The sequence below is a fragment of the Ciconia boyciana genome, chromosome 6 (assembly GCF_034638445.1).
Source record: "Ciconia boyciana chromosome 6, ASM3463844v1, whole genome shotgun sequence".
NCBI classification, from domain to species: domain Eukaryota; kingdom Metazoa; phylum Chordata; class Aves; order Ciconiiformes; family Ciconiidae; genus Ciconia; species Ciconia boyciana.
The window spans coordinates 46,192,439-46,254,788 of NC_132939.1; the positions used below are offsets into that span (position 1 = coordinate 46,192,439).

General features: G+C 44.4%; 1 protein-coding gene across 10 annotated transcripts; it reads left to right on the forward strand.

Annotated features, from left to right (window-relative positions):
• Positions 1-25,145: 25,145 nt before the first annotated feature.
• On the forward strand, positions 25,146-59,029 carry GPATCH2L (G-patch domain containing 2 like). 10 transcript variants are annotated; one of them, XM_072863848.1, is made up of 11 exons: positions 25,190-25,235; positions 25,724-26,044; positions 26,150-26,820; positions 33,152-33,216; positions 36,703-36,879; positions 37,249-37,328; positions 39,723-39,790; positions 40,599-40,638; positions 42,758-42,843; positions 52,394-52,485; positions 57,768-59,029. In XM_072863848.1, the coding sequence occupies exons 3-11, from the start codon at positions 26,162-26,164 to the stop codon at positions 57,938-57,940; spliced, it is 1,440 nt and encodes a 479-aa protein (XP_072719949.1). In that variant the 5' UTR covers positions 25,190-25,235; positions 25,724-26,044; positions 26,150-26,161; the 3' UTR covers positions 57,941-59,029. The 10 variants fall into 10 exon arrangements, with proteins under 10 accessions (XP_072719946.1, XP_072719949.1, XP_072719943.1 ...); XM_072863842.1 differs by lacking the exon at positions 40,599-40,638 and adding an exon at positions 40,691-40,745; XM_072863843.1 differs by lacking the exon at positions 40,599-40,638 and adding an exon at positions 40,691-40,745 and having other exon boundaries at positions 26,153-26,820.
• Positions 59,030-62,350: the final 3,321 nt, after the last annotated feature.

Sequence of the window (62,350 nt, forward strand, 5' to 3'; positions counted from 1 at the left end):
GGCTCTGTCTCCATCCTTTCTTGGTGCAGAGAGTTGAGAAGGTGAACAGTGTTGTTTGCTTGCCTTCTCTCTGTTTGTGCTGGGCATGGGATGCTCAGCATGAACATGCCCTTATGCCCCCCATCATCCTTTCTGTCCACACCCGGACACTGGGGCTTTGAAGCTGACTTCAGCAAGAGCCAAAAATGCTCTTCCATCCTGCAGCTGAGTGCGAGATGCTGCAATTGTCAGGGTTGTGCAAGGAGGATACGGTGTTTCCTGGCATGACTGGGCTCGGCCAGGGACCTGCTGTTCCTTGCTCCTGCCTCCTGCCACGCTAGGCTGGCAGCCGCTGAACTCCCTCTCTGCCTGAATGTGAACTTCAGGCATGTGTTCCAAATTGCAGCTGAACTGCGCATCGTCTCCCAGCACTGGCAATTACCTACCTTCCACGTGCCTGCTGAAGCATATGCCTGATCCCAGGACCATGCTGGAGCTTAGGCAGCTGCAGCCAGAGAGGCAGGGTGTGGGCAAGACCTGAGCCCATTTCACTTACTTTAATTAGTTTTTCTGAACCCCCCCAGTCTGGCATAGTCATTCCCCTGTTCTGAGTACCACCTCTCCATCTCCTCCGTGGATGAGCGGGTATTCTTGTGATCAGCCCTTGGTTTTCTCCCACTCAGGAGGAAGGCGATTACTGCACTGGTCAGAGCAATCGAGACATCTGTTTCTGGCTGTGAGGGATGCTCGGAGGCAGAGGACAAGCAGAATCCCTCCAGCATCACTAGAGGTCTCTCTTTATCTGTATGTGCTTGTCTGCAAGGCAATGGGAGAAAAATACACTTGCTCAGAATAATTTCTTCATCTGCTTCTTGACATGTCACAGCCTCATAGAGCATGGGAGCCCAGTGAAGTCATAGGGCTAAATTCTCCTGGCTCAGTTTCTCTGGATGTCAACTGCTTGGGAGTGTCTCTGTCTGGGATCTGCCTTCTGCTGCTCGGCTCTCCCAAGCTCCCATCTCCTCCCAGCACCCTGCTCAGCACTGCAGGGCTCTGCAGCTGGATGGCATCGATAGCCCTTTGCCCTCAGTCAACCCACCCAGGCACCTGCTCAGAAAGTGATTTGCCAAAACCATGGTCTGAGCTTTCTAGGAGCTGGTTAAGAGCTGGTCCTCTCCTGACTCCTTGTCCTCTGGCCAGGCTGTCGGCCGTGGGTCTCAGCTTGCCTCTCTGTGTCCATGCCTCTGCGACTCCTCTGTGCTTGATGAGTGCTGCAAAGTCCTCCAGCATCCCAGCAAAACCTTGATGCTGCTTTGGAGCTGACACCAGTGGAAGGAGGGGGATGGTGTTACTAGTGCTAAGATTTTTGGAGGATTGGTTGTCTGCTCTCCCATGTGTCTCACTTCACTGTAGCAATGGTGAACCACATCCTCAAGAAAAATCTTCCTCTGCAGGTTAACTGGAGCACAAGACCCGCTCAGGAGTTAGAGTATCCACATCTATGACAAAGACTTTGCTCAGGACACTGTGGCTTCTTTCCCTCTTGCGTTTTCTGTGCGCTGTTTGGTGACAGGCAATGAGCCACAGCCCAGTGACTCCAGACACCAGCGCCTCCCTTTGATGTGAGGGCCCAGGTTGTGGTGAATGAAGCTTCACCTGCTTTCTCAACATGGGAAGGAAAGTTTGTTTCTATACTGTGTTTTCTTTTCCGTGTGTTAGGTACGCAGTAGCCATTACTGCTGTGCAGGCAATGCATCAGTGTCAGGACCCTTCCAGCAGCCTCTGGCCTCAGGGGTGGTCCTGCAGGGTGGTTTTGTCCCAGGCGGGAGTTACCCAGCTCCTGTAGCTGGTCTGGCCTTGCAGGCACTGAATGTGCCAGGAGCAGCCTTGGGAGCAGGCAGGTGGACTTCATGTGGCTTCCACCTCAGCCCTGCTGCCACGTTGAGCTTGCGTGTCCCCTGCATGAAATCGCTGGGGCGAAGGGTGTGTTGCAACTTTTCCTAGCTCTGCCTAGCTCCTATGCTCAGCTTCTCATGCAAGGTTCTCCCTTATTTTCTTCTATTCTGATTTTTTTTAAGGTGAGAAGTGGGTGAAATGTTTGTGCTTATTAGGTAAGGCACTGATAGGATGAGGCAAAGCCAGACTGTTCCTCAGAGCTCTATCAGTGCTCCCCCAGTGTCCTCTGAGCTATTTTCTGCTGGTTTAGCCCTCTCCACCGACACAGGCTTGCAGCCTCACTGGTAGCCCCAACCTGACCTGCAGCCCTTGGTGGCAGTGATTCAGCAAGGCGAGCCATGTGGATCTGGAAATCTAGTCCTGGTGGTGGGAAGTGGTCTTTGGAGCATCCCTGCCAGGGCCTGGGAAGGTGGAAGTGCTGTTGGCAGAGGTGGTGTAGTCAGTTTGCATGTAGCTAGAGATACTGGTTCCGGGATACTACTGACCTTTTGGAAGCCTTTTAGATTAGATCCTTGTGTTGTTTTGCATTCATCAACTGCTCCTCCCCGATATATCCTTGCTAACCTTCCATTGAGCAGAAAGACAATTCAGGACATGGCATATGGGTGACTTGGGAAACGTGAATAAACAGCATGTCTTCAGCTTTCTTGTGATGCATTTGACTTCTGAGCCCAAGAAGTCACTGACTGAAAAAGACTGGTTCATTCATCCGTTGTTTCATTTTTTTCCTATCTGCTCCACTGCTCTAGTCTCTCTTGCTGTGCTAAACACCAGTGAAACTAGTGAGGTTGTAATATCCTGTGCCAGGAATATTTTCTAAGAAGAGCTTACAGATGCCAGTCTCTCACAGATAATAAAGGCAGACATACCTCAGTCTGGTTCTTCGTGGTAAGGTCCTGCCAACTGCTTCTCCTGGATGCACATTAATCAATTTTTTTTTATTCTACCCCATTGCTAAATTTGCGAAATTGCCTACCGCTAGCTTTGCTGCCTGCTGCAGGCTCTTCTGTGAGGAGCACTGCAAGGTGAGATGGAGTTAGGCGCTCCTGAATGCTGGAGACCTGTGAGGGTGTGAGCTGTTTGGGGCCCGATGATGACAGTGGTGCAGAAACCTGCCCTAATGCACTGAACGTGCAGAGAAATGATGCAATAGCTGAGGACTGCTCCTCTGTGCTCGCTCCTGGAACGCTGAGATGCAGTGGACCAGATTTGGTCTTGCTGGGTCTCTGCAGCCCAGAGAACTGCTCTGAGATGGCAGTAGAGCGGATGTTGGGACATGCTACTGTCATTTGTCTTTCTGATAGATTTTTCCCTTGGATAATCTCTCTTTGAGGGAGCTCCAAAGGAGGAAAGTGCTTCCCAGTGCAGCTTTCCTTCCACGTATATGTAGCGTCAGGTCAGCACTGGGCACATTTGCAGAGTCAACCAGCTTAGTAAATGCTGAGAAAATAAACTAGATCGGCAGGGGAGGGGGATGCTTTGCTTTCCCAGGCCAGGAAGTGTGCATAGAGCCCGCTGCATAATAGCCAGTCCAAACATACCTCCAAAAGAACCACTGGCAAGCATCATGTCAGATGGTTTCCTTCCCTGTCCCAGGAATCCCAAACTTGGTGTTTTGCTACAGCACGCAGGGTGAAAGACAGTCAGTACTTGGGATACAGAGATCCTCTGAATTTGGTGCTTGGGAAATGGACAGCTTCCCCATGGGAGAGAAACCAATACATTAACTGAGATCCAAAACCCAGAAAGGGTGGACACGAGGGATGCCACATCAGCTCTTTTCAACATGTTGCACTGGTATGTAAAACCTAAAATACATTTATCCTGTGACCTCTCATCGACCAGGGAGCGGGAAAAATTGAGCAGATACGTTGTGAGCTGGTGGAGGAGGGGATTCTTACCCACAGACCAAGCATTTGCCTTCCTCTACCTGCTTTCAGTGCAGTGTGGTTTATGCACACGTGTGTTAATATACCTGTTATGCACGAGAAAAGCAGAAAGAGTGACACCAGCAGCTGCAGCTGCTTTCAGTGGGGTTTAGGATGCTTAAAAGCCTGGCTGTGGATATATTTAACCCTATTCTGTTGTGTCTGTGCATCCTGGAGATTACTGTACATGTTTGCAGGCACACAGGCAATTATCTGCCTGCATTTCTCTGTGTGCTCATGTGTCGGTAGGTACCTCGGTCTATCCACGTACCTGTGTCTCTGCCTGGGGGTACAGTACAGTGCTGTAACCAGAAATGTCCTGGAGCCGAAGCTGCTGTAGTAATTACAGCAGATAAACTGTTCTGCTTGAGGGTTGCTGTCCACACCAGGCTGCAAGGCAGGCAGCCTGGCTTCACCACTGAAGTCTATTCATTTTAATAAGAGGGACACCCTGTGTTATTAAGAAGAGTGTTTATTACTGTCGCTGCATGCTGACAGCAGCTTCCATCATCGTTAAAAGGCAGATGGGGGGGAGGAGGGTAGGGAGCTGTGTGCTCCTGTCTCGGAGGCTAGGACCCAGCTGGCAAGGAGGCTGGGGGCTGCAGGGCTTCCCCCTCGGCCCAGAGGGAAGTCGGCAGTGGAGAGGAGGCCTTCAGGAAGGATGGAGAGGGAAGTGTGGGGCCCTGTTCAGTCCCTTCTCCAGGGCTGAGCAGCTTTGCCTCCAGGTGCCAACCTAGCTGAAATCTCTCCTGTGCAGGAGGCAGTCCTCCCTGCCTTGTGCTGTGCAGGGCTGGGGGGCTGCAGGCAGAGATGGGAAAACCGAGGAAGGCAGCAGCAGCGGGCACTCGCTGTGGGGGGAAGACACAGGGTACGCGTGGGATGCTGCTGTGGCTGTGCTGAGTCTTCTGTGTGGTCCAAGAGCAGGTCTCAGCACCTCTTTTCTCCCCCTCATTTAGCTGTGACAGCAGCACTGAGCTGTAGGGTTTGTACAGCCCTGTCTGGAGCTCCTCATGTGGGACATGAGCAGGGACATCTTGGCATACAAGAGCAGGCCCCAGGCCCAGCAGGCCCTGGCACAAGCAGACCGTCACCCATCACTGCCTGGACACACCTCTCATTTTAGCAACTGGCGTTTCTTAAAAATGAGAGGATATCTGCTGCAGTGCTGCAAGGGCTGTGAGTTTTTAGGTCTCAGGGAAGTGCAAGAGGAGGTGGTCAAAAGTGGTGCTTATGCACAGCATGAACAGCAAACATTGGTAGCTGGCCTTGCTGGTGTTTTCACTGTGCAGATGAGACCTGAAGTCTAGAGGAGCCACTGCCAGCGCAGGACAGGATGGGGACAGGGCACCAGCTAAGGGGTCTGCACAGTGCCTTCCCGCTCTGCCCCCAGTGCTTTCACATTTCTCAGCACCTGAGACACAGTGGTTCCCAGATAAAGACGTTTACGAAGCCAAATCCCTCCTGGTTACTGGGCTTCACCTTTCTTGTGTTCAGTCAGAAACAACTGCACCCAAAGCTGGAAATGGGCTTCATTATTTTGCTCCTTGAAGCACAAGGGAAAGTTGTTGATATTTTTGGCTTTCAGCTGAAGAGCTACAATTTCAGATACTACTTTCAGTGTTCAAACAAATGAAGGAAACTGTACTTAAATTTCCCTGTCTTCCTCCCAGGTGTTTCCCTCTCCCTAATTTCTCCTCCAGTATATTCAAAACTGCTCCCAGGTCTTATCTCTGGGCTTTGTTCTCCTTCTTACACCTTCTGGGTTAAAGCTCCTGGACTTCTCTGAAAGTGTGGTACTAGGGGAGTTACAGCACTACTGGGGACATCACCCCTCTCTTGCCACTTTCCTTCCTGAGAAATACGGGGATGAGATAACCTGTAGGGACCCTCGGTGGTGACTGTCATAGGATGGAGTTGATGATCCAGATGGGTCCTTCTGGTGCCTTTTGTCCACTGCAGCACCCATCATAGCAGGTGTTAGTGGACCACACTCCCTCCTGTGCCCTGTACAGAAGTAAAAGGTCTCTGTAGTCCCAAGAGGAGCAATTCTGTCCCAGCAGAGGAGTGATGGGGGACCGCTCCTTGGTGGAAACCCCAGATGTCCTGTATCTTTATAATGGCAGCAGCTAACTGATGCACCAGGGATTACATCCTACCAAGCAACAGGTGAATGCAAGGGAGCAGGTGGAAAGGAGATATATGGCAGGGGAGCCTGCAGGTGAGCAGAGGACTGGTGGGGAGCTTGGAGGAATGTGCTGGCTGGGGAGAAACCTGTGTCCTGAGCCAGCAGTGGGTGCTCTGATGTGCAAATCCTGCTGCAGCTGTGCTTAGTAGAGATGGAGAGGTACAGCTCTGGGGTCCCTTGTCCTTGTTCTGTGTGACTTAGTGCCTTGATCTGACAGCTGAAGCTTTTGCTGGTCAGATGCCTCTGGCGGCTGTGACTGCTCTGGCTGCTCCCCTGGCCTTAGCCCGCCTCGCTGGGGCTCTCCAGCCATGCGTGACATTAAGGCTCCTCTAGGTCTCTGCAGGTTTCGCAAGGTTGATTGGGACCAGCGCGTGTCACTCTCGGCCACTTCCTCATCACCATAACTCTGGGCTGAATAACAAGAGGCCGAGAATCTGCTAACGCAGGCCCCGGCAGAGTGCCCCATCACTCTCTTTTATTCGCCCTGGAGATTTATGCTGCCTATCTCCCTTCCCTTTGTCCACCAGCCGGGCCCTATAAGTCATGTCCCCGGGCTGACAGGTCACGTGGCTCGTGCCGCTGCCCTGTCAGAGTGACTGATGCCAAGGGGTGATTAAAAGAGAGGAGGGGTGAGAGGTCAGCAGCAGGCGGCATGATGCGAGCGGGGGATGTAATTATCACTCCTGTGACATACTGCTGGGGGCTTTCATGGATCGTCACCCGGGCTGGAGGTGGGGAGGGAGGTGCTGGAGCAGAGAGGGGGAGTGGATGGACACCAGGTGAAAGCGGGCAGTGGGGTTATGGGAGGCAGGGGCTTCCCGTTGTTGAGAGAAACTAGGAAGTGTAAAGCTCAGTCTGTTCACCAAACTGAACTTCCAGCCTCGCGAAAGAGAGAAAGGGCATTTGGAAAGCTGCAGGGATCTCTGCTGGGATCAGGAAGCAGCCCTCTGTTTGGAGAGGCTTTTGGCCACTTTAAAACGTTGCAGGTTCCCTCCGCTGCTGCATCCCAACACTGACAACACAACACTGGCAAGAGTGCCTTCAGACATTCAAAACCGAGATGCATGTGTGCTCTGCTGGGGGCGATCTGACAGAGAAGTTGGCAGGCTCAGTCACCCAAGTGCTCTGTGCTGACACTGACATTTCCCTCTGCAGTTCCCCTGTCTGGAGTCTTTTGTGGACAAGATGAGGCTGCCTGGGTAGACAGTCTCCCGGATACACCATGCAGGCTATATCTTTGAATGTCCCCTTTCTGGCTGAAGGTAGAGGTGGGATCTTCAGTAGAGCAAAGAATGAGGAAAAAGTAGATTAAGACAGATTGAGAGGTACATACCTCTATCCTGGAGAAGAGGATTTTGGATGGAACAGGAGGACGGTCATATAGCCATATAAATGAGAGAAATAATTTAGATTCTGACAGTGGGAAGATTAAGAATGTTGGCTGGCAGATAGGGGCTGGAGAGGCTAAGATGATGTTGAGAAATGTCTTAGCAGTGAGTGTAGTCATGAGTATGGTCAGGCCCCAGCACTGCTGAGCTTTGGGGCAAGAACTGAGAAGATCGTGGGAATATTTCAGAGTTCACTGTTTCTGTCTCTGATCTGACTTAGATAATTCCAGGGGATCCAAGTTTTCCCATGGGTCCTGTTTGTGCCTTCCTAAGGCTCCATTGCTTAAACTTGAATTTCTAGTTTGCTCTTCTTGTAACTGGGAACCACTTCAAGGTGTTCCCCAGGCTAGGACTGAGAGCTCCCAACCTCCAGTTTCCAAGAGTATACTTGGGAGCATTTCCAGTTCCCATGTTTTCAACGACTCAAACTGTCTTGGTGAGCCACAGATAGCATGGGTATCTCTCACTACAGACAAGCCTGAAGTTTAGTATTAGGACCTTGGACTATGTGTGGGAAGGTGGTGAAGAACACGCAGTACTGTGCTGTCATGCCCTCAGAATCGAGGGATGCAGGAATACCTCTGTAAGGTAGATGCAAGTGGTCCATCTAGTTCAATATCCAGCCTCTAACAGTGGCGGTCATCAGTGTGTCACAGGGAAGTTCATGAAACAGGCAGATGTGCCCCACCACTAAGGTCTTCCCCTGAACTTTTGTAGGTGGAGGATGGTGATGTGGACAGCTGTACCTAGTGCCACTTTGAGCTTTTTACTAACGTTGTTTGACAGTACAGGGAATGACAGTCCTTCAGACTCAAGGGGCAAATATGTAAGTCAGAGTTGCTCTGTTCCTCTCAGAGGAAGAGATGGAACTTCTTGGTGATCCATAGGCCAGGGATAGATCTTGTTCATGGTGTCTCCTGGTTACTGAGAATGAGTGGTTACATCTAGATGTCAGAGAGCAATAGCTACCTGAAATAAACAAAATGAAACCAATCCAAAACAGACCAAACAAGAAGTAACCAACCAACCTCAGTAGCTTCTCATATCATTACTATTTCCACGCTGGTATGGCTCTAAGGGCAGCCAGAGGAATAATTTATGGTTAGAAGAAAAATATCACTGAATAAACTAGAGTAAATATTATTCCTGCAGTCTGAATTAAAGGATAAGTGTATTCTAAACATTGTCTTTCTCACCAGCCCTGGACAGAACTACTGTCACACCTCACTGAAGCTCAAGGGCTCAGAACTTAATTTATCATTAAAATACCTAAACTTAGAAAGAATCACAAAACTCAGCAATGTCTGCAGCAGGCAATCTTCAGTCTCCAAATTATGCATCTTGGTCTTTCATGCAGAGAAAAGGACACGCTCCTTCAGATCCTCAGCAGTGTCATGGTACATGTATATGGCTCTTCTCTCTGCTTCATTTTGTCATAGCCATGCTGGGAAGCATAAAGAGGACTTAGCTAATGCCTCATATTATTATCATCCACATGCTAGTGTGGCTCCACTGCAGATTTTCAGACAGGTGTTTATTTCTGGAAGGGACTATGTTTTATGGGTAGTCCCTGTCACGTTAGCAGAGCGTCATCAATATATTTGCAGATTCAGAGAAAATACAGCAGGAAGGAATGTTGAAAATTCATCTAATCCAGCCCAAAGATACCTATGTGATTCCTTTCAAATGCTACCTAACTTGGTCTTTAAGAAAAATTATGGTGCTACCACAACCTCTCTATTCAAATTATTTCAAGACTTTACTACACATACAGCTAAAAAGTTCTCCGAGCTTTCTAAATCTCCCTTGGTGCAGTTTAAGGGTACAATTTCTCCTACCCTCCAGAGGCCCTGCCTCTTCAAAGCAGCCTGCTATGTATTTGAAGATTGTCATCATGTCTCCTCTGGTCTTTTTTTTCTCTAGACTAAACAAACTCAGTTACAGCCTTTTCCCTGCAGGCCAGGTTTTCTAGATCTCTGATCATTCTTGCTTAACTTCCCTGGGTCCTTCTGGCTCATCCACTTTTTTTCTTGAACTTCAGTGTCCAGAGAGGAACAAGGAAGGGCCAAGAAGTCCAGCTCAGGCCTTACTAACACTAAGGAGAGCAGAAGGATTCGTTCTTATGCCTTACAAGCTGTTCTCTTGTTTGTACAGCCCAGTACATTGTTTGCCTTTTCACAACAGCTTGGCATGGGGATTTGTCTTCAACTTGTGACCCACTGTTTTTCCTTACATCCATTTCTACGGTGCTGCTACCTACCTGATTCTTCTCCAGATGCATGACTGTGCAGTTGATTTTTCAGGTTTAGATGTACTGGAGAGGGAGTATGCTAAGGGAGCTTTAGTCCATCTCCTTTATCACTTCCAAGTGCAACATGCATGTGATATATTCTGTGCTGGGGCAATGTGTCTCTGCAAGTCTCTCACCTTCTGTTTAGTTGTATAGTTGCATTTGCTTGTGTTATTCCTACCTGATGGCTGAGTGTGGTGCTGTGGCTGACCTGCCTCCTTTCTTCCAGACCTTTTCTCCAATTTGTCAAGGTCATTTTGGATTCTCATCCCATCCTACAATGTCCATTCAGTCTCTTCCAGCTTCAAGTAATCTGTAAATTTACGAGCAAACTCTCTGGTACAGTGAAGCCTGTGATGATGGGTGACCACCCCCTGGGAAAGAGGAAAAGATTATACCTCCTTGGGAATCAGCTACAAAAGTTATTGAAAATCAGAAGGGTGGAAACTGAGAACTGAAAAGGATGAACCTAACCACTGCATTGTCCACTGAGTTACCTCCTATTTGGTGAGGGTGGAAGAGTTGCCTTTTTTAGTGTGACTTTAAGAAATCCTGTCACTTAAAGTACTAGGGACTGAAACTGAATGTGATTTGGGAAATGGGAGACCAAGGGTGACATAGAGTAGAAAGTTACTTGGGTTAAAAAGAGCTGTGTGAATACATCCAGGATTTTTTGCAACTATTAACTCTAATAAAAAGTGGGATTCCTTTCCCTTGTGTTCCTTTTCCATGAGGGTTACAGGTAGTGGGCATTGGCAGGAAATGTTTGGTCAACTGTAAATTTTAAATCAAGGAGGAATTCCAGGTGTGAAATCTGAGCATTTGTGTCAGAAACCTTGGCTGTAGGGCTGTTCTAGGATATTTCAGCATATGGACTACAAAGAGCCCTTCCACACCAAACAATGCAGTTGTAGTCTCGCACACCAAGTGCAAAATCTCTCTTTTCTTCTGTCTTCAAGCCCAGATTCATTCATTGGTGAATTCCAAACAGCAAATACACTCCAGAGAATTCAACTCAAATGAACAACCCATCAATGGAGAAATAGGTTAAATTTGGCAAATAGAGTATTTGCTAGATATTGCTTGCTTAGCTTTACAGGGGACTCGAAAGGACAAGCCAAAACAGCTGTTCCTAGTCTTTGCATGAGAGAAGTTTCCTTGAAGAGGGCATTAGGAGTCCATTATTCTGGGACAGAAAAGACAAGAGAAAGGGAAGAATTTACTGGCTATGAGCTCTGGCAATGGTGATGGGAGGCAAAAAGATATAGCGGTAAACAGAGGGACTGGATGAAGATAGGCAGGGAGATTGAGAGCAACAGATAGGAATGGGAGATACCAGAGGGGTGGGGAGCATGGGGGAGGAGGCGAGGGAGTGAGCCAGGAGAAGACAGCGTGACTGTGTCTGATCTACACTGACGAGTACCAATGTTAACTGTCACCTCTCATCTCCAAACTAAATCACACCTGGAATTGGAGGCAGCGAGGAGCTGATAGAGTCAGCCTTAGAGAGCCGACAAGTCAATCAGAGCGGAGATGCGTGGAGAGACACCAGCTTTATAGGGCTCGGTGCCTTCATTCATCGCGGGATTTACACCTGTCAGCCTCCCGGCGGGGGGAGCGCGCTGGGACTCACTTCAGCACCACTTAAAATGGGACAACAGACACATTACTGCAATCACCCTCTGCTCTCCTTTCCTCTGGAGGGTGCGTTTTATATTACAGGCAGCTTGGCTGCCTTTGCTAGTTGCATTTGAAGCTGAATGCACCTCCTGCCATAAGGGAAAGGACTGCCTGCATCTCAGGACCTGGAGGGCTATTCCCCACACAACTGCAATGCCCCAGACCAAAGTGGGAAGGCAGGCTGCGCAGGGCAGGGGGAAATGACAGGGCAACCACTCGCTAGCCAAAAGGCTTCAGGAGCTATGTAGGCTGTGCAAACCCATCTCATTATCTGAGTCTGTCATGCTATTTATTAGAAGAGGTCAGCAGAGGCCAAACCAAGAGATCAGCCTCCCTGTCTTCTACCCAGCTCTTCTCAAATACCTGCAGTGCTCCATAAAGACCCTCCTCTCCTTTCAAAAGAGCCCCCAGATCAGAACTCTTCCCTGCTGGCTAAATCCTGGGTACCAAAGCTTGTGATACAGGCTTTGAGCTGCCTGATCTCTTAATCCAGCTGTGTGTATTCATTTGAAACTGAAAGCAGCTCCTTTTTGTCGTCTGCTTCTCAGCATTAACTTCTCTTTGATGTAATTCTTGCTTCCGATGCTCTCTCCCTTCATGGGGAAGATTAGTGTGAAATTGGCCTGCTTCTCCAGAGACTGCAGTGTTAAGCCTCCAACACTTGGTCCTTATTGGAAATCCTTAACCCACATCGAGAGGAGGGGGGGAAGGAAACTGTAAGAGTCCCAGACTTGACTCTGCCAGGGCTCTGTTGCCTCCATTCCCTTTGCTGTTCTGGGAGTGAGGAACATGGATGTCGAAGGAGGTAGGGATGTGCTCTAAGTCATGATGGTATTTTAGAGCAGGGACAAAGGTGGCATCCTAGCTGCTAGGCATATATCCTCTCAGTTAGGTTGAGAAGAGAGGACGGCAGTGCAGGGGTAATCAGAGGGGACTGTGAGCATGCAAACAGTATGCCCAAGCTGGTCAGAGTGACACCCACATTTTGGGAGTTAAGCCACGAAATTGGTCATTGCTAATCTGCTTTGAAGAAGTAGGCTTGGAGATGGATTGCCTATGCCCATGTGGTGGGGATGGAGTGCAGGAGGCAGGAGACATCCCACCCCTGGGAGGGATGTGGATGCAGGGTTGCCTTGTGCTTCACCTGGGGTTTTTTCCTCATGAGAAGAGCAATGGGCTCAGTGGGGATAAACTTCAGTGAGCTCTAGAACTGCAGTTGCTGAGTGTCTATGTCTTAGACAAGTTGCTCATGATGGTCTCCATTCCCCATGCTGCCAGGACAACATCCCTTGGTCTCCCTTTCACCCTGCTTCTTGTGCCTGCCTTCCCCCACATGGCTGCTTTCTGCTTGTCTTCCATTTTCCCACCATTACATGTTTTTCAACTTTACTCCACCAACCACTTCCACTGGCCCTTGGATCTGCTCCTGCTGCCTCCTCCTCCACCAGCCTCTCCTGCCCACACTGTTCTTCCTTGTGGCTCTTCCCTGCTCCCCACACCCTCAAGTCCTGACATGTGCTGCACTCCAGCCCACCATCCCCTCCTGCTTGGTCCTGCTCTGTTGCCCTCCCCCCAAACACACGGTGCCATTATCTCGGGGAAAGGCCTTGAGCACCCCCCTTGGTTTAGCCTTGTGCTTCCTCTCGCTTGGTCACCCCCCTCCCTTACCCAGGTCTGCAAATCACTCCTTCCCATGTCAGCCAGCAAATTGGTTTATCCTCCCCCCATCCCAGCTTTCATTACCTTGCCGAAATGAAGCGATATCTCCTCGGCGGAGGCTTCCCGTCGCTGCAGCCAGTACCCAAATCATGAGAGCTGGCATAATAAATGAAGACAAAGTGCCGGCGGCCCAGGCCATCTCTCCCACTGCGCCACTAGCCGCTGCCAGCTTCATTATTCGCTTAAGTTGCCGGAGAAAATTACTTAACCCTGACCCGTGTATTAGGGCCCTGTATTAATGCTGCGACAGGCGTCTCTTACAGCAAAGAACAATTTATTAGAGCCGAAACAGGCTGCTTTTCTCTGTCATTTTTCCAATCTGAGCTTTGAACACACATCATTAAACTTGTCTGACTCTCTCCCCTTCTCCATCATTCCTTTTTTATTTTTTTAAACAGAAAGCGCTGTAGAGAATGGAGATTGTTCTGAACTCACTGAGTGCCTCGGACTTTGCCCCCTCCTTTCTCCCCCTATGCTTTTTCCTCTGAACACAGCCCATGTCTCCATCTCTCTCCATCTAATTCACCCTTACTCTCCTCTCTTTGTAGTCATATTTCTGTTTTTCAAACTCTTCCTCCTGAAATTCTCTCATATTCCCTGCTTGCAGCTCTGTTTGTTTGCCTGTCCCTCTTTGTGCAGGTGTCATGCTCTCTTTCACTCCATGAGTTTGGCTAATCTCCTCACTTCTTCCTCTGTGCCGAACTGGAGGAAAGATGCTGGGAAGTGCATGCTGCCTATGCCAGCATAGGAACTGTCCCACTTTGCCCTGCCCTGGGACTGCACTGGGACTCCCTGGGACACCAGAGATCGTCAGAGCATCTCGGAGTTGCCCTGTGAACTGATTCTCAGCACTTTCACCCTCATCCCATTCAGTCTAAGGGTTCCACCTAACTGCTGTTTGGTCCTCTACATCACCCAGCAGTGCCCAAGCAGTGTGAGCACCAGGAATGGTTTCAGCAGGACTGGCTCTGTGTGTGTGAGGGACTTTTCTTCTTGCTGAAATACATCCACATGCTTTGGTGAGGTTCAGTTATGCTCTCTTTTTTATAGCTGACTCATTGCAAGACCTAGAGTAACGCATGATAATACAGAAACATGTGGTCAAAATAATCATGCTGTCCCTTTTGAATCCCATGCTAACGGACCAAACACCTAGAGGCAAAGACAAGTTTAGGTACAGGGTGATGGCCAAGAAAGTAATAATAAATAGGGACTTTGGTAATTTTAGCTCAGTAGCATTGAAGCTGCATTTACTGTCTTGTTTGGCTCCCCACCTTCCCTCTGTTAATTTGTCTTTTTTTTCTCTCCTTGTATACCATCTATCAACTTCCCTGTTGTTTTCTCACTGACCCATTTAATGAAATGATTGTGTAGATCTTATATCACTGTAATATTTAAGTTCTGTCTTTTCTTTTTCTCTTTTTCAGTGCTTTCCCCTGTTTGAGAAGCTGTAATCCTCTCTTCTCTTTCCCATCCATCTTCTTGTGTTATCTCAGTCACTGTCCTTGGTTCACTGTCACTACTTGGCTCTTTTCCCCCCAAACACCTCCCCTTTCTGTTCCTTTTACATATTCCAGTTGTTCCCTTTCCCAGTCTCATTCCACTCTAGTCATCATAATTGACGCTTCCGAGCCATCAATTGGGATAGATTTAGCGGAGGCTGACCATGCAGTCTCTCCCCTTTTCTACTTCCTGATGGGCTCCAGACAGAGAGAGAGAGAGGATGAGAAGCAGCCATACAAGCTCTTCCTCAGACATTATTGCTGCAGCCTTGCAAAGTTGGTGGCAGAATACTGTCTGAGGAAGAAAATAGCTAGTAGCGGAGGCTTTTGCAAATGCCTGATCATTTTTGGTTTGAGATGCACGCCCTAGACTTCCCCACTTGAAGGCAACCTGGGCTATGTGCATACAGAACAACAGCTCAGACTGGGTATCCAAAGCTGGAGGCTACCAGCTTACAGTAGCCTCTGTGGAGTCTCAGCTGTTTAAGGCTTGGCGAGATGGCATTTGTGTCCAACTGCCCAGGACTGAGTGCTTAGTCCCTGGGTCAGGCTGCCGATCATGCTATTGTATTTTGTCTCCAGAACTTCTCTAGCCAGACGTCAGATTAGCTGAGGGGCTGGCATGAAGGCTATGTTGGCCTTGTTATCAATTGTATTAGACCAGAGCTACCTATTAATGAGGGATCTTCCTATTTATTCGTTAGTTGACTGGTGATACTAGAAATTCAAAGCTAAGCCCTCAGCATCTTTAGAAGAAGACGACATGAGTAACCCAGAATTTCAACACACAAACTATTTATGACAAGCATTCTTCTCCATTTCCATTTTACTGGTGATTTGCACAAGAAATCAGCAAGAATGGACACTTCGTTAAAGAGGAAAGGTTAAATATACAGAGTCTCACAAATCATTCTGGCTTCAAAGATTTCTAAGTCTGGTGCTGGGCCTACTCTTAACTGTCTGTTAACAATTTGCTCTTTGACAGTAATTGTCCCATAGGGATAAGTGAATGAAGAGAAATTGCTAAGGATTGAGTGGATCTTGGTGACCACTCTGCCCTCCAGCTAGCTTTCCAAGAGACCATATATTCCTGGACATGTCCTCTACTTGTCAGCAATGAAACTTGGTGCTAAAATGGGAGGCCTTGCCTTGTGTGGAGGGTCTGCTTCTGTCTGGATCTCCCAGACGAGCTGGAGATTACTAGAGCTCAACACATGGTCATGGGTAGATGGGATTAGGCTAAGAAGAGGTAGGAGATCTGCCTGGGGTGGGAGTTAGGAGAGGTTGTTTGTGCTACTTTATGCAGAACTCCATACACTGTGACACTGAGCACATCTGTCTGCCTTCACGTCCTCCTGCATGATCTAGAGGAGAGGTAGCCCATTTACCTGCTAAAAGTATTTCTGTTTTCACATCAATTTATTGTGAGTGCCATGCTGGATTGAGTTTCCTGCAGTCTGTAGAGTGAGACAATCTGCCCCTCATCCTGAGCCTAGAAGAATGGCTCTTGTGAAACGAAGAGGAGAGCTTAGTCCCCATAATTTTTTTCAATCTGTGGCTGCTCAGCTGACACTTTGACTGCTCTGTTGCAGCTTTTCTCTCCAGTATGGCCCTTGCCAAAGACCCCTTTGTCATCTCAGAACAGGATTTCTGACAGTCTTAAGTACAGCATTGGCAATAGACTAAGACCAAAAAGATCCTAATAACTAAAGCATTAACTAGTATTAACTATGGGAGTAATGGGTTAGAGAGATTACTCTAATTTAGTAGAATCTTTATTATCTTCCTGTCCAGTGTGAATTTGTCTGGGATGCCAAAGGTTTATATTAAAAAAAGAAAGAACATTAAGGTGATGCGTTTTTTTTCATTGCATCATTCACATGCAAGGTAGGAGAAGTTCAACTTTTTATCCCAGTCCCATCCCCTAGTGTTTATGCAGGCTGGATGAATTTTCAAGGCTGCTTACCTTCCCGAAGGGGGAGAAAGTTATTTCTAGCAATGTCAGGAATCAAGGGGATTCTGTAGCTATTTGTCAGGGGAGTGACTGTAAGCTGAAGGACAGCAAATTCATGAAGACATACACATGGTGCATGAGATGGCTTGGGGGCTGGTGGGCTGTATCACAGCAGTGATACCTCTAAAATAGGGGAAATAGCTCAGGAGACACACATGGAAAGAGTGGTGCAAAAGCTGGATCAGAGTACAGTCTGGGGTAGTTTTCTTCCACTTGTACGTCATTTGTATGAGTGAGACAGTCAGGGGTCTTAGTTTTCAGCCACTTGTTGAGGAATCAGCTAATGAGAGACAATCTGAATGGCCATGCATGACCTCCCCACATAGCTGGGAGGGAGACCAACACTTTTGTGCATCTTCTTAGGCCATCAGGGAAAGGCATTTAAGGTGAGTTGTCAGCTGGGCCTTAAGGAGCTGAACAACTCCAGTGGGCTTTTGGTTATGAGTGTGTAGGCTCTGCCACCACGTAAAGCATCTCTCCAGCTACTAAACCTGCTGATCTTTGGAACTTCTTTGTGTTTTTTTCCTGAGATGTGGAAAAAGCCACAGTGTGGCCGACAGGGAGAAGAAGGGTGGAGGAGATGGCAGTGAGGGTGAGAGGGGATGGTTGGTTGGTGCGGCTGCCCTTCTGCTGGGAGTCCCTCCCGAATTCCCTGCCACTCTCCTGCTTAGCCTGATAGCTCCTCCAAGTTCTCTAATCACCTTCTTGCTGTAATGAGCCTCTCATCTCACTGATGGAAATCAGGGTATTTGGTTATGAAAGGGACACTGTTAATAACACGATCTCTCTCTTCCCCACTCCATCCCCCACTCCCCCCGCCAGCCCCCCTCCCAGCTCTCCACACAATTCTCTCAATTAACGATAGGCAGAAATTAATTTTTCCCCTGGACTGAAACAATTGCTTGGCGGAGGATTGCCAGCTCGGCTCCAGATAGGGACCTTTCCCAGCAGGGCCCAGAGAAAGGAGGAGAGACCAAGGCGATAAGCAGGGCCCTATCAGCAGCCACAGGACGCAGTAATACAAATGTTATCCTTAGAAATGTATTTAAAGAGGATATGTTTATAATTCGAAGGGGATTGTCAGGCTGCTCCCCTCCCCCTCCCCGCAGATCCACACTACCACCTTCTTCCTTACCGTGAAGCACTCTCAACCCTCCAAAAGGCTTGGCAATGTCAGCACCACAGGCTCCCCTGGCCACAGCATGGGGTAGGAGGAGGGGGTGCCTGGGTCCAGTGCTGGGAACAGTTGTGGAACGCCACAGCACCCAGGACGCAAAAGCCAGGTAAGGCAGCAAGCAGGATCTGCTCAAGGGGCGGGGGCTTGCAGCAGATCTAGCTGGGTCTTGAGCAACAAGAAGCAAGAACCAGGCAAATACGCTGTGCAGAAAGAAATCAGTGGTAGGAGGAATGAGCAAGTACATGGTGATAAGGGAGGAGAGCCCTAGCTGCAGGCTGGTCTGGCGGGCAGGGGGAGGTTAAGTGCAGCCTGGGACAGGGGTCCAGCTGCTGTTGCATGCAACTGTGTTCCAGTAACACTTGTGCCCCAGAAAATGCTGTCCTCTTGGCTGCTTTCTAAAGCTACACATTTATAGATCCCATATGCATAATAGCTCCATGTTCAATAAGCCATATGGCCCAGCCCAGCATATGGATGCCAGCCAACCTGCAGGGCTACTCCAACGAGTATGCCCTTGGCTGAAACACCCAGCCCAGTTCACACATCCAGCAAGTAGAGCACCTTCACCTTCCTCTCCAGTAAGGAATGACAATGCATCCAATAAGGCTTTCTGTTAACCCCTGCTTGCTTACTTTATGCAGACTTGTAACATGCCCTGCAGCCCTATATAAGACCTGCTGCTCTCCTGCATACCAGTCATCTCACTGCAACAGGAAGATAATTTCAAGATGCAGGGACAGCAGAGGAGCAAGAGACTCCACAGAGGACTTTCAGGAAACAAAACCTGCAATCATTATAGCTGCAAAAGGCATCATTCCAGCCTCCTCGAGGCTTCACCAGTCCTTCTGGGTGATCCCCATACTTGGCTGTGCTGGCTTTCTTTGAGGCCTATAGCTTTTGAAATACTGCTTGTTCTTGCTGAGGGCAAGCTAGCACTCAGTTCCTGCCACCCAACATTAACATCCACGATGTTCCAGCCCTCACCAGCACCACTGGTCCCACTGCCAGCTTTCTGCTGCCATGGCGAATGTATTTCTTTTCTGAACATCAAAGCATTCTCAGGGGATTTAGCTGGGTCCCTGAGGTGGGCTGGGAGACTGCTGAGTGCCCCTATGGGTGGCTCAGAGGCCACTTGTTACACTAGCAACGGCAAGTGGACAGGCACCGTAGTAAGAACCTAGACCATTCCAGTCCTACAGATGTCCTTGATCTATTGCCAAATAAAGCAAATTATCAAATAAAACGTGTTAGATAAGACATGAGTAGCTTCATGACCAGGCTTTCAGTTGCAAGACTAAGGGGATTCCTGTAATTTGTTTAGTGGTTCTTCAGTTCCTGCCTTGCTTGCACTCAGTTTCTCTTTTTATTTAGTTCTTGCTTCCAAGTTACAACATTATTAACATCCTGCTTACTATATTTAAATGTCCTTTCCATGGAAAAATCCAAGTAAAATGATTTCTCTTCATTTTTAAAATTTCTTTCCCAAGGAACTCTGCATCTGTGATACCTTGTCTCTCACCTGTCACAGTAATAATCATGTTTGCTTTATGTTGCCTCACACCTATATTTACAGTGTCCTCTCCACAGCAATCAGGAGTTTGACTTGGCCATATCAGCAGGAGTGGCACCTTGTCACAAGTCCCAGCCATGTACCCCGCACATGGTCATTGCTCAGCTGACTGCTAGCAGCCACAAAGTCCCCATGAATCCTGACTGAGGTAGGATCTGCATCTCTGTTCAGTGCTTAGCACACAATACTGGAAAGAAGGTGGCCCTCATATGCACCAGGTTCCACAAACCTCCTGTCTCCCCTCACTTCAGCTCATTCTGTCTCCACCATGCAGACTTTGTCCATCCTCTGCCATACGTGTGAAGGCAGGCAGGAGTCCCAGAAGGTGCAGAGCACCTCTATGACTAGTGGGGCAGCAAGGGTGAAGGAGAGGATTTGACAGACCCTGCTGGCCTGCCAGTGCAGGGGAACAGTGTTAGACCAGAGAAGATCTGATTCACTGAGTCTAAAGAAAAGATGCATGTTTTAGAATACAAAATTCATTTATTGCTGTTAAGTGTGAAAACCTCTTCCATTTGCTGTGTGCAAGTGAAGTCTTTTGGCCTTATGCAGAGATGCTGTGGGCAAACAATAAGCTCTAAAAGCCAGCCCACATTGAATGGGACTAGCTTGACACACTGGGGTATTAAAATGCAACGTTTACAGACAGGCCAGCCTCACTTTCTATATTACTTCAAGTTCATAGCTAGAAAGTTCTTTTAGACATCTCCCCACAGAGTACTAGGGTCACTGGAAATTAAGCACAGGTCTGTCACAGGACACTGAAACACAGGTCATCCCTGATTGTTGGGACTATAATGAATCCTTCAAAGTCCACATTACATGAACACCAAAGACGCTGGCAGCAGATTACTGAAAGGAACATAAATGTAGGCCTGTGTTTCACTTCACCCTCAAAGACACTTGAGAAACAGAGCATATTAGGGAAACACTAGCTCATCCTTGTAGAACAGTAACCAGAAATAAACTTACCCTTTCTGCCCCACAGCCATTGGCAAGAGTCCTGATGTTGGGCCAAGGAAGAGCATTGACTGTAGAGAAAAAAAAATCTACTATCGTGGTCTCTAAAAGAATGCAGACAGGATATCTGCCCTGCAAATGACATCAAAGAAGCAGCAAATGAAAACACCAAATTTCAAGTTTTTTCTGTTTCTCCCCCCTCCTGCCCTGACTCCCTCAGCAGCTTGGTTTCTCCCCCAGTTCCCAGTGCTGCCAGACAACTGCCTCAGATAAACACGCAATGATACTGATGGTGCTGTCGTAACCTCTGTCACAGGTGAGCATGTGGGGGACTCATACTTCCAGGGCCATGGGAGTCACTAATTTGAACTGTGACCAGCTTCTTTGGCAACACCCATGGAATGACATTGGGGTGTGAAACTGGGATGGGACCACTGCGTGAGGGAAGGCCACAGAGCTGTCCCTGCAGTTGACTGATGAGCTTGAGCTCCTGCATTGAAGTTCCTGGGTTCTCCTCATGCTGTTCGTTCCCTTCCCTCAGCATCTCCCACTGCTGCCAACCTGACACTTCTCAGTGAGGTTGTGGAGCCACCTATCCTGGTGACAGTAACATTCACCCCTTTTTTCCTCATATTTGGTTGTAATAAAATATTCTTAATGGGGCAGTGGCATGCCCAGCTACCCAGAAAGGGCTGAGGCTGCCACTAGAAGGCAAAATCAGTTGTGTGGCCTTTACTAGCAGGGATTCCCATGAAGCCAGTGACACAAAACGCTATGAAGAGAAGCTAAGCTCTGTAAGTGTGTTGGGTATTGTGGCACTGTACTCCCTAGCCATGTTCTTGGGGCTGGTATTCACTGATTGTAGCCCCACGCACACGGCCACAGCCTGCATGGCAGCCTCCTCCCCTCCCTGCCATCTTCATCCAGCTTTTGTTGCTGGGCTGCCCATGCTGAGCCAGCCTGGCAGCAGTCACCTCACACAGATGTCCACATTGGTGGACTGGCACTTCCAGATGGGAGCAATTCAAGGCACAGACTGTGCCAGCTGCTGCGGGGAGGCATCAGGGAGGATCTTGTCATGTGCAGAGCCTCCCAGATACCATTTCTCTCCACATTCAGGTGCTGTTTAAGCTTGGACAGTGTTGGCAGTTGGAAAACCAGGCTTTGAAGGAGTCTGAGGGAGCGTTCTTAAGATGAGTAGACACAGGATGTTAGTCACACGAAGATGCTGAGGGTTTTTTTTGCAAAGACATGCAGAGAAAGTCTCTCCCTCTGGCCCAAGTATACCTGTTTCTGTTAAGGGCCATATCTCTGCACCAGGGTACATCCCACCAAACACACACAGCTTGACCAAACTGTTAGCCCAGAGACTTTCCAATGGGCAACTCACAGCTCGACAGCCAAAGTCTTCAGAAACTCCTTCCGGGTGGTGGGGCGGGAGGGAAACGAGGCGGTATAGCCTTGTCCACCATGCACTTCTTCACTCCGTCCCTTTCAGCCCTGTCCTTTCTCAATACCCAGGAAAGATTAACTCCTCTCCGCGCACCAGAGAAAGTTATTATCATTAATGAAGAATTAAAAGGGAGTGATTAATAAAGGGCCCTTATCTGACAGCGAGGAGGAGGCTGGACAATGGGAGGAAGATGGAGAAAATGAAAAACAATAAATATGAAGCGTAAAAGGAGGCGAGCACTGCTCCCACTTGTTAGATCGCAGCTGCATCTCCTGAGGGGGGAAGGCTCCAAATTGCTAATTACTGCCTCTGAAAAGACCTCGCTCTGATATGTTTTCTGCTGAAAGGTTCCCATTAATGAAGCAGCGATGATGCCGTTTCCCTTTGACTTGCCTTCAATTCCCTCCCTGAGCTTCCTCCCAAGCCGGGAACAATGAGGCCCTGGGAGCTGGCGGCTCCCACAGGCCTCTCGGAGACTAGGCCGGGGGCAGGCGAGTGAGGGGAGCCGAGCTGGCTGTGAAATATGGAGGGGGGAGATAAGGCAAAGACAGAGGAAAGAGGCTCACTCCCAGGAGCCCAGGGAAAATTTGCAGTTATTATGAAGGAGATGAGACAGATTAAAAGCCCTTGTGTTCTGTGCTGCCCTTTTATTTAGTGGCTTCATCTCCGAGATGAAAGAAGTTGGAAATGACTTTCTCTGCGTTTTGCTGCAAGAAGCTTCACGGCACATTTTTTTACTTTATTCCTCCCTTTGTCTCTTGTCCCCTTTCTGTCTCTCTCTTTTTCCTTTTAACCCCTGAAAGGTTTTGCTGAGAAGCACCATGGGACCAGGCAGAGCGTTTGCTAGGGTAGAGCAACGAACCCTCTACTCTCCCCGTCCTACCGGGCCGTACCTCTCCCGCTGCCCGCAAGAGAGGGAGCTGGGCAAAGGCGCTGCCACAACACACTGCTAGCATCCAGCTGAGCTTCCTCTCCTGCTCACCTCAGAAATGTCCCTCACCACTGACATCTCCTCTCCCGCCTCCAGGCCCAGCAACAGTTCAGCACTGGTGACCACAGCCTCTGGGCAGGAAAAAGAAACCTGTATGTACAAAGCCCAGTGACGGGTAACAATCCACTCGGGATAAGAGTGCTGAACATTTTGTATCCCTAGAGCATTTCATGAGCAAAACTAGTGCTGAGAAGATGGGCCCGTTCCCATTGTCCACGCAGGGAACCTGCAAACTGCACAGAGAGTAAATAATTTGCCAGGGACACAGGATGAAGTTGAGTGCAGGCAAGGATTCAAAATTTATGGTCACTGGCCCACTTCAGAGTGAACCTTGTAAGACAGGACAGAAATACCATAAACTGCTCAAATCCAGATTAACCCAACCACGCCATTGTATTTCTCCAACTCCTATTCCCAATTTTCTGTTTTTTCTCTGTACATTTCAATGCTCCATTGCTGCACCCTTTTAATTCTTGGGGCTCCTGCAACTGCAAAAGCAGCTTCTGCCCTATCTTTTGCTTTTGCCCTCTCCCAGAAAATCAACCCCGCACACCAATCCGCTGCCTTTACTCAGGCCAAATGCTGCCAACATCTGTTGAAATTTGGTTTGAAGTGTTGAAAATAGCTAAAAAATTGGACAGGTGAAGTAAAATTTACACCAGTTGCAAAACAGTTTGTTGACCAACAGAAAGAGCAGACAGCTATTTGGGAAAATGAAGGGAAAACAAGAGAAATTAGAACAGGCTTCTGCTGCCGTCTCCCCAGGACATCCGAACACAGGATTTCTTGCACGCAATCATTTGTCTGGTTTGTTATCCTGCCTGGAACGGCAGCCAGGTCCGAGTGCTTGAGATGAAGGGGTAAGAAGCTCTGAAGTGGATGTTTACAGAATAACCTTCCCATCAGGGGAGTTTCTCTCTAACCCAGACATTTTGTAGCTGTTTTATATCCTGAAGCATGAAAAAGGATTGCAGTGGTGAAACAGGATTAGATTTTAGGAGGGATTGGCTCTCAGATCTGAGAGTAAAAAGAAACCCCCTGTATTGGAAATAGGAAACTGGCAGGGAAAACAAAATACTGTAGGCAAGTAGGGTGAGTTACTGTCACGGAAAGGGTTAAAAAGACAAAAGGGCAGAATTTTACAGAAAAATCGGTGTGGAGAAAGTAACTTACATGAAGTCAGCTATTGGGAATGGGATAAAAATGATCTATGTAATGGCTGTTTTTCTTCTTTTAATATTTCTTTTCCAAGGAAATTTCTCAGAGAACTAAAAGGTAATGAAAATGTTAACATGACAGCTCAGACCGACTTATATAAAGGACTAGTCAGAGAAACGGCATGTAGAGAACTCAGTGAAGTGAAACGATGACTGTCCTGTTGGGGTGTAGGAATCAAAAGCAAACTCAAGGATTTGGTTATTTTTGAAGTATCTTGACAAACTAGGGAGGGTGCCAGAGGACTGAAGAAAAGCAACTGCTGTACCAGTCTGTTGCGGGGGGGGAGCAGGGAGGAAGCAGTGATCTTGGCAATTATCACCCTTTCAGAGTAACTTCTGTTCCTGGTGACATGATGGAATAAACAGAGGCGGAAAAAAATTTAAAAATACAAAGGGTAAGAGATATATGAGCAATAAGCAGCAGCATAGATTTATAGAGAACAAATCACATCAGACAAACCTGATTACTTTCTCTGATTGAATTTACAAAATTAGTGAAGAGAATGCCACGAACATAATGTATCTGGACTTCGGCAAAGCCTTTGATACACTGCCTCGTAAAATGTTACTTGAAAAATGAACCAGTATTGGCTTGAATATGAATGCAGCCACGTGGGGGGAAAAAACCAAACAAAACAAAAACATGAAAGATGAGAAATAAAAGGGAATGCTAAGCAAAACTGGACGGTGGCAGGGTCACACCTGGCTTTACTCTGATGGCTGCCGCTGATGTGTGAAATGATAGGAAAAGAGGTGCAAGGCTTAAGGAGAGGGGGATAACACAGAGAGGTTTAATTTAGGAGATAACTAATTTCCATCCTGATGTACGCAATTAGTGTGCCAGCAGCGAAATGGAGGAGTTTGGGTACCGAGTTTATTGGTTGCCTATTAAAAAAAATAAGACAACCGAGCAACTAAAGGGTAAGCATACGGCAAGGGCTGCCCCGTTAGCAGGTAAATGCTCTGTAATGGCTCCAACAGCGGCACCAACCGTAGCCTGAATCCACGGAGAAGCGATCGACACCCCCACAGGCCCGCAGCCCGGCCTGAGGGGCGGGTCTGCCGGCGGGGGGTTGGCCCGGCCAGCCCGCCGCTGCAGCGGCCTGCCGGCCGGGCCAACCCCCCGCCGGCAGACCCGCCCCTCAGGCGGGGCGGGCGGGGAGGAAGTGGCCCGGGGAGGCCGGAAGCGCCGTTGAGGAGGGGCTGGCGGAGCAGGGCGCTGGCCGGTGAGTGGGGCCGGGGTGAGGCCCGACGGAGGGCGGCGGGTCCGTGAGGGGGGCGGTGAGGGCAGGGCTTCCCAGTGGGGCCCGGGGTTGTCCGGCAGAAGCACCGGCTTGTCCTCGGAGGAGGGAGGCGGTATGGTCGGGTCCCTGAGGGCGCTCGGACTAAGGGAGGCGGCCTGCGGCAGCAGGTGCTTCACCGGGATGGGGGTGCGGGCGTTTCTGAGCCCGGTAGGAGGTGGGGAGAGAAATCGCACGTCTGCAAGGCACGGGTGGGGAGAGGGAGGTTGTGAGGTGAGGGATTTGGCTAGGACTTTGATATTGGCTCCCTGACAGCCCTGAGGTGGAAGGGGTGGGATTTTTTGGCAGTAGGAGTTGGGGCTTGGTCTCATACACCCTGTTCTAAGGAGCGCAGGGTCCCGCGCACCTTGTTTTGCTGTTGAAGTGATGCTGGCTTTGCAAACTATCTGTTTTACCGTCTGTTTTACTCTCAGCTTTGCTGCTTGTCTACTTTTTGGAAGACTTGATCTGTTTGCTGAGCAGGCTAACCCTTCTCTGTGGCTTACCGACACCAGGTAGCAAACTAGTTGCAGGCTCTCGTACCCTTAAGATATGTAATAGAGCATGTTGCTTCAACACAAAAGATGCAACCTTAAGGCCTTTTCAGACACAGAGCACTTGACCCAACTGCTGCAGTAGCGAGATCTCTGCTACCATGGTTAGAAGAGGGATTTAACCCTTGCAAAAGGAAGGAGCGAGCGTTAGCCCAAGAAGCAGCAGTTGTCGTGCATTGGGTTCTCCCAGGCAACTCCAAAGTAAGTGTGTAACTTGGTTGATGTTACAAAGGCTATAGTGTATTGTATTCTAGTGATGCGTTGGTAGCGGCATTTATGTCTGGTGCTAATTGTTGTCATTTTTAGTAGGCATTGCCAATGGATGAACTGGTGCATGACTTGGCCTCAGCCTTAGAGCAGACTTCAGAACAAAATAAGCTGGATGAGCTATGGGAAGAGATGGCCCTGAGCCCACGGCAGCAGCGGCGTCAGCTTCGCAAGAGACGGGGTCGTAAACGACGCTCAGACTTCACGCATCAGGCAGAGCATGCCTGCTGCTACAGTGAGGCCTCGGAATCAAGCTTGGACGAAGCAGTCAAGGATTGCCGTGAGGTGCTGACGGCCAATTTCAGTGACTCTGATGACATGGCAGTGGTCAAACGACACCCAGCTCTCAGTGCCACCCTGAGAAGCAAGCAACACTCGTGGCATGAGTCAGACTCCTTTACAGAGAATGCGCCCTGTCGACCCCTCAGGCGTCGACGGAAGGTCAAACGTGTGACATCAGAAGTGGCTGCCAGTCTCCAGCAAAAGCTCAGGGTGTCAGAGTGGAACTACGAGAGGGGCTGCAGGTTCAAGTCGGCCAAGAAACAGCGTCTTTCGCGCTGGAAAGAAAATGCCCCTTGGACATCATCCAGTCATGGCCTTTGTGAATCAGGAGAGAACAGGCCCTTCCTCAGCAAAGGGGGAAGGAAGGAGCGGATGGAGTGTGAAGCTGATGAACAGAAACAGGGCTCAGATGAAAACATGTCGGAATGGTGAGATCTTGGTTTCTTCCCTCTGCTAGTCAGATGGCCGCCTTGCTTGCAGCCACTTGTAGATCCTGTGCCTTGCTTTTAGAAGTTCTTATCAAAATTATTCAGTGCTGTTCTCTTTTTGAAGAGGAGAAATATCTCAGCTACTTCTAAACTGTAGATTTTTTCCCAGTCTTTCCTGTCAGCGCTGTACTGATGACCCAAAACACTTCCTTGAAAAGCTGGCAAGCTGATATGTTTCTGACTTCTGTTACACAAGGAGCCCTCTGAACTATCTGTGGCCCTGCAGCTACAAAGTGGCGTGCTTGTGGCCTGAGGTTTGGAGAGTAAATCCATTGTTGGCACTTGTGTTGCATGATTGATATGAACTGGTCTCAGTTTCTTGTTTTCAGAATTTACCATAAGTAGTAATAGAGAACAGACAGATCTCCCATTGTGACCGTTAGCCCTCTGTGCAGGTACTGTGTGAACCTCAGTCAAAATATCTTATTTGCAGTTCATCTCTGCTCTGGATCTGGAATAAGGTCCTGAGAGGCTACCTATGGGGAAAATGTAGCGAGATGATGAAGTTGGGGGAAACTGAATTAATACTTACGGGATGAGCCTGTGCAAACAGTGGAGTCTGGCATGGCTTTGTGTCCAGTTTTGGAGAATTTTGATGAATTTGTGGCAGAATCTCATACAAGAGATGAAAACGAGAAGTGTAAATGTTATGGTCTGAATTTGTTTGTGTGTGTCACTCTTGGGAAGTTTTCCCCTTGAGTGTGACTTTTATTCTCTATGTAAAAGGTTTGGGGTTATAAAACTGCTTCTTTACGAAGAGATTTTTCAGGTTAGAAAAGAAACAACTGCTGAGAATCAAATGGAGGAGATTTCTTAATGAATGGCATACAGAAGGTGAATAGGGTTGTTTATTTGCTAAGTATTGTTGTGTAAGAAGCAGCAGACATTGAGGAAACATTTAAAACAACAAAAAAAAAGTATTATTTTTCGTGAAGCACGAGGTTTGGAGCTCTGCTGTGGGACATTTTGGAGGTCAAAAATTTAAATAAGTCCAACAGGGGGATGTGGAGCATAGATTTATCAGGGGCTGTTAAGCATTACAACCCAGATGGAAGATCTAGCTCAGGAAGTCCTTAAACTGCTGACTGCTAGGAGCTGGAGGAATATACAGAGGAAACAGTAGGTCTGTATTTGTCATGGTCTTATATTCTTTTCTCAAGCATCCACTGTAACAGGCACTATCAGAGAGAGGACAGTGGATTTGGAAAGTATAATTGTTTGATCCAGTATAATTATGCATATGTTAAGGTTCATTTAAGTGTTCTGGCTGTCTAGCTCCTGCAGTTTGTCAGAGTGGACAGGTGGCACTTGGTTATTGAGAGCTTATCCAATAGCTTTTCCAGCTAATAGCTGAAAGTGCAAACTTCTCAATGGTATTTTCTGGGAGGCTGTGAAAAGCATAGGTTGTAGTATGTCCTCACTGTCCTGATCGAGGGGGCCACTATTGCGTTTTTACTAAATCAGTGTGGTTTGTATGTAACCCTTATAGGGTGGAAGTAGCAAAAAATTGGTCATTATTTTTCCTTAAAAAGTGGCTATCGTTTGCTTAAAAAGTGGGTGCAAAGTGGGCCTTTTCAAGAGACTAGAGGATGCCTTTTTGCTAAGAGTTGTTAAAAGTACTTTTATCTTTTCAGAGCTATTTGCTGGTCTTCCAGGAAAGGGAGTGTGTTGAGTAGCCCCTGAATGTTGCATGTCAGTGCTGATGGACTGAGAGATACCCTTACTTGATGTGGCAGTGATGGACAGTGTTCCTTGGGGTTTTTTTCCCACCAGTCAGAGTCTGTTCCATCATGTCAAACTTGAAATTAAACCAGCAGGCTTTCATCCAGCCTTTATTTGTGCCAGCCTTTGAAAGAGTAAATAAACAGCTTTGTCTGGACTGTTACTTGAGGGCCATGCTGGAAGATTGCTTTGTTCTGTCTCAGTTGTCCCTTGCTCTTAAACTAATTATTGTGCAAGTGTCTGCATCAAATGACATTTACCATCTGCTGCCAAATCCTTGGGATTCTCTTTGGAAATCCAGGGGTTGGAATATTTGACCTCTCTAACACCACATGTGTGATCTGTGCTATGACTCACTAGGGAGGGTCAAAGTTGGAGAGAAAAATACATACAACCCTCTTCACTGCAGAGTATCCCTCTCGGCAGTGAAGGATCACGCTTTGGTCTCTGCTGCTCTAAATATAGCACTTTGCTGCTAGCAGCAGAGTGAAACTGGCTGTGTTTACCTCACTCTCCCACTCTGCTCTAGCTGTTTTTTTCTGGTGCCATAAGAGAAGTACTTTGCACAGATGTATAACAAGGGCATATCCTGAGGAAGGGAGGAGAAAACTGGATGCCTAGGAGAGGTAACAGTATGGTTGTCATCGCAAGCTGATGGGAGGGAAAGTGACTGATACAACTTGTGGGACTTAGAAGCAGTCTGTGATGATCTGGTGATTTAGGAAACACTTCGGTACTGAATTGGTCCTGCTACTGTTCACTCTTCTAGTAGTGGGGCATGTCACAAACTAATGTGTTTTTAGGCAAACTAAGTTGTATATTCAGAACTGATTTTTTTTTTTTTCCACTTTCTTTTTCCTTCCCTCCACTGACACTTGCTTTTCTTTGTTACGTAGGAATGAATCTCTGTAAGTGCTAAAATATCCAGCATTTTCTCTAGTTCTGGAAGGCTCCTTATCCTAAGTCAGACCAAAACCGTACTGTATTCAGTAGATGAACTCCCATTCACTGAGAAAGCTTTGGATCCTTAATGAAGAGGTAGTTTTTACAGTTTGCTTGTGGGACTGCACCCAGTCTTTTCCTGGAGAAAGACATGCTGCAGTACTGTGATTCAAAGTGTGTGTGAAATGACATCTTTGAAATTGTTTGCTAAACATGGCAAGAGATGAACACAAATTGAGAGAAGGAAGGATGTGCAGGAACATGATGAGGGAACGATGATGGTTCTAAATTGGGTAATGACGTGACTCAGTTTGATATATAAATGATTGTGGAAACAACAGAGGAACTAAGTGGTCTTAGTTTAAGTAGCCATTTGTGTATTTGTACAAAGGTGACAATTAACTGCTAAGGCTGTTAGAAGTAACATGCTCTTCTGTCCCTTAATGCTTTGAGATTCCTTGCAGTCATAATAAAGCAAAGGCAAATTATATATTGAGTGCTGAAGTTCTTTCTCTTGTTGGTCTAAGCTGAGTACTCCCAGAATGGTCTGGGTTTGGCTTGGGGGCAGAACAAACCATGGTACAAGAGCTGTCTGAAAAATCACTTTGAATGATGTGCTTACTAGTGAGAGATGTGCAGTTTGTCTAATCTACTCTCAAGTGCCATAACTCTTCACAAGACTTTTTCAAACTGGGGCTTATACTGGCTCACCAATGCTGTGTGACTTCACTGGCTTGATGCTGATGTATTTGTTGTGGTTTAACCCATATGGGCAGCTCAGCCCCACACAGCCACTCTCGCACTCCCTCACGGTGGGATGAGGGAGAGAACTGGAAGAGTAAAAGTGAGAAAACTCATGGGTTGACATAAAGTCGGTTTAATAGGTAAGGCAAAAGCTGTGTGCGCAAGCAAAGCAAAATGAGGAATTCATTCACTACTTCCCATCGGCAGGCACATGTTTAGCTGTTTCCAGGAAAGCAGGGCTCCATCACACATAACAGTTACTTGGGAAGACAAATGCTATAACTCCAAATGTCCCCCCTTCCTCCTTCTTTCCCCAGCTTTTATTGCTGAGCATGACATCGTATGGAATATCCCTTTGGTCAGTTGGGGTCAGCTGTCCCAGCCGTGTCCCCTCCCAACTTCTTGTGCACCCCCAGCCTACTCGCTGGCAGGCCAGTGTGAAACAGAGATGGCCTTGGCACTGTTTAAGCACTGTTCAGCAATAACTAAAACATCAGTGTGTTATCAACACTGTTTTGGTCACAAATCCAAAACATAGCACCACAGAGCTACTATGAGGAAAATTTAACTCTATCCCAGCCAAAACCAGTACAGTATTCTGGTCTGGGAGTGTAACCAGTGCTCATCCTGAGTGTGCAGTACAGTCACTTTAGCCTGTGGAAGGGAGCTGTTTCGATGACAGCCTGCAGTGGCAGTCAAGAGCCTGGCTAAGCTGATGAATTGGAGGCCAGTCTCTCCGTAAAGAGAAAATTCCTCTCTCTTGGAAGGCAAGTGACAAAGACAGAGTGTTCAGCTTCCCCTCCTTCTCCAGCCCAGCCTGACCTTCTGCAGCCCCTCTGTGCCTCTTGTTTTCTTATTTTTATAGAAAATCAATATCCCTCCTGACACAAACAATAGCTCAGGCAAAAGAATAAATGGGGGAAACCTGAGATCTCTGTCCATCACCTCTCACTTTAACTCCCCCAAACTATTTAATTATAAGCATGCTTTGCTCCAGGTGTTTGTGACAGTGAAATTGCTAAATGAGGACCATTTTAACCAAAGATTGGGTGATCAATAACACTCTATAGCAGTAGCTTGTTGGATCAATAGCATTCATTATTTCATGGTTAAGGTAAGTAGCCTCCTTTGCAAGTGGAGGTCATTAATCAGTGCTTACTGGACCTGCAGAAAGGCTCGTGTAGGAGTCTAGTTTGTGTTCAGCCCTGAAGTGTAAAAGGGGTGGTGAAGAGGGTGAGATCCTTGAAAGTTTGTTCCAGTAAAGCACTGGCAGTAACGCGTATCTATAAGGAACTAAAGAGCTCTCAGTACAACAGGATGCTTAAAGTACTGTTAATATGATCTGGAATCTTGACTTAATGCTTTTTCCTTTCTCAGGCACCTTTCCTCTGAGGATGCTAAAACCCTTATGAAGCAGTCAATCCTCGCATCTGCTGCTTGTGAGGACTATTAATCCAGGCTTTCAAAAGGGAAAGCAGACACGCTAAGAGATTTGCCCAGGGTCATACAGTGAGTTGGTAGGAGAGCTAGGAATGAAACGAATGACTCGTGGTTCTCAGTCCTTGGCCTTAATTGCTGTGGTGTATATGTGGGAGGGTGAATGGATGGCCAAACTTTGTAATGGATTGATTTGGAATTTGATATTAACTTACATACTGAAATGTGGGAATGATGTACAGACTGTTCATCCTTTAAGTTTAAATGGCCTTTATACAATGGTGAAGGTGCAGAGTTTGTAGATATCCAGCATGATGGGTTGATATGGCTACTAGAGTGCATTTTCTAAGAGCAATAATATGCTCACAAAATGGGGTTTTGTTATGTGCCTGCAATTCTTTGGGGGGACACATCTTGTGATCCCTCATCCTTCAGCCTTTTGGATTGAGGGGTCCCCAGTTGATACTGGTGTCTAGTATGATCCAATTTCCCTGGAAAAGAGGGACCCAGAGATGCTTTCTAAGAGCATGCCCTGATCAGAGATTGATTCTAGTGCTGAGTTATACCTGATGTTCACATCTAAGGCCTTAGCACTAAGGGTGTGTGCAATAAGTAGTTTGTGCTTGTTCTAATATCTCTCAGCGAAATCGGGGGAGGTATTGCCCGAAGTGTCCAAGGATTGATTTAATATCAGCATTAAAGCCATCAGATGCTTGGGACTGACCTGAGCATGTACTTCTGCTACAAATACTCATCCAACTTTACAGTCAATTAACAGCTTTCTACACATTAATTTCTGGTTTAATTCTTTGGTTCAAGAATTAAGTCTTCTGTAACTGCTTCAGCAAATGCAAAGCGTGCTGTAACAAGGTTGCATTCAGCAGCAGCAAGTCATGCTGTGCTAAGGTATTTAGCTGAAGAGTTGTGAATGTACCAGCTGCTCTTCCCTCCAAATAAAATAAAAGTTGCCGTAGATTGAAGGGGGGTTTATGTACCTGTATAACACTTTTGAGAAAGAGGAATCTGAACTGGAAAACTTCAGAGGGTTTTCAGTAGCTGTTAAGTGACCCAAGGACAGAGTTTTTAACTGCACTTAATTTCCTAGTGAGTATTCCAGACAATGTCATAGTTAGCTTATTAACTCTAGTACCCGAGGCAAATGCCATTGTATTAATTACTTTTTGATAACTTAGAACTAGACTAGATACAGGATTCTACTCTTTTTCAAATGATGCAGTATTGCTAGGTTTTAACAGAAAGCAATTATGTCCTGTGCTAGGGCTAGCCACGTGTCTGAAATACAATTTCTGTGAGATGTGTAAAGCATTTTGGGCTCAGATAAGCTAGTAAAATGTAATAAAGTGGGTTTTGTTTTATATCTGCTGCAATTGTAACAATGGGGTTTTTTTGTTTGTTTTTGTTCCAGTGAAACCAGCAGTGTATGCAGCAGCAGTGATACTGGCCTGTTTACCAATGATGAGGGCCGCCAAGGTAACAACTGTCCTGTGATTTTCCTCATGTGTTGCTGGGGAATTTCTCTTGCTTTCTTTAAAAATACAAAGAAAGATCTATGTTTGAGGATGGACAGAGAGGGACGTATGGGAGAAAGGCCAGTGGCTGGGAGGGACTAGAAGTTAAGAAATGAGTTCAGGGCTACAAAGGTGTGATTTTGATAACAGTACACTCTTCCTGCTGAAATACTTTGTATATCAGACCTATAACATTTGAAATATAAGAAGCTATTATTATGGAAAGGCACGGAAATACAAGAGGAGTTTGAGCTCTCCATAATGAAAGAGCAGAGCTTATGATTTGTTTCTATAGGTGTTTTAATTGTTGTCTACATACCATTAGTGCCTGAAGCTGTTTTAGTTGTTTTCTCTATGGGCAGGAAGAGATGATGTGAAAAAAAATCAGTTAGTACTGACAAGTAACCTAATGGACTGTGCTAAGAAGACAAAAGTAATATGTGATAGGTTTTATTTCTTTAAATACACGCTCCTCCCTTGCTCTTGTGTGCATTGGTTGAGCCTAGTATTTTCAATGTCTGTTGTAGAAATGGTTTCTTAGGAGGTTTGAGTGTGGAGTGTAATCTGGTTTTATTTATCAGTGACAGCACAGTGTCTGGTTTATGGGAGATATGGCAGAAGTAAGTGTGAAAGAGGTTGTAGTAGGCACATAGGCACTCAGGACTATTATATTTGGAGTAGGTGGAATGTGACCCTAGAGACCTGTAATTCCATGCAGCTTCTGCTGGTGTGCACTCTGATTCTGTCACATTTCATAAGCTAAGATTTGGATGAGATCGCTTCTGGGAATATATGAGTGCTAAAGGAAGCAGTATCAATAACTCAGTAGGAAACGCTGCTTCCACTATCTTGTAACTGACCCAGGTATCTCTATGTGAGGCAACATGATGATAGCAAATATGCTTATGTGTTTTCTGATGATACGTTAGGCTGTAGGGCTGATCTGTTATGATCTTAGGTGGCTTAGAGTAGGGATTTCAAGTATCAGCTTTGACCTTTGCTGAAAAATAACAGTTTCCAGCCTCCCATCCTTCAAAAGCCACAGAAAAGTCAAATCTTTTGTCCTCTCTCTTTACCGATGACTGTTCTGGGGGAGCTGAAATTAGTGAGCACTTGCATATCAGATGATGAAGCAGGATGGTGACTGAAGTGTTGAATTTTTACTTCATCCCCTGAAGCAAGATTATTGTAGACTGGATAAGTATATATATACACTTGTATATGCTTGCCCTATATACTTGCCCTGGTTTTATACCCTGTTTTAGGCATTAACTTTTGGCTGCTACTAGAAGTAGGATACCCAGTATACAAAAGCATGTAGAATATACTACTTAAATAAATTAATAAAATCCAATTACAACCTTCCCTGTCCAGGTACTAGAAGAGATTTGATTGTAGTCATCAGGTCTCTGTCTGTTCAAACAGTTTATACTATAATAGCTTTCTGGCCAAGATGTTTTAGCTTATAGTTATGTTAAAAAGGGTTAAAAAATGTTGTTGCTTTCCTGAATGTTGCTAACCTGAATGTTATTTAACTTTCAGGTTAAATAAAAAACTTCTCCCTTTCCTTTTTTTAGACAATTTCTAGTCATAAAATAAATAATAAACAGCTCTCCACTTCAGTGAGATGGAGAGAACACAAAACTTTTTTTTTGGTCACAGATCATCATCTTAGAAATAATTTTCTAGTACAATTCCAAACTGAATAATGGGAAATCTAAGATAGCAGTGTACTTAAATTGAATGTAGTTTTTTTTCCCCCCTTCTTTTGAGGTTATGTCACATAATATTTATACTGTTGCTAATTAAATAGGTTGTCTTTGCAATTCCAGCTACCAGTGTACTTCTGTGAGCAGAGAATGGTCCTAGTTTATAATTTGATTGTAAGGTTGGGTTTTTTTTGGTTTGTTTTTTCTGTTGTTGTGAGGTGATTTTGGTTGTGTTTTTGTGTCTTGGTTGTTTTGGGGTTTTTTTTTGTTTGTTTTTTAAAATACATTGGGATCTCTCATGGTGAAAGTTACTGTGGTATAAGCATATGATCCTGATTGTTAAAGTTGGTCTTGTGAAAGTAGTGATTTGAGATATGACAGTGCACTATGCTCATAGATCCAAAACTGTAGGGGCATTTTTGCACAAATTATGATCACTTAGAAGAAATATCCAACATTACTTAGTTTTAATTTACTATAAGGTGGGTAGGGATATTAATATTTTAAAATATATTTGTCACAGGCATGCTAAGTCAACTGACATATCACAGAAATAAAAAGCAATGTCAGAGCTTTGGGATGAAGTGTTCTCGCTGTCCTACCTGTTGGTGATTGGAGTTGGTTTTGGCTGTTGCTTCTTCTGTTATGTGCAAGATTGCAGCATTCTTACTAGGATAAGGTTTTTTTCTTTTTCTTGGTGTGTGTGGTTTTTTTTTTTTTTTTTGTCTGGCAAGATGTGTGGGTAGGCATAACAGACTTCAGTCAGGAATAATGTAACTTCGTGAGGAAAGGACAGTAAGTGGGGATGCTTGAGTTGAGACTTAATGGTAGGCAAATGAGAGTTTTCCCTAAGTCAGGTGTGTTAGTTTTTTAAGGCAAGGTGAAGTACCTTGCAATTACATGGGACTGTTTGTTAGTTGGGCTACTGAAATGCTCAGTGTGTCAGGTTCTTTGCCCTCTTCCTTTTTTCTTACGCTGCTCACATGCTACTGCATTCAGGGGGTTTCTGGCCAGGCAGGTTTACCATGAATGGTGTCTGATGTAGACTGCAGCTGCATTAATTACAGTGATCCTGCTTTATGGAGACTTTGGTCATGACTTCTGTTGCTGCTGCTCTAGTTTTGCAGAGGGTTTGTAGTTCTGACAGGTTCTAAGAAATTTTGATTGAGACAGACTTACAGCATGGTTAGTACTTACACTCAGAGTGACCATTTCTAATAGTTGCGTGTTTTCCTCTTAGCTGCTGTCTTAGGGGACTAGGGATCTTTCTCATCAGTGAGTACGCTCCTTTTGCTTACTCTGTGAGCCTGGTCTTCTCCTGTTGTGAAGTCTCTCCTGTGACAGCCTGTAACGTGTGCCAAATGATTGGCCTCTACCTCTGTCACAGTAATTACTTCAGAGAAAGAGTTGTGCATAAGACATCACACAACATTGAACTCAGGTTGATGAGATGCAGTTCCAACAGAGTGCTAAAGCTGCCCCAGGCAGGTCTATAAAGAGGGCTTTGTTCTATAGGGAAATTCTGTAGACTGATGAGTTGGATAGTTTAAAGCATTTAGCGAGGCCCCATAGTTGCTGCAGATCATTGAAACAGAATACAAATATAAGGCTCTTCAGGAAGGAATTCCTAATGAGACTTCAGCTGTTTCACATCCAGAAATGCATACCTGTGGTATTTTTTGGGACTGTGACAGGGCACATTGATGTTACTTGTGGCTAATTCCATCCTATTTCTTTAGGAGATGATGAGCAAAGTGATTGGTTTTATGAAGGAGAATGTGTTCCAGGATTCACTGTCCCCAACCTTCTTCCCAAGTGGGGAGCTGACCACCGATCTGAAGTGGAGCGGATTGACTCAGGCCTGGACAAGCTCTCAGATTCCACGTTCCTTTTGCCCTCGCGGCCAGCTCAGAGAGGTGAGGTGCATAAGGAATGCCATGTGTTTGAGAACTTTTGATGTGATGGCAAGAGTAGATTCTGTTCATAGGTGCTGCAATTTAAACTAATATTAGTGATCTGCTTTTTTAATGATCCAATTAAAAATAGCTGCACTACTGGAGCGGATACTAAAATACTCATACCAGGTGCTCACGTTCTTGAGTCTTCTTTTTTTAAATATGGATTTTATTTGATTTGTGAATAAAATGGCATATCTACCTCTTGATGATTGAGAAACAAGAGACAGAGGATCTGATTTGACAACTGAACTAACTGTTTTTCCTGGTGGTTTTGTCAGGAAGGATCTTCTGTATTCGTTGCTCAGTTTTTCTGGGTTTGCTTTACAGGATTTCATGCTCGCCTGAATCGTCTTCCAGGAGCTGCTGCCCGTTGTCTCCGAAAAGGTCGGAGGAGGCTTGTTGGCAAGGTATTCCCTTTTGCAGGATAATAATTTTGTATTTCCAGTGCTGATCAGTCCTGAAGTACTATTCTAAGATATCATGTGAATTGTCTTCCACAGAAAGGGGCCCTGTACATTTTTTGTTTCATGTATTGTTTGATTTGTTTAACTGCTTTGACTGTCAGAAGTTGATTGAGTGACTAAGTGGATTTTAAGACAGGTTTGGAGTGGCAAAGACAGTTGATCAGTGCTAAAAGCAGTATGAAAGGAGGTCTGAAGATGAATGACAGGGAGCATAAATATCAAGAAGATTTAGACAGAATGTAGGGGAAAATGATGATGGCATGAGACTTGTACATGCTCATAATCTGAGACTATAAGGGCAGAGAGGTGACTCAAAGGTGAAGGAAGGCCAAATTTTAGGTAGGGAAGCAGACTGATATGAATAGCGGCAAAGGAAGGTGGTTTTAGCAGTTGCATTTTTAGTGGGGAGGCAGAAGAATAAAAGGGTATATGCAGTAATGCAGACAAAGTTACCCAAAGCCATTGACTAGGTTTATTATATGTAGGGCAAACAACAAACAAAATCATAGAATCATAGAATGCTTTGGATTGGAAGGGACCTTTACAGGTCATCTAGTTCAACCCCCCTGCAAGAGCAGGGACATCTTTGACTAGATCAGGTTGCTCAGAGCCCCATCCAACCTGACCTTGAATGTTTCCAGGGATGGGGCCTCCACTACCTCTCTGGGCAACCTGTTCCAGTGCCTCACCACCCTCATTGTAAAAAATTTCTTTCTTAAATCCAGTCTAAATCTGCCTTCCCTTAGTTTAAAACCATTGTTCCTTGTCCTGTCACAAGAGACAAGGAGCAGCACAACAGAACTAAAATGTTAGTCCTGTTTCTAAAGGAATAAGCAATACTTTGCAGATGCCTGTCTAAAAGAGGGAGAGATACACCTGGTTGGGTCTGGATCTTGGAGTGTTGAATGCTGCTGTCTGTTGTAAAAGATGTGTCTGAGAAAGAAGGTGTTGGCTGTGTTTGGCTTTACTTTTATTTGGATGTGCTCTGTGCTTTTGAAAATATTGGTGTATATTCTGAGCTGACTGGCTTTAGAGAGTCTGTTAACAAGGTGTGTTAGAGGGGCCTGGAGTCTAGAGGAGTGCAACTTCTTCCTTCTGTTCAGTCACACTTGAAAGATCCTTGTTTGCCCCTTCTTTCTTCCACTCACCTTGCTTAGTTGTAACCAGCGTTTAAAATATGAATCCTCAGCTCACAAAAGACTGGCTTTGGGTAGGGTTCCTCAGGCCACCTGCAAGTGGCTGGGCCTGTTGGCAGCACCTCTAATGATCCAAATGAGAAGGATAATATTTACTTGTTTAATTCATCTTCATCACCTTAAAGGGATCTTTGTCATTTGCAGCGGAGGTCACTGCTCCCCCTTCCCCATCTCTCTAAATTGTAATCATAAATAATGAGTTTCATTCAGAGCTCCCCGCCAGCGAGCTGCTAATTACCAAAAGTACGGCTTGTAATTTACACAGTAATAAACCGTAAATTTAAACATTACGGCACTGTAAGTTAATAATTTTCCTGCTGTAACAAATAGCACATCTTTCACCCCGGCTGCTAAAACTCCCCCCAAACTTTGAGTGTGTTTTGCCTATGTACCTGGCACAAACTGTGAAGAATCTTACCTGTGAAAGCCTTTTACCCTCATCTTCAGACCCTTACTGCAAAGTATATTTCTTTCTTGGAGGTAGTAGCAATGCAGATATGAACAGCTCGTGCTTCAGGCTGTGTGTGTACGTGTATGTCAGCATCAAGTACGTGCACAGGGCAGTGGCTTGCAGGGAGAAACATACTCCCAGAGCAAGTTCTTTCTCCTAGGATCTATCTTTTATTTAGCTGCTAGAGATCCTGCTGCTGAATTGCTGCTTTCAGAAAGGGCAAAAGCTTCATGCATATTCCTTGTTTCATTCACCTGTGCTTGGTGAATCCCCATTGTTAGTGGGACAGTGTGATGTTCTGTCTTGCAGCCTGTTACTGGCCCAGCTGACCCCAGCAACCTGGAAATAAGCACTTCTCAGCCATTTCCCCTGTTCTTAACTGCATTCTTGTGCTGCATACTTTGTACCGGTCCAGTCCTTGGTGTGCCCCTCTGCAAGCAAATACTGTCACTAAAATAATAAAAAACAAGCCCCACAAATAAAAATGAATGATTTTCTGCCATTCTAATTAGTTAAATCAGCTCAGTTGAGGTTCTAAAAGGAGAGGGTGAATATGTTTAGCTGAGAGTGGGCTGGGAAGGAAAGAATGTGGCCCAGGGGAGTAAGATCTGTTCTTATTGGCAGCAGCGAACTATAATGTCTGCTTGCTGTGTGAGAGTCTGCAACCTTTCACCTGTCTTTGTGTTTCAGGAGACCTCCATGAGCACTCTGGGCACCGAGAGGCTAGGTCATATTGTTAGTGATCCGCGCCAGAAAGAGTAAGGTCCTTAACAGCTGTTGTGTAGAACTTTGGGAGGGGAGGAAGAACTATAGGGTCCTCTTCCCTCCTGGGACTGAAGGGAATGAAAAACTGGGTGGTAACTTAAGCATGCAGTGACCTGTGGAATGGGAGACAGTCCTCTACTGATGGCTTCTCCGTTTTCTCATTTGCAATTGCTGACTTCCCTTTTGTTCATAAGACTGCCCCAGCGTGTGGACACTGCTCAAATGCCCTTTTGGTTACAGTCAGCTTTTTCTTCCCCCCTCCGTTATAATGTGCCATTGCAATAACTGCAGAGCTTGTGCACAGCATGAGAAGACTGAACTCTATATGTTAGTTATTTAAAAAGCTTCTGTGTGGAGTCACGCTATGGGCGCAGACTACAGAAATGATGCTGACAAAGCAGCTGCGAAACTGCTTTCTCTTTCTTTGGTGTTCTGTCTCCTTCCCCAATTAGTATATTTAAATTGTAGTCAGCACCGGAAATAGTCATGGTGCCTATCCTTTGTCCTCCCTCTAATGCTATTATGTTGGGCAAAGGATAGTTAAGGGTGGCACCTCTTGACTGTAGTGCAGTGGGTCCAGCCTTCACCAGCTGTTGATATCCAGTTTTCTTCCTTGGTTCTGAAATTAATTGTTTTTAATATGAGACCTGCTGATGTTTAATCTTTCTCCTTCTCCATCTTTGTTCTTCCCTTTGCCTTCTCTGCTTACCCAAAACCCTCCTTTTCGCCATACCCCTCTGCTGTGTTTGCTCCTTCCTTGGCATTGCTCCCACCTGTCCTTCTGACTCTGCCTCCTTCCAGTTTTTGGTTACCATCCATGGGGAAGAGAGATCGCAACCAGGTAAGCTGACTCTGCTCTTCCTTTTTTATTTTCTTGGTTTCCTTCTCTCTAGAAAGAACAAAGTGCCGCCTTCTGATTTCCCACACACTGTGGCCTGTGCACATGAGGTAAGGCAGCCCTCTCCCTTCTCACTTTGGTAACTGATGTCTTCTGGGCTTTGAACACAACCCATGTCTGTGGTATTATATTGTCTATTTAAACTGAATAGCTCAGGAACTCCTTTTGTTTATCTCCCTGTTTCAGGTTAGTGTAGGCCTTCCTTTCTGACAGTGAGTGGGAGGCAAAATGCCTCTTGGCAGGAGGAACTTTGGCCTCTCAAAATTCCATAAGAATTGGAACATTTTTCTCATTTAAATGCTTTGTTTTGTCTTGTTTGGCTCAGGCTTCTACCTGGTAGTCTCATCAACAGAGAAGGGAAAAAAATGGTGAGCTGATTGTAGTTAAATAGCAGCCATAACAGGAAAATGCAAGAGGTGATAAGCAAGAGAAATAGTCGTTCTTTTAACTGAAACTCTTGTGTATGCACTTTTAATATTCCTCAGTAGGTCTTTCATAGCTTCAGTGTTAGGAGGCTTTTTTACTTAAGATATAAGAGCTGAGATTCTTGATAGCAGAAAGCAAAAAGGATCTTCCATTTGAGCAGTCATGTTGTAACAGTGTTCCTAGCTGTGCATGCTCCCTTCTGTTCCTTTGCGACTTGGTTTTTGGTTGGTGAGCAGCAGGATTGAAATCTGTTTTACCCTTCAGGTGACTAAAAATACATATATGGCAAGAAATATTTTTCAGGCCTTTATGCAATTGTGTATTTTCTGTTAATGAGAACATTTCATATACCACTTTTATATTGCTAAAGATAAGAATGTTAACTACATAAGCTTTAAAATGACCAAAATAAATTACTTTTGTTTTTCTTAAATGAACTTGAATCAGCTACAGAGGGTGACTGGTGATTCTCCCCTACTGTGCAGCTGCAGTGTTAGTTCGCTGACAGTAAACTAACAGTCCAACTTAAGGAGGAGCTCTCTGATAGCAAGCAGCTTTGTGGTGTGTAGTGCCCCTTCTTTCTCAGAAAAGTTGAAGGCTGAGTTCTAGAGTTGCAGATAGCTTTTGTGATGAGTCCTGCTACAGATGTGGATTATTCATGTGTCCTTATTTAAAAATGCATCAGTAATCCTAGTAATACAAGAAAAGTGTTCTGGAGATTGGTGTAACACTTTGCAAAGCAGATGGAAATGAATTTCCTGTTTGCAATGTGAATTATAAATAAAGAGGAGACGCTGAATGCAAGTGTAATGCAGGTAGCCCAGAGAAACTACCAGTCTAAACCTTCTGTTTGCATATTGAGCAAAGTTTGCTCCATGCACTGATTGACTAGATTATTCCATTTCTGTCCTGACCTGTAAAGAAAAAAAATATCTTAAGAGTTGCGTCTTCTATAACAAGCTGTCTCGCACAGGTTTGATGCCTTCAGGATTTGTCTAATGTATGTCTAAAAAAGGATCTAAGATTAGCCTGACCATGCAGTGTTTCAGAAATTTGTTTTAAGCAGTTTGCAAAGAAAGCTTGTGAGGTAGGTTGGGAGTGGGAGGAACAGCTTACTTGCTCTGGAATGATTTGGGAGCTCATTGTGAACTGAACCTGGTGGACCTTAGTCTTCTAGAGGTCTGTTTTAGTGATACATACAACCATAGGGAATATTGGAACTGCTCTGTGGGAAGTTCTGTGCTTGCACCATTCATAACAGTGACTTATCTCTCTACAATGTGAAGGTAGACAAGAGGCTTTCTGAGAGGGAGGCAGACTTTTTGCTCATGGCATGCAGCAGTAGAGCTCTTTGAGTATGCTCTTAGTCAACCAGCATTTGTAATAATGCGAGTTGAAAGAGGAGTGTGCTTATAAGGCTGTCTGTTGCAAGAAGATAGTTATGAGATTTGCTGTTGTACCCTGTGCTAGCCTTTTGTCTGAAGTGAAAGTCAGTTCTCACCTAGTCTTACCCCTTGATGTGTTGGAAAGGTCTCCTTATACTGTATGAACAACTATAGGGAATAGATCTGAGCAGCAGTATTTGGAGACTATTTCTTTTAATGCTTTGCTTAAATAAAATCTCTTGACTTTCCAGTTCAGTCCATTATCTCCTCTGTACTCTCTGGATGTGCTTGCTGATGCTTCCCACCGAAGATGCTCACCAGCACACTGCACTGCCAGGTAACTCCCTTGCCCTGCTCTGTTGGGGTTGTTTCACTTCCCTCCCATGGTTATCTTCAGCAGTACTGTGTGGTCTTGAACAATAATCATGGACCTGGAAGTTCACGCACTTTTCCCTAGGAGGCCTGTGTTCAAACTTAGCATAAAACATACCAATGCAGATTATTTGAGAGTCTCAATGCACTAAGCGCTTAGAGTATATGAAACAGTGTATGACAGACAGGCAGAACATACTGTGCTTTTAGGAATAAATGTGATCTGTTCTGGATTGTGCAGTGAGTTGCTGCAAGTCTGTTGTATAGGTACAAATGGGCATGGTATTGTTGCCCACTGTTAAAATTGGAACAAGATGAGAGGCAAAGTGCTGACAAGCTCATGTGGGTGACATGCTGAGGCATTTTGGTATCCTGGGTGCTTAAAATAGACCCTCTGAACAGATTCAGAACTCACCTGAGGTGACCTCTAATGGCTTGAAATATCTCTCTATTGCTATAGCTGAAATTTAGATCTGGTCTGGCCCAACGTTGAGGTATATTTGAGTCTGCATAGTTGGGGTTAATATGCTATTCAGGCACCTTCTGCTGACTGATCCTAAATTAAATTCAAGTGTTGGCCTTGGAGGTGACTCCTGTTCTTGTGCTGCAGGTGACTATCTAAAGGTAAGGTGCCCTTGAGCTCTTTCCTTGTGCAAGGAGGCAAAGCCTTGCTTGGGACACAATTCTGCTTATGTGCTTGTTACAAAGGACCAAATCTGAGAGAAACGTCTGGACTTTCAGCTTCATGGTTTTCTTTCCCTTGTTAATTAGCAAATAGAGCATGAAAAATGTACTGAGGTTGTATGTGTCTGAACGAAAGCTTGGCACCCACCCAGCAAAGCCTCTCCTCCCACTGGCTTCTGCAGGGAATTTTGTGATGTCGCACCATGACCTCATGCTGCTGTAGCCAGCATGTTAAAGCTGGAAAGGGGGAGCGAGAAAGAAATCAGCTCTTAAACATTCAACTGGATGAGAATAAAAAGAATTCAGAAGGTTGTGCATCAGCAAATTGGTTCCTTTCTGTGCTTTTGCCCCAGTCTGGTCATGTTTTGTGCTCGTGAAGCAAGAAGATTGATTGGTCTCTTAATTTAAGCTAGGATAACCTTTCTTGTGCCTTGAGTGTTTTACTTAGTGCTCTACAGAAGTTTGTCTTCCAGAAAGGAGAGCTAGACAAATCCCGCTCACAAATTCAAAGAGGGCAAAGTCTCTACCTTTATGATGATGAGTGAAGGCCCTTTGCAAGCTACTGGTTATGGCAAGGGATTTCTAAACCTGGAGGGAACACGTTTGCTTCATTTTGGTGAATATGTAGTCTAGTTAACCAATGAATATATGCTTGGTTCCTTCCTCTAATGAACAGGTGACTAGTGTCCTGACAAACATAATCCCTGATGAATTGTTACTGAATGTTGGCAGAGAAATTGTCCCATCCCAGAGGCCGCTGTGTTTTTAAGTGCCTGTAGTTTGAGAAAGTATTTCCTATTTTAGTGTGAAATGTGCTCAAGAGTCTTTATAGGAGAAAGAAATTTGGAAAGAATGAATGTGTTATGCGGCCCCATGTATGTGGCAAGGATTGAACTCTTCAGTGCAAGGTGCTTGCTTTATGTCAAGATGCTGCCAAGGGCACAGAAGGACATTGTTCCTTCACAGAAACATTTTCTTGACAATAGTTGTTCTTTAGGTGCTTCAAGAGCTAAGCCTACTAGTAGTCCATTTTCTTTTGGTGATCTCTGTAAGCGCTGTTCAGCCATTGCCCCAGTTAACAACATCTTCCTCTTTTTGCCATGGTGTCATGGTTTAGCCCCAGCCAGCAGCTAAGCACCACGCAGCCACTCGCTCACTTCCCCCAGGTGGGATGGGGGAGAGAATTGGAAGAGCAAAAGTAAGAAAACTCATGGGTTGAGATAAAGACAGTTTAATAGGGAAAGCAAAAGCCGCGCACACAAGCAAAGCAAAGCAAGGAATTCATCCACTACTTCCCATCGGCAGGCAGGTGTTCGGCCATCTCCAGGAAAGCAGGGCTCCGTCACGCTAATGGTTACTTGGGAAGACAAACGCCATCACTCCGAATGTCCCCCCTTCCTTCTTCTTCCCCAGCTTTATATGCTGAGCATGACGTCATGTGGTATGGAATAGCCCTTTGGTCAGTTTGGATCAACTATCCTGGCTGTGTCCCCTCCCAGCTTCTTGTGCACCTGGCAGAGCACGGGAAGCTGAAAAGTCCTTGACCAGTGCAGCACAACTAAAACATCTCTGTATTATCAGCACTGTTTTCAGCACAAATCCAAAACATAGCCCCATAGCAGCCACTATAAAGAAAATTAACTCTATCTCAGCTGAAACCAGGACACATGGTTAGAGTAAATTCCAGTAGTTTGTGCTTTAGTAATCTCTTAACAGCTTGCACCTCATCCCGGAGAAACTCTACTCAGAAATTTGTCAGAATGGTGTGTGTGGGTGTGGGCGGGGGGGGAAGCTAATCCCCTGAGAATGATATGAAATGTATTAGAGAAGAAACTGTCTTGATGTTGCGGACATCCAATTTCTTCAACCTGATGCCCACCGTGCCATGCAAAATTACCTCTCTCTGTTTAGTTTTTGCTATCACAAATGTGTCCAATGGAGTATAGTTACCAGGTGGAGTCTTTTCTCTCCCATGGAAATGTTCTCTTTGTCTCAGTGGTGGATTTTGGTGCAGTTCATCTGGAAGACTGGTAACCCAGTGCTTCGTTTAAGCAGAGCTGAAGGCCAGAATACTGAGCACAGATGGGGGTGTTCAAGACAGGCTTTTCAGTGTCAAGGAGGAGGTTCTATGTAGAGGGTTCCTTGGGAAGCCTTATTTGAAAGGCTGTATAAATTGTACACTACCAAGATTACCTTTCTTGCTTTATGTCTGTGATGAGAAGAGATTTCATTCGACGTGTATGCACAGCAGTGGGAATTTCACACCCATCATTAGAAGCAGTTTTGTGTGTGTGGTGACTGTTATCATTAGTGGTATAATTTTATTTTGTGAAGCGAGGAGAGTTTCCTGCTTTCTTGCAGGCCTCCCAAGGGACGGCTGGTGTATTAATTTGCTGTATTGCCTCCTGGCTGTTCCCAGGCTGTTTTTCCTCTTCATCATGGAATTTTTAATGGCCCTGCTGCCTCTCGGGAGGCATGCAAGGAAGAGTACCTCAGGGATCTCTTCCTTTTTTCACATGCCTATAATTACTCTCCTTTAAGTGCACAAAGAGTTTGCTAATCATGTCTTGTCTGTTAAGGTTTCGGCTTGACGATGCAGGCTGTTAAAAGCAAGCAAGTAGAGACTTGCATGGACAGCCCAAGTGATCCTTCCCCTCTTTCCCCTCTGCCCATTTGCCTTTCTGGGAGAAAGGAGTGGTCTGAACAGAATTTTCTTCTTGAACTACTTCTACTTAAGAGGACTTTGTACAGGCTCAAGCGGAATATCTTATTAGATTTTGGTTATTCAATGGCTCTATCATTGGGAAGATGTTATAGGTTGTTGGTGGAATGTTATTCCCTTGAGGCAGGGTAAGAGTTTCAGAAGAGCCTAGAGCCAATGTTCCCTTCAATTTGAGTTTGAATAGCAGGTAGAATAAGAGAGGAAGGTAGAAGATAAATTGTCCCTAATGCCATTTACTGTTTGCCTAGCCTTGAAAATAGGGTTATGGGTGAAAAACTCAATCAAATGTTCCCACTGGAGGTCATAGGAAATGTGGGCCTCAGATGGCAAGTAGATGTTGAAGGTGGAGATTTGAAGAATTATGTTAGAGAGACCTCTGAACAGTACAGATGAATCGAAGAAAATCGCTTTGCATGTACTTTCAGTTAATATTAACTGTAAACCTAGAGTTTAATTGGGTTTAGAAGCAAGTCTCTCATCTTGCCTGGAACATGGGATAAAGATCTTAAGGGGTGAGTGATCATCTCCTAGTAAAGTGCCGGTTGCTCCATACCATGGATTTGGTGGTGCTGTTAGAGTGAAAAGGCTTGAATGTCTCTAATTCTAGTTCCAGCTCTGGAAATATGCTCGTCAAAGTAACTCTTGTTCTTTCTCTTCTGTATCTGTGCAGAGATCCTGACATTTCTGCCTCTTACCCAAGCATGTGGAAGTATAGGGATTGCCCTCAATGTCAAGCCTTTTCTGAGGCAGCTGAAGGAGTGAATGGATGTTCACAATTTCATGCTGTCCCAGTTGACCAGGACAGTATCCAGTTCATTCCACGCAACCTATCCACACATCTTCATCTTCCTGGAATTGTCTTTATGTAAGAATGTCTGCTGTCGACTGCTTTAGGCGTCTTTCTCCCTAGTTTTTTTTTTTTTTAAATTCTTTTTCCATTCAGCTGGAGCACTTTCATGTCTTCCTTTGCTAAAGCCTGGCTAATATCGCAGTTGGGGATATAACTGAATTCTTCTGACAGGCATGCAATGAACAGCAGCTATCAACCTAGTGTCACATGCAGTTGTCTGAGGCCTAATGCTCCCATTTTGGTGAATCCTAATTCTCTGGAGTGAAAAATAAATTCCCCTTGGCTTCAGAATTTTGTTTACTTGCTATTGCTTTCTTTGCCTATAAAGCATGTTGCCCTTATCAAATCTGTGTACTCAGCAGGTCTGGCAAATATTAGGACTCTTCCTGGCACAGATATCATGTGATTCAGTATGAAAATAGAGAATGCAATATATGGGATCACATCATCTCTGCTTAGAATGATTACCTGGAAAACTAGAAGAAAATGTGTTCACTTGCATGTGCCACACACAGACTTTTGGGAATGAAATTGCTACATCATTAGAACGCTTACTTGGGGAACAGACTGCTCCTGCATGAAGACCTATGAGATTCGGATGATTTAAGAAGTGAGCTGACGTGTTAGTGATTTTGGAATCTGAAAATGTGCTCTAGAAGCTCTCCCATGAGGTTCTGCAGGGCAGAGGAGACTCTGCTATACACAGGAAATATCTGCAGTGTGATGTGATAGCAAGAACCACTTGCATGCATGGGAGCTTTGCATGCAGATTGGATGAGCAACTTGTATTGATTTAGAGCTGTTATGTGCAGATCAGACTTTGGTGCCCAGCTGGCTCTATAGTCAAAGAGGAGGAAGAACTCTGCTTTTACTATTAATTTTGTGAAGCCACCATCAACAGCCTCAGGTAGCACTTCAGGGCTTAGAGAGAGATCCTTTTATTTGGCCTGTGTTTGCTGGAAATATAGCATCACAACAGCAACAGCTGGGTTGTGTGCAGTTTTAGTAGCAGTATCCTTGTTAGAAGGCTGTCTCTGTTGAACATATACTTTAACATGAGGATAATAGCATCCCTTGTTTGTATGACAGTAGATTAATGGCTGCCTCTCACTACATAATCCAAGTGCTTTGCTTCCTCCAAGGATAGGGTTAGAATAAAGATTGTCAGCAGAGCAGCTGGATGATGTGAGATTACAGTGAGAGGCATACACCTCCAGGTGTGCGATGTGCCTCCTGCCTCCAAGAAGGCCATAGACTGTCACAGTTAGCTCTGTAGGGTCTTCTCAGACACCTCCGTTGTGAGATTGAGGTGTTTTTTACCCTGAATTTTGAGAGAATGGACATCACTTTACAATCTAGACTTTTCTTTACAGATAGGAAAGGTTTCAGGGGCCTGATGCTGTTCAGTAAGGTTCTTTGTGGGCTGGTGTCTGCTTGCACTCTGTATTGTCTCCCACAGATTGTACTGCCAATCCTAATTTTCTGTTGAAACCCTGTGGCAGATGTAAAGTAGTGGCAAGCTCCTGTGACCCTGTAGTCCAGCATGTGGTCACCTCAGATGCAGGAGTGAGATAGGAGTCTGGTGTATGCAATTACAGTTCACTTAAAAAGAAAAAAAAAGTCATAGAATAAATGTGGAAAAGAACAGAAAGGAAGCATTACTTCTGACACATTAGAGACAGCAATGAAGCTCAGCTTTCTGCATAGCAAAGCCCACTTTTTCTCCAGCGTGACCTGCATGCAGAATCAGGTACCTTAAGTACTATGTTAAGAATAAGAGACACATTCATATTTCCTGGATAATTCCTTTAGCTTGTGATTTAAAAAAAAAAAAAAAATCATCACTGTTAGAAAGACACTATAGACTTCTTTTCATATAAACCCATCTTTTTAGTACGTATGTAATTTTTCATTCACTGACTGCAGTGTGAGTTGGATATATTGCAGCCATCAGCGTAGCTGCACCTTGGATCCTGCTTTGTCTCTCCAGGTATGTTCTGCTTTTTCTCTTCTCAGGTTAGAATTTCAGTCCTCTCTAGACTGTAAACTAGGTTTTCACATTAGTCTCTGGTCACCTAGCAGATCCAACTGTGACTGAGCACTGTGACTTTGTTTTTTTCTTATGATCAACCAGCCATAGTCCAAAAGTAACCAGGCAATTATTTTCTCATTACTGTTCATGCAACATTGAAGAAGGTGTAGAAGCCTAGCAGAAGAGATTGAAAGCCAGTAAGGACAGAGTAAGTACCATTCTAGTTTCTCAGTTTAGGCCCATATCTTTCATCCCACAAAGCTCTGTGCCTCAGACTTCTTCACAGAGGGGCTTGTGACAATGCATGAATGTGCATTTTCTGTCAGCCTTTCTTCTCAGCCCTGTTCTATTCAACTTCAGAGTAATTTTTAAACTGTTCAGAAGAGTTGTTAAAATCCAACTTTGGCAGAAAAACTAATTCATGGTTGCAGCCTGTCAGTGAGACTTTCACAATTTATAGTTCAGCCTGTCCACTGCAATGTTGTGTGCTGCGCATACCCATGATCTGACTTTCTCGGTCGTGTTTCTAGGAGTCTGCTGTTAAACTGGGATTCGCCAATTCTGCTCTTTTACCGATAGAGCACCTGTATGTGAGCTAGTGATTAGAAATTTAGATTGAAAAGTGTGGTATCTACCAAAAAATGCATATTTCGTAAATTATGTCAGACACCTTTCTGTCCGTGTCTTAATGAGGACTATCATCCCTGCATGCATTCTTCTGCTCCTCTCTCTCCCAAGGTACCACCTGGAGATTCCCTGTATGCAGATTTATGGTGCCCGTAAAGTGCACCAGCCACTTGAAACTGACACTTTTACCACCAGGTCAGTCAGAGCCAGTGAGTAATCAATAGATTCCTGATTTACTGACTGAAGTGTGGGTGATCAATAAGGGATAAACCTGAATGAAATACATGTTACAGAGACAATTTATGACCTCTGAGCCTTTGTGTGTTAGAGGCAGGAGTGCTAGATGCAGCATCCTTGCTATTAGTCTCCCACTGGAGTATGATTTGCCTTTACTTTCACTACAGGAAGGGATTCTGAGATTCTCATATTCTGTTTCCATTTTTCTTTTTTTTTTACCCCCTGTGTAATTGTGAGGTAAGGGTAGATGTGGTTTGAGCACAGTGCTGAGAGCCAGGAGCTCTTATTCGAAATCTATCTGTAACATTTGTGAACTGGGAAAAATTGCATAAAGTCTCTTGGAAATGATAGTGCATACTTCTTTCCTAGTCCATAGTGATTCTCCACCAAGGATCAGCTGGCTAATGTTGGTGTAAGTTCATAAAATTAAAAAGGGAACCTTACTATTATGTGATAAAATGAGTTGGATTATTATATATAATTATGTAGTCATCTAGTTAGTAATCTAATACTGTGTCGCTCATGCAAAATAAAAAACTGAAGTTCCACTCGATTGAGACTATCTTTTCCTTGGGCTATGTGTGCCTAGATGTTTCAGAATACATGGCAGAACTGTGCTAAAATACTATATAGCCACTATCATAATCACATACAAAAGTATTTTTTTAGCTTATGCGAAGTCACTTAGAGGTTAGTCACTTATGTGTCCAAACACAAGATTTGAATATGCAGTCTATAGGTGTGCTGGTGTGCTGGTATTTTTGAAAGCCTTTAGTTCATGATTTCAGGAGACTTCTGTGTCTGGTTATATTAATATGCATTCCCAGATTTGAAAAATTGTCTGTCAGTGAAACTTAGCACAATTTAAAAATTTTTGAAACTATTCCTTAATGTTAGAGTTAGATGACAAATCTTGTAGACATCTTGTAGTACTTTTGAATTTTCGTTGAGAAGGGAGAACTAGATATTTCTTTCTTATTTTGTAGCTGCGCATTTGTTACAGGTAAGTAGATAGACCCAGCAGCATTCAAACAATTTATAGTCTTGGCTGGTGTAGGAAATTTTTGTGCTCCTTATGCTGTTCTGTATAGCTACAACAGCACACTTTTTGGTTTTGCATAAATTCAGCATCTAAAATTGTATATGTTATAAATATGCTGTTGCTTTTTTTTTAAATTAGATTTTGTTATGGAAATATGAAGCCATGAACTTTTCCTTTTGTTATCTGTAAAATATTTCAGTACTTGATAAATGTGTGTGTTAAACTTTCGGGATTTTTTTTTTTAAATCAAAATAATAAGCTTTAAAGACACAGAAGCTTTTCATCACTTAATCATCAAAATTTATATGGTTCCAATCTTTACACCAGGTAAGCACCTCACAATCTTTAATGGATTTTATTTGCACTGTAGTTCTGCATTTTGCACGTTGGATCCAATGGAGAGAGTGACCAAGGAACTTGCCAAAGAAACTGTTATCTCAGACAAAACAGGGATTTGAACCCAATGTCATTGCTAAATTATGCATTTGTATTCATTATGGATTGTATTTGAGAAAGTTCTCTGGTCTGCTGCCAAGACTGTCTTTTCTGAATTAAACTTTTCTTCTTCCTATGTCTAGAACTTGGAGGAGTCCTCAGTTCAAGTCAGTCCCAATAATGCAGGTTTCTTCTTAATTGGCAAATGGTTAAACTGAAGTGGTCATCAGTAGGCTTCAGACTTAACAGTTGATATGACCAGGACAGATTATGCCTTTCGGCCACTTTACAGGTGCAGCAAGGCTGTATTACCATAAGCCAGATTCAGCTGGTTTCACAGCACTTTGATAAGGAAATCATAATTTTGAAAATGCATGAGACAGTTTTGCATTCCTAACTTTATGAACTTACTACTGTAGTGGAAACAATATGCATGGACATTTGGAATATAGGTACATTCTAAGATGACTGCAGTACTAAATATTTGCAAAATAGTTTCTGAATAAGTGAGCAAATATCATGCAATTTCTTTAAAGAGCAATCTTGCAGACATTTGTTATGCTTTATAGAAGTAATAGTAGGACATGTGTCGTATCACTGCTTGATCACATCTTTACTTATGCAAAGAGTTATTTTAAAGTTAATACAAACCCAAATCCTTTAAAGGCTAAGAAATAATTATTCTGAGCAGTTTATGTGTGTGAGCTCTTAAAAGAAATGGGAGCATAATGGTATATTAATGAAGAATGTGAGCAAAACTTCCCTGAGAAGCTTTTGATTTGTGTTAAGAAGCTGGTGGGAAGGTGGGAGTTGGAGGCTGATTGGCCAGAGTCTTACAGGAAGGTGATACTGGCACAGAGTTTAATTTGTTTTAATATCTCTATAGGCAAGCAAATGTACACCTGGGACCACCATGTTCAAGGGACATCAAGAGAAAACGAAAGCCAGCTGCAGCCTCCGTGTCCAGCCCAACATCAGGTAACCTAGATTTATCTGTGTGCCAGCATTTCTAAAGTTGCGTCCCTTTTGAGCAAAGTGCCAGAGTCACAAGAGTCAAAAATAGCATTACCTTGATTTGAAACTAATGAAACGTGCGTGAGAGAGGCAATGTGTGAGAGAGAATATCATGTGGTTTTGCGTAGCATCAAAAGCTGCCTACTAAACAAATCCTTGATGATGCAGCTATGGTAAGTTAATATAATTTACAGTGCCTCACTGTACAGTGGGTAATAATCTGTTTCTTCATAAGGTGTTATTTCCACTGTTCCTAAATTATGCAGTACATGGTAATAAGGAGGTGATCAGTATACACAGTGCGTTCCTTCAGTGTTGGGCTGACATTAGCTGGTGGCTCTGGTACCCTTTTTCAGGGTGTTTCTAAACATTTTCACAGGAGCAGAAATCTGGCAATTTTTGTATCATCACTGGGTGAGACCACCTATTCCCTGGCAGTTGTCTTACTCTTGTGGATGTAAATAGTCACTTTTTTTCTTTTTCTTGCTCTGGGGATGTAGTGGTTAAAATGCTGGTTTATTTTCATGTGGCATATTTCTAGAAAGTGATTGATTACTCATCAGAATCTGAAAAAGTTTTAATCTGCAGAACACAGAGGGGTTTAGGAGACTTCTTTCTGGCCTCTCACCTTACCCCCTCTTGAAATATTCTGCCTACTATCAAGCGACCCATGTTCTTCCAACTAGCTTATTAAAAAACTATTGTTGTAATCCAGTAACAAGGTGGTGGGTGAGCTGATGGAAAAAATGGTGATGTGAAAACAGTGGGGAAGGCCAAAGGAACTGATGATGAATAGGAGGAATGAAGTTTGGATTTCTTCCTTGGGCTGGTGGATAGACAGCAGAATAATGAAGTAGGGAAGAAAGCTGTGCTAGCTCTCCAGGCCACAGATCTGGATTACAGACTGTCTGAAAGGTTCTGTATTAAAAAGAAGAGAAAAAAACCCTAATAAATTAAATAAATAATCTGTTGCTCAGCAAAAGCATCAGCTGTTATTGACTGTTTATTTAGGATATTCTTTCCTGGCTTTTGAGTATTTCATGCTAGGATATTCAAACTTCCATAGTGGAAGGGTTAGTCAAATCATATATCCATAGCTAAGGAATTTTAGTTCTGGGATACTAGGTTGTCTTGGTATGAATGCTAGTGTCTCACTGTCCCCTGTTACCTGTCCATTTATTTATTGTTCAGAGTGTGTTCTGTACTGCATTGCTGGTCACTTTCTATAGGGAGAGCTTCTATTTCTATGCCTACGTGTTTCAAAATATTATGTAAATTGTACTTACCTGACTAAGCAAATTGTATAGTGAACGCTTTTTAAAGAGTTGAATCTGCATCTAGAGTGGAACTCAGCACTGGAAAATAGCACAGAGGTTTGAAAGTTTGTTTGGTTTTGGGTTTTTTTTGGTTTTTTTTTTTGTTTTTGGGGGGGGGGATGAGGGAGAGAAAATTAGAGTATGTATTACAAAATAAGGAAGGAGAGTGTAGTTACTGGCATCTGGACAGGATGCTGATCACCAACAGAAAAGTGCTGCAAGGTCTTTAAGGGTCAGAAATGGTAAAGATCTCTTCCCTAGATCCTATTTAGAAATATCCCCAGCAAAGTTAACAGCTATGGGCAGGGTTTGCTACAATACTGACTTGCGGAAAGAAACTTTTATGATTGGATAACTGAAACTGTGTCCTAGCTGACTTTCTACAGCAGTCTTCCAATTGCAGCTGGAGCACAACCTGAGCATGTAACTTGGAAATGTCTGAAATCTGATATTATTTCTGTCAAAGGTGATCTGACTGTGGAATTACTGACACCTAAAGAAATACATAGGATTACTCTGCAATAATGTAGAATTACTTGAAGACTCTTATGCTTGTTAGACATTGATGAGATAGATACAGATTTTTCTCCCTTGCCATGCATCTACTTGCCCCTACATAAATGTCTTACACTGGGGTTCCCCTGTACCTGAGGAATCATGGCAGCCTTATTTTCTTACTACAGAGGCTTTTTATGTTTGTGGTGTTTTACTTCTGCAAAAGATGAAACACAGGTGAATCAGAACGCAGGCCCATGCCTGTCACTGCAGGCACACAGAGTGCTGGATTTCTTCACCTTTAAATAGCTCCTTAGCTGAGTCCAACTGCTCTCGTCTCACTTGTTGACCAGGTCCTGCTTCAGTGATCTCCTTTTTTGCAACCTGAGTGCCCCGTGGAGGTGAAGGACACAGCCTGAGCTGGCTCCATCAGTCAGCAGAACAAATGGGCTTGCTCTGCCAAACATCGGGCCATCTCGGATTCCACCTCTTTTATAGAGATGAGTGATGAAGAGGGGCTCGTTCCGCTTTGCCGCTGTATTAATACACATCAGGGGCCAGCTCCCGGCACTAAATCATGCTACTGCATACATCTGTTATCGGACTCCTCACCAGTGTGATGAACAAGACTGCAGATAGAGGCTTCCTCGTGTCATTCTTTATAGGATTTTCCTAAAAGAATAAATAGCTCAAATCTCTGCCAACACTCTCCCCTGTCATTGTGATGAATTTAGCTTCTTTCTTAAACATGCAGCTACAAATCTTCCCCTGTCGCCTCACCCCCCGCACCATACACAGAAAGTTTGGAGTTGAATTTGGCTGAAATCAGAAGATGCTAATAAAAGGCATATGAGATGTGGATGCTATCTCCCTTCTAGCTGCAGGAATGAGAGAAGGGAGCTAGAGATATGTTTATTTGGGAGCCAAGCAAACTAAGTTTATTCTGTGTCTTCTCATGTACTTTAATGAATGTGAGTATTTATGGGTTCTGGTAAAGTGTCTTTTGTCAGAGACCCTTGTATGAACATCAAAAAACGTGCATTACTGTAGCAGAAGTGCCTAGGTCTCTATTGTATTGTTATACCTTTAAACTTCTGGTATTAGTCCTGCCCTTTCAGGCTAACTGGCCTAAATACCATACCTGAGATAGCTGTTAAAGAATAGCATTTTGGAAAAAGGCATGGCTGTTGAGAGCAACAAAAAGTGGGTAGAAAATTCAGAATTCATTTGCACTTCAGGAAGTGACTGTTATCAAAATTAAGTTGGGCAAACTTATGCAAATGTTGAGAGAGATTGAAAATGAAAGTTAGTGCTTTCCACACTCGACAGTTGAGCAGTGTGTGAGCTCTAAAGCATGAGGCTTTCACCAGGTAAGAACGAAAGTCTGGCTGGTGTAGTTTGGCAGTAGAATAAGGAAATCTGGAGGAAGTAAGACTGGCTGTACTGGATTAGACCAGAAGTTCATCCAACTCAGTGACCAACAGCCAGTGCCTAGGGAAGAAGTCTGTAGTGATAAAGGTCCTTTGAACTTTCAGTGATTTAAGACTTAGGGGCTTCAAAAGGCATGGATAGTGTCCTTGTGTTTAGTTAGTTTCCTAACTAAATCCATTGCAGTGCAATAGATTTGGAATAATGTCTCCAGTGGCACAGTAGAGCTTCTCTGAGAAATAGTGTATAAAATGTTATTCTCATGGTAGTTATTCTCTGGTTTGAAAGGGATCTGATGAAGACTGTCATGTCTCTCTTCTGTTTGTCAGAATAGGCCACAAGTATAGATGTTTATGAAATAAGTGGTGAACAGTTTTCCAGCTTTACACTGATATTTTTAGTGTTTATGTGGTCCAGTCCCCTATATATGTAGCAGTGCACATGGTAACTGGCATCCTATTCAGGTATTACAATGAGTCTGGGGTAAAAATCTGCATAAATATATTTTTGTCTGCCTTGGCATGTATTCACACTTAGCTTGTGAAAAATAATAATTTCTAAATGGTGCCAGTTAGCAGCCTATCAGAGAATGGTCTGATGAGTGACCATTGCTGCAATTTGGTGAATTTTCCCTCTCCTCTTTCTTGGTAATGCATTCACTCATTGTCATGGTGTGATGGTACCCAGTAGCAAGAAGCCTGGTTCAGTCTTTTGCTTTTTTTTATTTTTTATGAGCAAAGATGGAGAGCCTGAGTGGGGAGGCTGCTAGCAAGGGACCAATAGTGTAGTATTGATGGTGACTCTTAGTTTAAGGACTTTGACTTACATTTCTTTTGTATGTTTCATATGACATTCAGATGGAGGAAGTTGATGGGCTAGAGGTAAAATAGGCAATATACCATTATCAGCTGTGTTGTCGTGGTCGTATGGGAATGACTCACTGTTTTGGATGTACAGAAGCAGGATTGTTGGGGTTCCAGATCTACTGAGTGTGGAACCTCAAGCATTGAACCAGCTTTTTATTTCAACTTCAAAGCAATCAGTCCTCTAGTTGAGGCTTGTTATGGCCTCTTTATCCTTCATCCCCTACAGAGCAGCAGACACAACTTGTAATAAAAACACACAAACAACTATTATCTGTTGTGAGAATACAACGAAAAAGAGATGTGTTTTGTACTGAAGCAGTTACTTGTTCAAAAAAATTTTGGTTGCCCCAAAGATTCTTGTGGCAATTACTCTTTTTTTTTTTTTAATCCTGCCCTGTTTTGCTTGTGAGGATTGAGTGGTTCAGGATACTGAGAATGGGAGTAAACTCTCATATCTCTAGGTTTCTGACAATCCTTCTGGAAATTTGTGTGACTGTTGGGTTGAGCTATGGATTTGCAAACCTCTCTTGCTAATTATAGCCTGTCCCATTTTGAAGCAGTGGTTGTATTGAGAAAATGAGAATGGATTCCAACCTAGCTTAAGCAAGTAGCTTCTTGTTATATTATGCTGATTTACCATATCGGATATATGTGGAGGTTCATGGTGCTGCCATTACTGGGTAAAGAGGAGAGGTATATTTTCCTCTTTAACTGAGCTTTGCAACCTGAAATTTGCCAAGCATTTAGAAACTTCGAAATTCTCAGATACAGGGTTAATTGAGTCTTTGTGGAGCAATCAAGTTATCTTCAGCTGAGTGATTATGAATTGATTCAGTTTAAGTATGGGACAGCTAAAGCTCTTGATTTTCAAGAAGAACTTTGACTAAGGGAACTAGTTAGTGGACTGTGAACTTGTTCTGAATGTGAAAATCATTACAGCAAAGGTGTTAATGCTATCAAGAACCTATATTTCAAAGGAATTTGGCAGTGGGACTTGTAGGAACTCAGTAAATAACACCTTCATATAAGACATTATATATATGAGGCGTTTGCCATGAAGTAACTTGTTCTAACTTTTGCTTTTATTGCCCTTTCCTACTCTCTTCCTCTGTTCCCCCTTTCCTGCAATTTTATATTCCAGCAACTTTATCTGTCCACATGGATGCAGCAGAGTCAGAGCTACCAGCAACACCATCCCTGAGATCCCAGAACTCTGAGTGGACAGGGAAAACACCAGCAGCCGAGAAAGCCAGTATTGCTGCCTCCAGTAACTTTTTTAAAATGCCACCAGAGAAGAGCCCTGGACACAGCTAAAAGGAAGCATTGCAACTATAAAAGCTTGCTGGATTTTGGAAGTGTTTGAGTCTGGTGTGTGTCTTCACCAAACGTGTTGTTTGGCAGTAGTGATATCTTCAGTATTGGTGTGTGGTGCGTGCCATCATCCAGACTGATCTGCGTGCCCCGCATACCTAAATCATGTTTGTGAATCTATGTTTAAAAAAAAAAAAAGGTAATCAGTGTTGGGACCGCAGTGGCTTTTAAAAATGTTATTGCTGTTGCTGTATTTATTGTGCATTCATCTCTTTCCCTGATGCCAGCTCATATGTGCTGGGTCATGTACAGATTCTTTTGGGTTTTCAGATCTTTATTCACCTCCTGGACATGTTGCTCGTTTGTGCATTTGGCATTTTTTGGGTGAAAGTCCCACTACCGCCCAGGGAGGCAAAAGTCTCCCCCTGCTTTCTTCCAGGCCAGGAGGATTTCTTGGCTGGATAATGAGGAGGTATTGCAAACAAGTTGAAACACGGAACCTGAATGCTGTATTAGCAGAATGTTTTCAGGCCATGTGCTAATGGACTTGAATCATGTTGCTTCTCATGAAGCAAATACAGTGCTTGCCCATTCAGAAATTGCCATTGGCTCCCTGGCAGCATGGTCCATTAGACCTTTTCCTTCTCCCTTGTTCTGAATGTCTTTAGTCTTGCTTGTATATTGCATGTTCTTTTTCCTAAATCTCCTACTAGATAAGGGTTTGGGAGAACTACTTCGACATAAATGTGCAAGCTGGTGTCCTGGAAAGGAACCTGGGCTCTTGAATACCCTTGGAGTATGGTAGAGGATATACAAAACTTCCATTTCTCAGTGAATAAATTAAAAAAAATGACTGTTAGCATTTCTAAAGGATGCTTGCTGTTGAAGTTAACATGCCGTTGAACAAAAAAGCCATTTAAAGTATCACCTGAGTTCAGAGCATTCTGGGTATTGATCAGACCACTTCTGTCTCATGTTTTCCATCCCTTCAAAAAGTATTGTCTACTATATCTACTGGAGGTGTCTCCACCTACTGATGATTGTACTTTACTCTGCAGCATACACAAAAGAGATTCTCTTCTTTTCATAGCACTTCCACTTGGTCCCCTGTTACCTTTGTGTATTGCAGAATATATGGAGAGTGATTTCTTCCCTCTTCTTGAATTCTTGATCACAGTCCACTTACTTTTCTTGAATTACTCTGGAGCTTACTTTGGGCTGTGTTTTTAGAATATATACCTACATAGCATGTGCCAAGGAACAGGTGGCCTCATGGCTTATATCCTATTTTTAAAGGACTTATTTGTATGCATAGAACTCTTTTTGCTTTCCTCTCTGGGTGGAGCTTTTGGGCAGGACCATTTAAGCTTGTAAAATTCATTTTGAATGTGGAGGTGCAGTTAGCACTCTTAAGTAGATAACATAATTTGCATATTTTTAGTGTTTTTGCAGTGTTCTGCTCTCCGTTATAAATCAAATAGCCGAGGGACAGATTTGATTGTGAGGATATAAAGTGGTGATTTATATTTAACTCTGTATTAAAATGTTAAATGGTCATAACATCCACAAAACAAAAATTGAATGACTCACTAAATCATGATTGACAAATACAGTTATACTACAGACACACTGTCCGTGTCTGATCCCCTAATACCTACTTATTCCTGGGGAGAGATCCAAATTGGATTTATATTTTGCAGCCCAAGCAAACTGTCAGATCCATCCATGTAAATCCCTCATCCCTCTCAAAACCTTTTTTTTTTTTTTGTGGTGGTACATTTTCCAACTAATTAGAACAGGGAAAGACTTTTTACCTTGCTGAAGGAGTACAGAGGTCAGTTTGGATTACGGGACAAGCTGTAAGGGTTTTGTGGAGAGAGAAGTGTTCCTGTTTTAAAGTAGTCATTAGATTGTCTTATTTTGTACTTACTTTGAGCAATGGTGCTTAAGACGTAGCACAGGAAGTCTCAGCACTGAAGGGCCTGTAATAGAACATACAACATAGAACAGTATAGAACATACAAAGAGAAGGTAAACCTGAACAGTAGTAGCTTTACTATCTAGCACTCATGAACACAGTGAAGGGGAAAGGTGGTCACATTCTTCTGACAACCTGCAGATAAATTTCAGGATTGGAAGCCTTGTAACCTAACTTGCAGGCTGCTTCAGTGACAGGAGTGGTTCCCTAAAAGAGCATTTGTGCAATTGAGTGTTTTTAATCTCATGAAGGATCCTCCACAACCTCTCTTGGTTTGAGTCTTTTCAACAGACTTACTCAGATTACTGAGCATTCAGCTAAAATTTTAAATTTTGGCTGTTGTGTTCCCCTTTTTAAAACCAAATCTGTTATATGTTGCTACATTCTGAGTATTATTCAGAGTAGTTCTGTTTCTTCTTCTGTGGTATCAGGACAGTTTTAAAACTTATGAGAGAGGTGTTTGAGGTGTTAGGGAATCAACAGCCTTCATCTCACCCATTGTGGCAGGAGGAGGGGGTTGCCAGACTTTACATGATGTTTCTCTGGGGGCAGGGAAAGATAATTTATCATATTTTCCTATTGAGGTCAGTAGCACTGCTCATCTGGTTAAGCCCTTACTTAGGTTGTAAGTTTCTAGGAGGTCTTCCTTGCCTTTAAAGGTTGAATGTGCAGTACCTGTGGCAGTACTGAAGAGTAACTGTGGCAGGCCTTATCTTGGTAAGCCATACTTCCTGCCATGGCAACTTTCTGGAAGTGCCAGGAGACTCAAGTTCTTGCAGCTGCCCTGTCTTTCCTATTTCTAGGTTAGAATCCATTTGCAGGTCAGTCAGGCTCTCAACCAAATTTGATCCTCCTGAGTGGTAGACAAGCTAAATGAATTGTCTATCTTGTTACTCCAGGGTATTTATCAAAATTCATCTTCAGACTTCAGTAGCTGGATACAGATTTGAATATTTGCAGCATTTTTAGATGAATGAACTAGGTGCATTGTTTTGTCTCTTTTCCTCTAAGGCAGGTTCCTTGGAACTCACACTGTACTCACACAGTACTCGCAGTGAAGGACACAGAGCTTCAGATGTGGTTTGCTTGAGTAGAAAGGAATAATAACATGCCTTGATTTGGTAGCTGTGCTTCTACTAAGGCAGTCTAGTATGTGATTATTGCTTCAAAGATACACAGCTCACTTATATTCCACTTCTTGTCCACCAGGACTCCCCAGTCTTTTTCCAGGTTTGTCTTCTTTCCTTGTCCTTATGGGAGACTTCAACTTCCCACACATCAACTGGGAATACCATACTGCTGTGACAAGCAAGTCTGGGAAATATCCTGATGTAAGTTGAAGATAATTTCTTGTCACAAATACTCAGTGAGCCAACTAGGAAAGATGCCCTCCTAGACTTGTTATTTGTGAACAGAGAAGGACTTGTGGGAGATGTGATGGTAGGTGGCTGTCTTGGCCACAGTGATCACAAAATAGTTAAGTTTAAAATTTTTGATGTAATGAGAAAAATGGTCAGCAGAGTTGCTACCCTGGATTTCAAGAGAGCTAACTTTAAGCTACTTAGTGGGCTAGTTAGCAGTGTCCCCTGGGAATCTGCTTTTGAGGGCTTAGGGGTCCATAAGTGCTAGTCAGTTTTTAAGAACCATCTTTTAAAAGCACAAGAGCAGGCAATCCCATTGTGTTGAAAGTCAAGCAAGTGGCGCAGAAAACCAGTTTGGCTGAACAGTTTGGGAACTCCTCTTGGAACTCAGAAGGAAAAAAATTGTATGATCTCTGGAAGCAAGGTCAGGCTTCGCAGGAAGATTACAGAGCTGTGGTTCACATATGCGGGGAGAAAACACGAAAGGCCAAAGCTTAATTAGAATTGAAACTGGCCAGTGTTGTGTCAGACAAGAAGAAAGGCTTTTTGAAGTACATTAATAGCAAGAGGAGGTCTAAGGAAAACATTGGACCGATACTTGTTGAAGATAGTCACCTGACAAATCGGGATGAAGAAAAAGTGGAGGCATTCAATGCTTTTTTTGCCTCAGACTCTAATAATACTGATAGACCTTGGGCTGTGCCCAGTCCTCTGAGTTGGAGGACCACGACTGCGGGAACAGTGACTTTCCATTTGTGGACACTGAAAATGTAAGGGACCAGTTCTATCAGTTGAATGTTCATAAGTCTATGAGGCCAGATGGGATTCATGCGAGAGTGCTGAAGGTGCTAGTGGATGTTACAGTAGGACCCCTCTCAATCATCTGCCAAAGGTCTTGAGAGTCTGTGGGGGTCCCTGCTGACTGGAAGCTAGCCAGTGTTACTCCATTTTACAAGAAAGGCGTGAGGGAAGACCCAAGAAACTACAGACCTGTTAATTTTTCCAGGTACTGAGGTTAGACTATGGAGATCATCATACTGGGTGCTATTGAAAGGCATTTAAAGGACAATGCAA

Bases quoted from the DNA above. Each gene is read 5' to 3' on its own strand.
- GPATCH2L (XM_072863845.1), top strand. From the start codon at position 26,162: ATGGATGAACTGGTGCATGACTTGGCCTCAGCCTTAGAGCAGACTTCA. The intron at 26,821-33,151 runs GTGAGATCTTGG...TTTTTGTTCCAG, and splicing joins GATGAAAACATGTCGGAATG to TGAAACCAGCAGTGTATGCA. The intron at 37,329-39,722 runs GTATTCCCTTTT...TTTGTGTTTCAG, and splicing joins GGAGGAGGCTTGTTGGCAAG to GAGACCTCCATGAGCACTCT.